Below are 72,089 nucleotides of genomic sequence, written 5' to 3' on the forward strand. Positions count from 1 at the left end.
ATTCTCAGGTGATTATTAAGAGCTTCCGCTGTAGCATACTTAAATAAGGATGAGATTTGGAGTCCATGCTTGTATGATATTGTGTAAAAACTGCATTCAAGAAACTTATTTTGGTTTTAACATATTTGTATTGTAAACCATTATGTAATGGTCGTGTGTAAACAGGATATTTTAGATTATCATTATTTGATAATCTACGTAAAGCTTTTTAAACCTTTATTGATGAAATAAAGGTTATGGTTTATTTTAAAAATGAATGCAGTCTTTGAAAAACATCTCATATAGAGGTCAAAACCTCGCAACGAAATCAATTAATATGGAACGTTTTTAATCAATAAGAACAGGACATTTCATCCGTCTGGTTTTTGTCCATAACAGTCCATCAGTCATAAATATAAAGTGCGAGTGTCCTCGTCAAATTATCCTTATACGCGAAGTTAAATATTCCAACCAATTGGGGACTTAAACTGTAACAAGATTTTAATACTTTGTTTAATAATTACACCAGGTTGTCGACTGAGTGTAACCCAAGGTTTTAATATTTTGTTATCAATTATACCAAGTGTCCTTGTACATAATTTCACCCCTGTTTTAATTATTCTAGTGGCTATTAATCCATTCCCGTGTCCGGTTAAATGAACGATTATTCGTACATATAAATACCCCGCCCATCGTGTCCGATCGAGTGTATATGGTAATTTATAGGGACGCCCAATTGTAAATCTTTATATTAACAATAACAAACTATCATTTAGTTAAACAAATATAAAGCCCATTAATAGCCCATAGTCTAATTTCCACAAGTGTCGTTCTTTTGTCCAAACCCCAATTATGGTACAAAGTCCAATTACCCAATTTTAGTAATTAGCCCAACATCATGATTACTTCGTTTTAAATAAGCATAATAATAACTTAGCTACGAGACATTAAATTAAAAAGGTTGAACATAACTTACAATGATTAAAAATAGCGTAGCGTTACACGGACATAATTTCGACTTACACCCTTACAATATTCGCTAACATACCCTTATTATTAGGATTAAAATTAAAATTAAAATTAAAATTAAAATATAAATATAAATATTTACGTATAGATATAGAGAGGATGGATATATGTTTTTTTTTTTTGCGATCAGAATTCGTTTGCTTTTATAGGGAGTTTCAGAATTTGGGGCTCCGCGACTCGCGGCATTTTTTGCCTTCAAACTCCGCGAGTCGCGGAGTTTGAAAATACAGCTCACTCCAAATTGGATCTTAGTCTGCCGACGGTTTTAAATATTAATATAATATATATATATAATTTTTAAGAATTATTTATATATTATATTATATTCATGTGCATAGTTGACTTGTAATTTTTAGTCCGTTGCGTCGAGCGTTGAGAGTTGACTCTGGTCCCGGTTCCGAATTTTTGAACGTCCTTGCGTACAATTTAATATCTTGTACTTTGCGTTTTGAATCTTGTACTCTTGTAATTTCGAGACGTTTCTTATCAATAATTGGAACCTCTTTGATTGTCTTTTGTACTTTTGAGCTTTTTGGTCGTTTGCTTCTTCAATTCGTCGAATCTGTCTTTTGTCTTCACCTTTTTATTATTTAAATGAATATCACTTATAAATAGAACAATTGCAACTAAAAGCTTGTCTTTCTTGAGGAATAATGCTATGAAATATATGTTCGTTTTTAGCATTATCACTAAATAATTCTTCAAGTTTGTCACTTGATTTCATCTTAAACCTCATTTGTATCCTGACAATTATAATCCGCGTTCAAACCTTTCATGATCCTTGAAAACACCTCAATCGAGAAGATGAATCAACCGCACTTCATCTACGGGAGAAGAGATTGATGCATTTAGTTATGCATCTGAAAAACTCTCAGAAACTGAGTAAACGTTTAACACGTAGTTGTGCTAATTCCTTTAGTGTTATTATTACCCAAAATAACTTTGCATTCCCTTTCCAAATTAGCAAATTTTGTCACAGCTCCAGCAAGTCAACTTTGTCTTTTCGTTCGAAACAACCTTATTATAACCTTGATGTATATATGAGCGCTCTTTTATTGTTACCGGGGAACCTTTTATATTCCACCATAGTACCGTCAGCGTTTAATCATCTAAAAATACAAATCTCCTGAAACCACCTCGGATTGATAACCGATGATTCAAATATCATAGCATTAAATGCAGAGGAAACAGAAAAATAGTAGATGGTCTAAACGGCCAAAAGTTTGATAAAAAAGAAGGGAATGTTAGGAACGCTCGATAGAAAATTTGGTACTGAAAAACAGATTGAGCAAACTATGAAGGAGACCAAAGCCAAATACAAAGACCATACCCTATATTCAAAGAATCCAGATAATTCTGGATCCGTTGAAATTTTTAGAGAATATCTTGCTCCGAAGTCATGTTAAAATCTTGCGGAAAACCTTTCTCCATCAATCATCGAACTTAGAAATTAAAAAAAAAAAATATCTTCATCAATATCTTCGATATTTCTGAGGATATTTTCATAAATAATCTCGTCCAAAAATTATATACCTCTTCGTGCTTCCTGTGTATCATTATATTGGAAACATTCAATAGAAAATTTAGTACCGAAAAGCAGATTATGCGAAACTATGAAGAAAGCCGTGGACAAATCACAAAGAATAAGTTTGACTTCAAAGAATCCAAATGATTCAATACCTGCTAAAGTCTTTAGCGAATATCTTGCTCTTTACTCTAAACCCTTGCAGACAATAGTTCATATCATCCTCCGATCTTAGATATTCCGAGATATTATCGTATCTTTCATTATAAATATCCTCGATATTTCTGAATATATTTTCATAACTAATCTTATCTGAAATTATTAATCTCTTCATGATAACAGTGTTACATCATATAGAAACTATTAGTTTCTATATTCTGTAAACTTTTGAGCTAAAAATATAAATGTTATTGAAGTAATGTTGGGAACTGATGTATGAGTTAGTATAATATAATGACACTTGATCAACGTGATTATATTACAGTAATTCATGCTGAGTTTCTAATGGAACGTGATGATTCACAGACCTTAACGTCATCATGTGCCATGTTACATAACTCTTTCATTCTGATTAACTTCTGAACATATCAAGAAAATATATTCTTGATAGTTCTATACTCAGTGATTCTGATAATTTAACAAATCAAATCGTGCTAATACCTTCTTTCTTATTTAGAACATGATGTTTATCCGAAATTCCATACTTATGAATTCTGGACCATTACTCACTTTACTAGAGGTCGGGAGGATAATAAAAAGGCAAAGAGATCCAAAATATAAGAGAAAATATAAAGCCCAATGGCAACACCAAAATTACAAACCATGGATATCAGTACGTATAGCAATATAAAGACACGGGAGGATTATAGATACAATAATCCCTAGAGCATAATAGAAATAAACAGATTCTTCAGGTGGGAGTTGGAAAAGAAGAACGATCATTGCGATAGTTAGAATAAGAACAAGGATCAGAACAGGGTTAAGCATTTTCATAAATCTTTTGAATTTGGGAATTGAGTATAGAAATGGTGAAAATAAATGGAACGGAAAAGGTAAATTTATAAAGGAAATATCAGACGTAGTAATCAGGGCAGATCACCGTATTTAATTAAAGAGATCTTAATTTCCATAAATTCCGAAGAATCAGATCTTATAGATCTTCAAGATTTTCTTTAAATCCCTTGAATTTTGGAATTCAACCAAGGCAATGTCAAAAGTTAAGACGCGCCTTATTTTCTAAATTCAAACCTGACTACGTCAAAAGTTAAAAACAAATCTTGGTTTCTCATTTCATTCTTTTGTGAATAGCTTCACTCGTGCTCTTCGAATAATCAAATTGTTTTATCGATATTACTCAATGATGATAAAACTCTATTTATCAACTCATATTCGTCATGAAAACATTTTTATAGTTAGTCATGACGACCTCACTCAAATTTCGGGACGAAATTTCTTTAACGGGTAGGTACTGTAGTGACCCGGGAATTTTCGATCAAATTCAAACTTTAATCTTTATATGTTTCAAGCATAATAAGCAAAGTCTGTAATGTTGAGTCTAGAAAATTTTGAAACAACGTTCATATATTCAATTGACCTTTGACTACTCCTAAACGATTCACGAACAACTAATTGGTAGATAAATATATATAATTTTATTTGAAATAATTTATGATTTAATTATTGGAAATAAATATATAAAATAATATCAGTATATTTAATATTATTAACTTAATACATAATATATAGATATGCATATAATTAAAAATATGTATATATATATATATATATATATGTATATATATATATATATATATATATATATATATATATATATAGGTTTATATAATAAGTTTGAATTAATAAAATACAACTTGACCATTAAGATTCAGTATGTAGAATAATATACAAGATAATAAAGTGATTATTAAAATAAGACTATATATAAGTGTATATAATTTCTCTAAATAATTATCATGATATATATATATATACATATATGTATATATATATATATATATATATATATATATATATATATATAATCATTAAATAATACATAATCAATAATATGTAATATTAATATATTTAATTTAAATACAAGTTAAAAATATAGATGTTATATTAGTGTTATTACTTTTAATATTACTTTCGATATTAGTATCAATATTAGTGCAATTAATATTATTACTTTAAATATACGACATATGGATATGAAAATTGATTTATATATATAAATTGTTATTATTACTAATATTAGTAAAATTAGTATTATTAATAATATCATTAATAATATTATTATTATCATACTTATATTTGCTTTTATTATCATTATTAATATCATTTTTATTGATATTACTATATATGGATACCACTAATATTATTATTATCTCTATTATTATTATTATCAATAATAATATTAATAGTATTATTAATATTAACATATTGTTATATTTAATATATTTATTAATTATTAGTTATTAAAATTAAAACAAAATTGATATAATATAGATATATATATATGCGTGTTAAAGGATGCAGAGCATCTGTTCTTTATCTTTTATCTATCATTCTGTTATCTTGTGAACTTTGGTCGATCTCTCCCTCCAGCCATAGCAAACGAACAACTCTTTTTTTTTGGTAAAACAGATTCCTTTAAATATTCCTTTTACCGATACTGATCTTAATCATTTTTTTTATCTGTTTAAATTAGGTAAAAATATCAAGTAGCTTATCTGCTTTTCTTTTCTTTATGTTCGTGTCTGGTTCTTATCATTAAATCGAATTCGAGTGAGTTTTCAAAATCTATTAATGTGATGATGTTAGAAATAATTCATTTAAGCTCTCTGAAAGATTTCAAGCCTCAATTCATCAAATTGAAGATTAATTTCGAAGTCAAAGTATTTTTACAAAAAGTCAACGAATTTGTTCAACAAGAAATTTGAATTTGTTTTGATACTTTGAATTAAATTGACGATACAGAAAGATTTTATGGATGAAATGGAACATCTTTCATGTTATAAACTTTGTCCAAAATAATCTCTATCGTGAAATCATATTTTTTTTATACAAGCAGCGACAGCAGCCTTGCTGCTCTTTTTTTATTATTTTTTTTGATTAAACTAATTTATCCAGTTACGGTATTGTTATAAATCTATTTTAAGTCCTATGTTTAATTTGTATTTCGTAATAGTTTGAATATGGGTGCTGTTTGTTTTGATCTTGAAGAAGATGAAGTTGAAGCTTTAAAACAAAACGGGTTATATAGTTTAGGAAGGGATTAAAAATAGAAAAAGTAAGCTGGAGCAGACGGTTTAGGTGTTAGTGGGTGTGCGAGAGGTCTCGGGTTCGAGCCATGGCAGGGACACTTTCTGTTTTTGGGCAAATTTTTATGAGGTATCTTCCTTAATATATCATTATTATTATTAATATTATTATTATTATTGTTATGATTGTTATTATTAGTGTTGCAAGTATTATTATTATTATTATTATTATCATAATTATGAGTATTATCATGATTAAGATTATTATTATCATTACTAAGAAAATAATACAACCCATTATTATTATCATTAATATGGGTGCTATTACCATGCTATTAATTATTATTATTATCATTTAGATATCATTATGATTATTATTATTATTATTATTATTATTATTATTATTATTATCATTATTATCATTATTATTATTATTATTATTATTATTATTATTATTATTATTATTATTAAGTATTAGTATTATTATTATTATTAGTATCATTATTATTAAGTATTACGAATATCATGGTTATCAATATTATGAATATGGTTATTATTGTTATTTTTAGTATTAGTATTATTATATAACTATTAGAGTTATTATTATTATTAACATGTGTATTATTATAAATATTCATTATTATAAATATGATTACAATTATTTGTATTGTTATTATAAAAAATTACTATTATTATTATTATTATTATTATTATTATTATTATTATTATTATTATTATTATTATTATTATTATTATTATTATTATTATTATTATTATTATTATTATTATTATTATTATTATTATTCTCTTTTTTTTACAAAAATTGTTATTTTGATATTACTAAAAATATCATTAGTATTGTTATTAATATTATCTTGCAGTTACTAAAAATCATTATCATAATTATCATTAACAGTGAAATTAATATTTTCACAGTTATAATTATTAATGTCATTATTATTATCATTAATGGAATTATTAACAATATCATCTTAATAGTAATATTAAGTATTATAATTATTATCATTTTACCACTATTAATATTACTTTGACTATTATTATAATAAATATACAAATGATATATATATATATATATATATATATATATATATATATATATATATATATATATATATATATATATATATATATATGAAAAATATACTTATTACATATATCATAACAAAGATTAATATTTTTATATAACAAAATGAATAAAAGAAACATATATATATATATATATATATATATATATATATATATATATATATATATATATATATATATATATATTAATAAAATAAAAAGGTTATAACTAATAAATTTATATATATATATTTGTTCGATTACAACTATGTATATTAATAAATATACAAATGATATAGGTTCGTGAATCCGAGGCCAACCCTGCATTGTTCAATATAGTCATATGTATTTTTACTACAAAATACATTAGGTGAGTTTCATTTACCCTTTTTACTCTTTACGTTTTTGGGCTGAGAATACATGCAAATGCTCTATTAACTGTTTTACAATATTTATATGCGTGAGTTTCGTTTGCTCCCTTTTTAAATGCTTTTGCAATATATAATTTTGGGACTGAGAATACATGCGCTTTTATAAATGTTTTACGAAATAGACACAAGTAATCGAAACTACGTTATATGGTTGAATTATCGAAATCGAATATGCCCATTTTTATTAAGTCTGGTAATCTAAGAATTAGGGAACATACACCCTAATTGACGCGAACTCTAAAGATAGATCTATCGGGCCCAACAAGCCCCATCCAAAGTACCGGATGCTTTAGTACTTCAAAATTTATATCACGTCCGAAGGAGGATCCCGGAATGATGGGGATATTCTTATATGCATATTGTGAATGTCGGTTACCAGGTGTTCAATCCATATGAATGATATTTTTGTCTCTATGCATGGGACGTATGTTTATGAGAAATGGAAATATGAAATCTTGTGGTCTATTAAAATTATGAAATGATTATTTATATTAAACTAATGAACTCACCAACCTTTTGGTTGACACTTTAAAGCATGTTTATTCTCAGGTACGAAAAAGATCTTCCGCTGTGCATTTGCTCATTTTAAAATATTACTTGGAGTCATTCATGACATATTTCAAAAGACGTTGCATTCGAGTCGTTGAGTTCATCAAGATTATTATTAAGTCAATTATAGTAAGATATATTACGAAATGGTATGCATGTTGTCAACTTTCGATGAAATGAAAGATTGTCTTTTCAAAAACGAATGCAATGTTTGTAAATTGTATCATATAGAGGTCAAGTACCTCGTGATGTAATCAAATGTTGTGAATCGTTTATAATCGATATGGACTTTGTCGGATGGATTAGGATGGGTCTTCACAGTGGGTAGATAGGAATTTTAACGCGAACGCCGTCTGGATGCGTATGTCAAATTATAATGTTTTTTCGTGGGGAGGAAGACACTCCTATTTAGATATTAATAAAGCCGAGCTTCGTATAATACATAGATTCTTAGCAAACTCGATTACACAAAGAGGTAACAACAAGGAGAAGATGACCTTACACGATTTATTTTACCTTAAGTGCATTCGAGCTACTAGAGACTTTGTTAATATCCCCTACTGTGTTGGTTTTTATCTGTCTAAAATGGTGGAAGGTATACAGGATGGGGGAATAATAGGAGGAGGTATTTTTGTTACTCTCATTAGAGAGTATTTAGGTGTAGATAGGGAACAAGGGGGTCCAATGATGGTAGCTAGGGAACAAGACGAGACTTTAGGTTTGCAAGTCTATCAAGGTGCAAAGGTATTGACTAGGAGACGCAATCAGGCATTACCATATCAGGACTGTCATCCACAGGTAGAAAGGGGTTCGGATGTAGAGATGGAGGAAGCAGATGACATCAGGGATGTCATTAGGGATAGTTTTACTGACATTTTTCAGCGTATAGATGAGGTGGAAATGACTAATGAGGAAAGGCATCGTCGGTATGAGCAGTGGCAAGCCGCGAATGAGTATGAGACTTCCAGGCAACGCCAACACGATAGCTGGCAAGTTCATCAGCACCAAATCATGAGCCATCTATCATATCAGGTACCAAATAACTACATCTCGACTCGGCCTGCTTACTATCCACCACAGCAGCCCGATATGTGACCACCCTTTGACCTGTACGACCCAAACCAAGCCTACCAAAACACCTATCATCAACCATGGAACCCGAGCGATGATATGAACTGGAACCCCTATCCAAATCAATAGTGTCCCATTAGTAATTTCTTATCTTTTATTATTTTTATCTATTTATGTTAAACACTTAACATTTTGATACTTTAATGTAATGTTTAATATTTTTATTATTTTGTACTAATATTTCATTTTTGTAATTTGAAAGTGGGATATTAAGTCCCATTTCAAATTACCATGCATGTTTATATTTGTATTGTTTGTATTTTATTTCATGTACACAACAGGGTAAAACAGCGCATTTTCAAAGACTGGCATTAAGTTCAGCAAAAGCAACTAATTTTGACGACAAGAGGCAAAATATATGTAAAATAACAACTACAGGAATGAACAAATGATGTGCACCATTTATCATTCAACATAAACAACAATATGTTTGGAAACTTTGGTAAAATTAATTCATTTTTCTACGCTAATCACCCTCAATAATTTAAATTGTTACTGATTTCTTGCGAATGAGGGCATTGCGAGATCTTAAGTGTGGAAAGGGGTTAAATTCTTTTAGATTTTTAAAATTTTAAATTTAAACACATGGTTACCATTAAAAATACTAGTAACGCAGTAGTTGTATTAGAATCTAGTGCTCTCTGATAATAAAGAACAGCCCTAGTCTTATATACTGACTACCTAATTCTAGTAAAATTTTTCAAAATTTTCAACTAAATGAACTCAAAATCATGTTTATACATATTTATGAACGATAAAACTAGGTGTTAACACCGAAATTATTGTTACCTCGGAAAGGACATAAATTGAGAAACAACTCAAAATGCTTGAATTCATTTAAAATGGAATAGAGGAGAATAAAAAGGCAAAGAAAGAAAAATAAAAGCCAAGTGTGGGAAAAATTTACCAAGTTATTTAGAACATATATCACATATTTTTGTACAAATAATTGAAGATACTTTTGTTTTGAACGATATTAATCAGTTTTACCCAGTTTATGGTAATATAAATGGAATTTAAAAGGAAGTAAAGTCTTCCGAGAAAAAGACACGCGCTTCTTGATTTAGGTCAGGAAGTTGTCGTCCAGACCAGTTGTAGAGTCTACGAAAAACCTTGAAAAGTTTTCTCAAAAATCAGGTGGAAATCCACAGACCTCAGCATCAAACAGGGTCGCCATGTGGTCAGACTTATCCTAACCATGAGAGGATCTGTCTCGTACAATGGGGGCACCGTGCAAATTATCTTATAAAACTAATGAATCAGGTCTCCAGAAAAGATAATCTCCTTAAAGATCAAAAATCAGCTTTTAAGACTGATATTACTCAATCCTTGAGATTGACCTTAAAGATTGAGAATTCAAACTCATGGAATTCGATGATATCTAAACTCGAGCTTGAACGAGAAAATATTTTGATCAAATTACAAACCGATTTGTTTTCTGAAAACCCATTTTCAATGCGTTCATTACCATTGAACGTAAAATTCTAGGAATTCACCTGGAATTCATTAGGTCACCTGAACCAAATCGGGTGTCAACCGTAAGAACGGTGGTTGCGTAGCATGGTCGAAGATAGGACCTTGTGCTAGACCGAAAAAAATATAGGGTGATCTTTGTTATTGCTCCTACAAAGGATAGTAATTGCATTCGACACGATATAGACCATAATCAAAAGCATGTCATTAGACATTGCCTTAAAAATGTTGCTTGTTCAACGATTTTCTATACAACCGGACGGTAGTTTACCGAAAGGTAATATACGGAGCAAGTATACTGGACGTGTTGCTTTCCTAATACAAGGTTAGCAAGTGGGTGACACAAAACCGCAAGTTTTAAGCTAAAATTTTTAAATCTGAAACCCACAAAATCCACAAAAACATTTTGCAAACACCGGTGAAGGGTTATTCCGGAAAACTTATCTAGGGTAAAAGCTAGATTGAATTTTCAAAAAGATCAAATGTTTTCATAAAGATCCAATTTCTTTAAAAGATCTAAATTTTTATAGTCATGTGGGACTGTAAACCACATCGTTACTATCATTGTTTATACTACCGTATTAAAATCACTGATGTACAAAGTGTGAAGAATAAAGAAGTGATTCAAGTATGTTTATATTCAAGTTCTATATTGCTTGAGGACAAGCAACGCTCAAGTGTGGGAATATTTGACAATGCTAAAAACGAACACATATTTCATAGCATTATCCCTCAAGAAAGACAAGCTTTTAGTTGCAATTGTTCTATTTACAAGTGATATTCGTTTAAATAATAAAAGGTGAAGACAAAAGACAGATTCCATGATTTGAAGACGCAAACGACCAAAAAGCTAAAATGTGCAAAATACAATTCAAGTGGTTCAATTTATTGATAAGAAACGTCTAAAAGTTACAAGGGTACGAGCCGCGAAACGCAAAGTACAAGATATTAAATAGTACGCAAGGACGTTCGAAAATCCGGAACCGGGACCAGAGTCAACTATCAACGCGCGACGCAACGGAGCTAAAATGACAAGTCAACTATGCACATGAATATAATATAATATATAAATAATTCTTAAAATTATATATATATATATATTATATTATATATTAAAAACCGTCGGCAAACTAGCAAACAAGTGAGTGTGGTCTGATCCAGCTGGCCATACGATCACATGGCTTGGAAGAGCAATTTCCATGCGATCGCATGGCTGTAACAGTGTGGCCACATCTATAAATTGAAGCATTTTTCGGACGAATGATGTACACAGATATCCATCAATTATCATCACTCTCTCATTATATATTTATATTTATTTTATAATTATAATTTTAATATTAAGTTAATAATAATAAGGTTATAGTGGCGAATGTTTTAAGTTTGTAAGTTGAAATTCTGTCCGTATAACACTACGCGATTAATACTCATTGTAAGTTATGTTCAACCTTTTTAAATTATTGTCTAGTAGCTAAGTTATTATTATGCTTATTTAAATCGAAGTAATCGTGATGTTGAGCTAAATATTAAAGACGGGGTTATTGGGCTTTGTACCATAATTGGGGTTTGAACAAAAGACCGACACTTGTGGAAATTGGACTATGGACTATTAATGGGCTTTATATTTGTTTAACTGAATGATAATTCGTTAATTTAATATAGAGATTTACAATTTGACGTATCTATAAATAACCACATACACTCGATCGGACACGATGGGCGGGATATTTATAAGTACTAATAATCGTTCATTTGACCGGACACGGGGATGGATTAATAGTTAATGGACTCATTAAAAAGGGGTGGATTACATACAAGGACACTTGGTGTAATTGTTAATAAAGTATTAAAACCTTGGATTGCACGCAGTCGATATCCTGGTGTAATTATTAAACAAAGTATTAAGACCTTGTTACAGTTTAAGTCCCCAATTAGTTGGAATATTTAACTTCGGGTATAAGGATAATTTGACAAGGACACTCGCACTTTATATTTATGACTGATGCAGTATTATGGACAAAAACCGTATGTACATATTGAATAATCCAGGACAAAGGACAATTAACCCATGGTAATAAACTAAAATCAACACGTCGAACATCATGATTATGGAAGTTTAAATAAGCATAATTCCTTTATTTTATATCTTATCGCATTTTTAATTATCGTACTTTTAATTATCGCAATTTTATTTACCATCATTTTATTTATCCACTTTAATTTTTTCGTATTTTATTTATCGTCATTTACTTTACGCTTTAAATTAAGTTATATTTATTTTTAATATTTTACATTAGGTTTTAATTGTGACTTAAGACATAAAATCGACAAACCGGTCAATAAACAGTAAAACCCCCCTTTTATAATAATAATAATATTACTTATATATATATATATATATATATATGTGTGTGTGTGTGTGTGTGTGTGACGACCCAGAAATTTCTGACCAAATTTAAACTTAATCTTTATATATTCCGACACGATAAGCAAAGTCTGTAATATTGAGTCTCGAAACTTTGGAACTATGTTCATATATTTAATTATCCTTTTGACTATTCTTGACTATTCACGAACAATTGTGTATATATAAAAATGTATATATATATATATATATATATATATATATATATATATATATATATATATATATATATATATATATATATATATATATATATATATATATTAAAAATGACATATGTAAAAATAATATATTAAATAAATTACAAAGTTTAGATATGATATTATATCAATATTATTATTACTCTCATTATTACTATGGATATTAATATTATTATTTGTATTATTAATATTATCATAATATATAATATGTAGATGTGAAAAATAAGATATGTAACTTGTTATTACTAGAATCATTATTATGATTCTTATTATATATTATCAATATTATTATTATAAAAATAATACAATTTATTAATATTATCATTAATAATATCATTATAAACACTATTGTAACTATTAATATCATTATTCTAAATATCATTTTTATGATAATAATTGTTAACAGTATTATTATCATATTACTATCTATAATATTTCAATATTATTATTATTATTATTATTATTAATATTATTATTTTTATTAATAATATAGAATGTATTATTATTATTATTATTAATATTTATTAATTTCTAATATTGATTAGGTAATAAATTTATGTTATAATTGAAATCTATTACGTATCACAATCAAACTGTATTTAATTGTTGTTTGTATCTAAAACATATTAACCATCAAAATCTATCGTACCAAGTGGTTGAAGGATACGAATCTACTAATCTCACAATCAACTGTAAATGAAATTTGTTTCTGTCGGATTTTTGTTATATGTCTATTTCAATCACGTTATCAGCCAAAAATTTGTTCATTATAAATAATCTCTGTATTTAGTTAAGAAATTAAAACAGATAAAAAAAGAGTTCGTTACTCTCTGTTCTTGTCACCTTCGAACCAAAAGCCTGAATTCAAATAAAACTTCAAAATCTATTAATGTAGTAGTGTTAGGAATCGTCCATCTAAACTAACTGTAAGTTTTCAATCTCCAATTCATTCTATTAATTCCGAATTTTGAAGTCAAACGTTAAATTCAAAAAGTCAAACATTTTGTTCATCAAGAAATTCATAATTTTTTTTTTTATGTTTCTGATTAAATTAATGATTCCTAAAGTTTCTAGTAAGGGTTTAAAACACAATTCATGTTATAATTTTAACCTAAAACAATCTAAAACTAGAGATTCGATTTTGAGTTCATATAGTGTTCTTGACCGTAATATGCTATAACTTAAATTCAAAATAATTTTCAAAAACTAGAAATGTAGAGTTGTTAGAAATCTTATAGTGAAACTTTCTGTAAATTTTCAAACCTCAATTTGATATATTGATTGTTAATTTCAGAGTCAAAATACTAATTGAAAAAGTCAACCGAATTGTTCTTCATGAAATTTGAGTTCTATTTGATATTTCTTGTGCAATTAATAATTTTAGAGTATTAGGATTTTGATTTAGAAGATATGTTATGAAGGAATGGTGGTCTAAAATCTATCAAATCTCAAGATCAATTTTTATGTTCTTCGATTTATTTATTTATTTATTTTCCTAAACTTACAGCTTCTGTTTTGGGTGTAATTATTCTTTATTAATCAAACCTTCATAACGGTTGAACATGATTCAATTTTGACTCTTAAAACATAACGAATAATTCATTGAAATGCTTTGGATGGAACACTGGTCGATTTCAAACAGAATAAGAAGGAGAGAAAAAGAAAACAAAAAACTAAATACGGTTTAAATAAATAAGGTTAGATCATAAAACAGAAAATGGGTAGCAGCTCAGATGGTTAAGGTTGTTGTTGGTGAGCGAGAGGTCACGGGTTCGAGCCCGGGTTGGTGCAATTCTTTTTAGAAAAGCTTCTTAGAGGGTATACACTCTTATTTTATTTTCATTATTATTATTATTATTATTATTATTATTATTATTATTATTATTATTATTATTATTATTATTAATCCCTTATTATTATTATTATTGTAATTATTATTATTATTGTTGTTATTATTACTATTATTACTAGTTATTGTTATTTTTACAAGTATTATAATTATTACTATTATTAATATTATCATAATTATAAGTATTATATCTAATATTAATATTATCAAAAGTATTAATTATGATATTACTATTAAATTTAAAACTTTAATATTATTATCATGAATATGTTTATTATTATTATTATTATGAAAGTAATATAAATTATTATCATTTTCGTAAATATTAGTATCAATATCTTTTTACAAATAATAGAAGTGTTAATATTGACATAAGTAATATTATTATCACGAGTATTATTATTATGTAAGTACTAAAATCATTATCATGACTATCATTAACAGTAAAATCAATATTGTTACAAATATTATTATTAATATTACTAGTATTATTACTATGATTCTTACTATAATTATTATTATAAGTAATGTTATTATTAATATTATCATTATAATAAAATACAACTTTTAATTACTATATTATCAAGTATATAAAAATTCACTTTTAAATAATATTACATATAAGTATGAATATATTATATTAACAATTTTTATATAAATATTCATATAAAAAAATTAGGTATTTTTTAATCATTTTCAATTATATATACAAATTAAATAAATAATATATAAAGTTATAATATATGAAATTGTTCAATTACAATTATATGTATTAATATAAATACAAATGATATAGGTTCGTGAATCCGAGGCCAACCCTGCATTGTTCAGTTGTTCAATGCCGTCATATGTATTTTTACTACAAAATACAGTATAGTGAGTTCATTTGAATCCCTTTTACTCTTTACATTTTTGGGACTGAGAATACATGCGCTGTTTTTATAACTACTTGATTAAATGCTTTTGAAATATATTTTGAACTGAGATTACATGAATTGCTTTTATAAATGTTTGACGAGATAGACACAAGCAAAACATTCCTCGAATTGAATTATGTAGACGTGATAATTGCCACCATTGAATTATGTGGACGTGATAATTGCCACCATTGAATTATGTGGACATCATAATTGTCACCAATTGATATGAATATTTTCCCCTGATTATTATTGCTTGGTAACCTAAGAATTAGAATCGGGTATGGCCCTAATTCACGCGAATCCTAAAGGTAGCTACCGGGTTTAACACCCCCACCCAGAATGTTCACTAGACGGAAGGGCTAGTGGGCGTGGTGTTTAGTACTTCGAAGTTTATATGATTATTATACAGACGAGATGTTCTGTTTTGGGGATATTATTATGCGCATTATATGTTAAGGTCGGTTACCAAGCCAAGATATGAAAGAAATGAAAAGTAAATGTTATGTATCGAGAGAATGATTTTATACACAGTTTATGTGTATGTTATTTTTGTGCACAAGATATGTGTACGGTTACTAAGATTTATGAAAAATGGTTTCGTACACGAGAAAGGTGTACTGTATTTAAAAGATATCGCATGTACATTACAGATGGGTATAGGATTCGGGCCCATTTATATGATGCAGCATTTAAATCTTGTGGTCTATCAAAATTACAGAATTTTATTGTTTTATGATAAACTTATTAACTCACCAACCTTTTGGTTGACACTTTAAAGCATGTTTATTCTCAGGTTTGAAAGAAATCTTCCGCTGTGCATTTGCTCATATTACATGGAGTCGTTCATGGCATATAGAAGTCAGAACCTCGCAATGGGACCAACTATTGAAGACTTCGTCCAGATGGATTAGGACGGGTCACTACAATATATATATATATATATATGTATATATATATATATATGTATATATATATATATGTATATATATATATATGTATATATATATATATATGTATATGTATATATATATATGTATATATATGTATATATATATGTATATATATATGTATATATATGTATATATATATGTATATATATGTATATATATATGTATATATATGTATATATATATGTATATATATGTATATATATATGTATATATATATATACAAATATAGTTTTAAAAATATAGCGTTAAACTTGGCTAGCTCCCTGCGGAACGAACCGGACTTACTAAAAACTACACTACTGTACGATTAAGTACACTGCCTATAGTGTTGTAGCAAGGTTTAGGTATATCCACTCTATAAATAAATAAATAACTTGTGTAAAATTGTATCGTATTTAATAGTATTTCGCAATAAAAATATAACTATTTCGTATACACCTCGCATAACATCAGTGGGCTAAAGTCCAACAAGGTAGAAAGTCCAACAAGACTAACTAGTGTGTTCTAGTAAATTACTAAGCGTAATTAAGCATCCAAAAACCCAAGTAATTGTTATTATAAAATAACAATTAGTATTACGTAGTCATAATATTCCGATTATGACCAAAGTTAAACGTGTACCAAGTACATAGCTCGTTTCAAACGTCAAGTGACACCAACGGTCGTAAAAGCATTCGGGGATCAAGTTTAGTGATTACACACTTAATAGCAAGTTGTAAGATATTAATGAAAGTAATTAATCATTAAATAAGATCTCAGAGCATAAACTAGCTCAGTACGCTGATGTGTGCGAGGTGTAGTACGAAATACTATTAATTTTATTACAAAATAATATTAAATACGATACAATTTTACACAATTTATTTATTTATTTATAGAATGAGATATACCTAAACCTTGCTACAACACTTATAGGCAGTGCACCTAATCGTAAAGTAGTGTAGTTTTTAGTAAGTCCGGTTCGTTCCACAGGGATCTAGCTGAGTTTAACACTATATTTATTTTAAACTATATTTGTATATAAAAATATATATATATAAGTAATATTATTATTATAAAAGGGGGTTTTACCGTTTAATGACCGGTTTGTCGATTTTAAGTCTTATATCACAATTAAAACCTAATGCAAAATATTAAATATATAACTTAATTTAAAAGCGTAAAGTAAATGACGATAAAAGTGCGATAATTAAAAGTGCGATAATTTAAAGTACGATAAATAAAATAAAGGAATTATGCTTATTTAAACTTCTGTAATCATGATGTTTGACGTGTTGATTTTAGTTTATTACTATGGGCTAATTGTCCTTTGTCCTGGATTATTTAATAAGTCCATCTGGTTTTGTCCATAATAGTCCATCGGTCATAATTATAAAGTGCGTGAGTCTTCGCCAAATTAACCTTATACCCGAAGTCAAATATTCCAACTAATTGGGGATTTAAATCGTAACAAGTTCTTAATACTTTGTTTAATGATTACACCAGGTTATCGACTGCGTGTAATCCAAGGTTTTAATACTTTGTTAACAATTACACCAATTACCCTTGTATGTAATCCACCCCTGTTTCAATGAGTCCATTGACTATTAATCCATCCCCGTGTCTGGTCAAATGAACAATTATTGGTATTTATAAATATCTCGTCCACCGTACCTGTAGTGACCCGAACTTTTCCATGTTTATATATATTAATTGAGATTGATATTTACATGATTAAATGTTTCCAACCTGTTAAGCAATCAAACATGTTAAGACTTGATAAATTGAAATATGTTTCATATAGACAATTGACCACCCAAGTTGACCGGTGATTCACGAACGTTAAAACTTGTAAAAACTATATGATGACATATATATGGATATATATATAGTTAACATGATACTATGATAAGTAAACATATCATTAAGTATATTAACAATGAGTTATATACATATAAACAAAACTACTAACTTAAGGATTTCGAAACGAGACATATATGTAACGATTATCGTTGTAACGACATTTAAATGTATATATATCATATTAAGATATATTAATATATCATAATATCATGATAATATAATAATTTAACATCTCATTAGATATAATAAACAATGGGTTAACAACATTAATTGAGATCGTTAACTTAAAGGTTTCAAAACAACACTTACATGTAACGACTAACGATGACTTAACGACTCAGTTAAAATGTATATACATGTAGTGTATTTAGATGTATTAAAATACTTTTGGAAGACTTCAAGACATATATCAAAACACTCATACTCAACAAAAATGGTTACAGTTACTTTCCCATTCTTTTCTTTCATCAAGAATTCTAGTCGTATTCTTACCCGTATTATACACAGCTTCAAAACGTACTTACTATAGGTATATACCAATAGGAACTAGCATGGGATTCCACTCTTGATTATGTCATGTATGACTAATCAATTTTAACTTCTACCATGAGCTAGTCAACTAACTAGAACTCCTTTTAACCCCACTCACCACTCATCAATTACCACTCATCATTCACTCCATTTCACTTCCAATTCTCTTTCTAATTCTCTCCCAACACACACACACTATTATGAACGTATTTTTCCAGTAGTTAATCATCATCTTCATCAAAAATCACTTCAAGAATCAAGCTATAATCATCATAGGAAGAACACTTCAAGAACACTTCAAAAATCCCTTCAAGTTTACTAATTTACTTCCAAGCTTTCTAATCCATTCCAAGTAATCATCTAAGATCAAGAAACCTTTGTTATATACAGTAGGTTATCTTTCTTATTCAAGGTAATATTCATATTCAAACTTTGATTCAATTTCTATAACTATAAACTATCTTAATTCGAGTAAAAATCTTACTTGAACTTGTTTTTGTGTCATGATCCTACTTCAAGAACTTTCAAGCCATCCAAGATCCTTTGAAGCTAGATCATTTATTGTCACTTCCAGTAGGTTTACCTACTAAACTTGAGGTAGTAATAATGTTCATAACATCATTCGATTCATATATATAAAACTATCTTATTCGAAGGTTTAAACTCGTGATCACTAGAACATAGTTTAGTTAATTCTAAACTTGTTCGCAAATAAAAGTTAATCCTTCTAACTTGACTTTTAAAATTAACTAAACAAATGTTCTATATCTATATGATATGCTAACTTAATGATTTAAAACCTGGAAACACGAAAAACACCGTAAAATCGGATTTACGCCGTCGTAGTAACACCGCGGGCTGTTTTGGGTTAGTTAATTAAAAACTATGATAAACTTTGATTTAAAAGTTGTTATTCTGAGAAAATGATTTTTATTATGAACATGAAACTATATCCAAAAATTATGGTTAAACTCAAAGTGGAAGTATGTTTTCTAAAATGGTCATCTAGACGTCGTTCTTTCGACTGAAATGACTACCTTTACAAAAACGACTTGTAACTTATTTTTCTGACTATAAACCTATACTTTTTCTGTTTAGATTCATAAAATAGAGTTCAATATGAAACCATAGCAATTTGATTCACTCAAAACGGATTTAAAATGAAGAAGTTATGGGTAAAACAAGATTGGATAATTTTTCTCTTTTTAGCTACGTGAAAATTGGTAACAAATCTATTCCAACCATAACTTAATCAACTTGTATTGTATATTATGTAATCTTGAGATACCATAGACACATATACAATGTTTCGACCTATCATGTTGTCATAACCAGACCTTAACCACAAGGACGAATACAATAACATATGATTTCATCGCGAGGTATTGACCTCTATATGCGACATTTTTCAAAAAACTGCATTCATTTTTACAATACAAACCATAGCTTTTATTACAAATACAAGGTTTAAACAACTTAATAATGATTATCGTTTAGCGATAATCTTAGACTTACAAACTTTACATGTGATAATAACAATACGACCTCCAACATATTTTACATTACAAATCCTCCGATATGCAGTTTTATTTTTGACACAAATATGCATACTCAAGATCTTGCTTAAATTCAACATGTTGCAGCGGAAGCTTTTAGTTATCACCTGAGAATAAACATGCTTAAAACGTCAACATAAAGTTGGTGAGATATAGGTTTAGTTCCGGCAGCGTTATAAATATAGACCACAAGATTTCATATATAAACGTTTTAATAAAAAAAATATTCTAAGTTGTTGAGCACTTGATAACCATACTTAACATTTAATCAACGTCGCATATTCCCTTTATTATGAAATCTTACTACACCGTACCAAGTGTAGTTACCGAAACGAAGTACTGTGCAACCGTTGAATACTGGTCGTCCAGTCCGGTTGGGGTTGTCAGGCCCGATAGATCTATCAACAGGATTCGCGTTTACAATACCGCATGTAAATAGTAGTTACCAAGTTACAGGGAGATATGCCAGTGGTACAACTCAACGTAGAATATATAATTTTAATCACTTGTGTCCATAACGTAAATCATAAAATGCATGTATTCTCATCCCGAAATATTTAGAGTTTAAAAGTGGGACTATATACTCACCTTTTCCTTGAAGGTATTTAACTCGACTTGGTCTCCGATAGATATCACGAACCTAACCATATATATAATATATCAACATATTTTCTTTTTAAGTAATCGTTACATATATATACACTTTTAATACTTTTAATATTTTCTTAGTCCGTAGTTAGCAGTCCGATGTTAGTGGTCCACAATTAGTTGCTTAAATAAAATAAATAAAGACCCCATCTTATTCGTATTGATCAGAATTAATCTCGACCCATGGTACCATGTTGTCAAATGACGTGTTGCGTACATAAAGTACCGTGTTGCCAAATGACGTGTTGCGTACAATCATGAGGTCTTATGATTAATCTTCTCGTGTTGTTTACGGGTGGTCCTAAAATATATAAAATCAAATCATAAGTAATTATATATAAAATATCATATTAATTAGAAAAGATATGATTAATTTACTTTTTCTCCAAATATTTTCGTAGCTAAACTAGCTTCGGATACCCAATCTTGTTTTAGTCGTAGTTTCTTCATTACAACTCCGTTTTTGTTGGTTCAACTTTTCACTTCCTTGGATCGAGTCAAATTTAAGAATATGAACTGAAAATACCTTAGTTTGTATTCGAAATCACAGGTTATAGGTCAAACTTTGGTGAAACTTATGAAAGTGATCATTATCCATCATAAAAACAACATTTAATGATCATTTTTCTAAAAAAAAACTTACACTTTGAGTTAAACCATGAAATTTTTATGTGTTAACATATTAATAAAAAATATTATTTTTCCAGAACATAAACTTCCAATTCAAAGTTTAAGATGGTTTTTAATTATCCAACCCAAAACAGTCCCGGTTTCACTCCAACGATGTAGATTCAGTTTTAAGGTGTTCTTTGTAAAATCAAGTTGTATCTTGTTAAGTTAGCATATCCATATGATATATTACAGGTCTTGAAGTGTTTTAAAAGTTAATTTAGAAGGATCTATTTAGTTTGCAAACAAGTTTGAAATCATTCAAACTATGTTCTTGTTGTTAAAATTTTACAACACAAAATAAGATAGCTATATAAATATGAATCAAATAAGGTTATGAATAAGGTTACTACCTCAAGTTACTTGGAAAAAGCTACTGGAAAAGATGAGAAAAATCTTGGAATCAAAAGAGTGGTGGAGTGGGATTGAAAGGTTAGAAGTAAACTTGTATTTTTGGAAGGATTATTGAAGTGTTCTTGTATGGTTTTTCTAATGATGATTAAGGGTTGTTTTTGAAGCTAAATGATGGGGAAAATGCTTGGAGATGATCAAGTATGAAGTTAAGAGTATTTTGAGAGAGAAATGGGAGTGTAAGTATGAGAAAATGGGGTGAAGAAATGGTGTTCATTCATAAAAACGTTTTTAGTTTATAAAGAAAGAAAAGATTCCTAATTTTGTTATTTTGTATAAAAATCTATGCTAGCTTCCAATTCTAATTACCTCTCCTTGAGGGCATGAACAAGGGCTGATTAGGTATTGATTAGAATGTTGATTTGATGTGTGTATACCAATAGTAAATACGTATAGAAGCTGGGTATGATACGGGTACATATACCCTAGATGTACGTATAGAAATCTTGAGAAAACGGAACGAGGATTCAAAAATAGCTATCTTTTGTAAATATACTTATATTGTTTTATGTATGTAAGCCCTTTAAAAGTGATTAAATACATATCTATACGATACATGTATAAGCATAATAAGTTTTAAGTATTTATGTCGAAGAACGTTACGTATAGTTATCATTTTAAAAACTTAAGTTAGTAGTTTCAAAATATACTTATAACTCATTGTTATTAGTACACAATGAGATGTTAAAACATCCTTAGATAATGTTAAATATATATAAATACATATATATACACAAACGTATAATTATCGTATGTTATATAGTTCGTGATATCATCGGTCAATTTGGACGGTCAAACGTTGTGTAAAACTCTTTTCAAAAACATAAGTCTCAACAATTTAGATTGCTTATCATGTTGGTAAGGTTTAATTTATGTAAATATTAATCTCATAAGTATAAAACGATCGGAAAAATCCGGGTCGTTACAGTACCTTCCCGTTAAATAAATTTCGTCCCGAAATTTTAAAATTGTACCTATTTTGCGTTCTCGGGAAACAAATGTGGGTACTTTTGTTTCATCTGATCCTCTCATTCCCAAGTAAACTCGGGACCCCTTCGAGCATTCCAATGAACCTTAACGATTGGTATGTTGCTCTGCTTGAGTTGTTTAACTTTACGGTCCATGATTTCGACTAGTTCTTCTATGAATTGTAGTTTCTCGTCGACTTGGGTTTCTTCAAGAGGAATGGTGAGGTCTTCCTTTGCAAGACACTTCTTAAGATTTGAGACGTGAAATGTATTATGTACTCCGGCGAGTTGTTGTGGTAATTCGAGTCGATAAGCTACCGGTCCAATGCGTTCGATGATCTCGAACGGGCCTACATACCTTGGGTTCAGTTTACCTCTTTTTCCAAAACGTATTACACCTTTCCAAGGTGACACCTTTAACATAACCATGTCACCGATCTGAAACTCTAATGGTTTCCTTCGGACATCGGCGTAGCTCTTTTGGCGACTACGGGCTGTTTTCAATCTCTCCTTGATTTGTACTATCTTCCCTTTTTGTGTTAACAATGTCAATGGTTTAGCTATTCTGGAAAAATCTTGAATAAACCTTCTATAATAACCGGCTAAACCTAAAAATTGGCGTATCTGCGTTGGTGTCTTAGGAGTCTCCCATTTTTCAATGGCCTCAATTTTAGCTGGGTCAACCTGAATTCCTTTGCTACTAACAACATGACCAAGAAATTGCACTTCTTTTAACCAAAATGCACACTTAGAAAATTTGGCGTATAATTGTTCTTTTCTTAACAATTCTAATACCAATCTTAAATGTTGTTCATGCTCTTGCTCACTCTTGGAATAGATAAGAATATCGTCAATGAAAACGATAACAAACTTATCTAAATACGGACTACAAACTCGATTCATGAGGTCCATGAATACAGCTGGCGCATTCGTTAATCCAAACGGCATGACCAAAAATTCATAATGACCGTAGCGTGTCCGAAAAGCAGTTTTCGGAATATCTTCTTCTTTGACGCGTAGTTGATGATAGCCCGACCTTAGGTCGATTTTCGAGTAAACACATGATCCTTGCAATTGATCAAATAAATCATCAATTCTCGGTAGTGGATACCGATTCTTGATAGTTAACTTATTTAATTCACGATAATCTATACACATTCGAAAAGATCCATCTTTCTTCTTAACGAATAAAATCGGAGCTCCCCACGGTGAAGTGCTCGGTCGAATGAAACCACGGTCCAGTAATTCTTGTAACTGGCTTTGTAACTCTTTCATCTCAGATGGTGCAAGTCTATATGGAGCACGAGCCACTGGTGCAGCTCCTGGTACTAGATCTATTTGAAATTCTACAGATCTAAATGGAGGTAATCCCGGCAACTCTTCCGGAAAGACTTCAGGAAAATCTCTTGCCACAGGCACATCATTGATGCTCTTCACTTTCTCCTTCGTTTCAACTTTATTAACATGTGCTAAGATAGCATAGCACCCTTTCTTCAAGCACTTTTGAGCTTTCAAACAACTAATGAGTTTTAGCTTTGAGTTACCCTTCTCTCCATAAATCATTACTGGAGTTTTATCCTTACGAGGAATGCGAATTGCCTTATTGTCACACACAACTTCAGCTCCTATTTTGGACATCCAGTCCATGCCGACTATTACATCAAAACTTTCTAATTCTACGGGTATCAAATCAATCTTAAATGTTTCTCCGGCTAAATTTATTTTACAATCACGGCAAATTTTATCGGCTTTAATTAGTTTACCATTAGCTTACTCAATCATGTACTTAGCATCTAGAGGTAATGATGAACAATTCAATTTAGCGTAAAAGTCTCTACACACGTAACTTCTATCGGCACCAGTGTCAAATATAATAGATGCGGATAAGTTATTAATGGTAAACGTACCCATAACAAGCTCCGGGTCTTCACACGCCTCTCTAGCATTAATAACAAATGCTCTTCCACGTGCAGATCCATTATTCTTCTCTGGATTCGGACACTGGCTCTTATAATGACCCTGTTTCCCACACCCATAACAAGTAACAGTGGCCAAGGCAGTTCTATTTGCATTGGTGGCAGGAGTCTTGGTACCGTTTGTATTTGTAGCAGGAACCCTACAATCTTCAGCAAGATGACCTTTTTGATTACAATTGTTGCACACCACATTACAATAACCAGAGTGATGTTTGTGGCATCTGTTACATAAAGGATTTCGTCCTTTGTAACCTGAGTTTGAACCGCTACCCGCACCTTGCGTGGTTTCTTGTTTCTTGTTGGATTGTTGATGATTACCTTCCCACTTTCTTTTGTTTCCCGATGTCTTAACATCGGTGTTCTTATCCAGAATAATCTGGTCCATCAATTCGTTCGCCATGGTGATAGCTTCATGAATAGTCTTGGGTTTGGATGCTGTAACATTTGCCTTGACCTTTTTAGGCAAACCGTCTTTGTACAGTTCAATCTTCCGTTCTTCGGTTGGTACCAATTCGGGACATAGCAAAGCTAATTCCATGAATCGCTTATTGTAGTTGGTGAGTTCAGTACCAACAGCTTTCAGGCTTCGTAATTCAGCTTCCAACTTCCTAACCTCGTTCCTTGGACAATATTCGTTGATTAGCATTGTTTTGAATTCTTCCCAAGGAGTATCATAAGCTACATCTCCTCCTACGGCCTTCACATAGTTTTTCCACCACGTGAGTGCACTATCTTGTAGGGTGCACGATGCATACTTGGTCATGTCCTTCTCAATACAACCACTGATTTTAAACACAGACTCAATCTTTTCGATCCACCGGGTTAAACCGACCGGTCCTTCTGTTCCACTGAATGATGAGGGCTTGCAACCTTGAAAAGTTTTGTAAGTGCACCCCACACGAGGATTTGGGTTAACTGCAGCACCTCTTGCAGCCTCGACCCATAACATTCTGTCGTTCACTCGCTGATTGATGAGTTCCTGGATTTCTTGTTCCGTCATTCGGTTCAATCGCGCCATAATCTTTAATAAGAATGAAAAAATAATTATTCACATGGAATATTATAGATGTAGTATGTATTTACAGTACATCGTAGCTTATTAATAATATGAACCAGTTATTATAATAAAAGCCTTTTCTTCTTATTAGCGTTTTATAATTATATCTAGGGTAGTACCTACCCGTTAAAGTTCATACTTAATAGCTTAGTACGAAAATCAATTACTACCACCCAAATAATACTTAACCATGGAAAATTATTGCATTTCACACTTCACTATTTTACATATGCTTATCTTACATCAAACATTAAGCAAACCACACTAGTAATATTATACAAAACATTATATAATCCCATGGTTTAAAACAACAGCGCATCATTTAACCCCAAAGCGTTTGTGTTCAAAGAAATCGCTTAAAGGTTATCCTGGTTGTCTCCCTGCATTTTGGCTGAGGAACCGAAGAACTGGATGTCGGGATAGAACTAATAGGAATAGCGGGAATAGGTGTGGATGTATCTGGTGGAGTTGGTGCCACAACATCCTCTCTAGACTCGGGATTTAGATTTTCCATTTCAGTAGCCTTTCGTTTCTTTCCTCGTTCGAACTTGTCTTTCGTAATTTCCTGTATTTCTTCCTCCTCAGGATCAATTTCTGGTTCCTCTTCAATTGATTCATCCGGAACTTGTGAGTCTTCCCCAAAGGTGTCGTTTTCATCATCAGATAGATTAATGACTGGAACACCATCTGAAGAGTCTGGTTCGGAGTCACTGAATGTGATAATAAGTTCTAAGCCAGACATCTATCACATAACAACTAGCACGTTAATACTACATAATATTTACATATTAATTTTTAACCAACAAGGATAAGCAATAGTTTTCGAAATCAAACACGGTCAAAGTCCAGCCTCACTAATGCATCCTAACAAACTCGATAAGACACACTAATGCAAATTCTCTGGTTCTCTAAGACCAACGCTCTGATACCACATGTCATAACCCGACTTTAACCATAAGGACGAATACAATAACATATGATTTCATCGCGAGGTATTGACCTCTATATGCGACATTTTTCAAAAAACTGCATTCGTTTTTACAATACAAACCATTGCTTTTATTACAAATACAAGGTTTAAACAACTTAATAATGATTATCGTTTAGCGATAATCTTAGACTTACAAACTTTACATGTGATAATAACAATACGACCTCCAACATATTTTACATTACAAATCCTCCGATATGCAGTTTTATTTTTGACACAAATATGCATACTCAAGATCTTGCTTAAATTCAACATGTTGCAGCGGAAGCTTTTAGTTATCACCTGAGAATAAACATGCTTAAAACGTCAACATAAAGTTGGTGAGATATAGGTTTAATGCCGGCAGCGTTATAAACATAGACCACAAGATTTCATATATAAACGTTTTAATAAAAAAAATATTCTAAGTTGTTGAGCACTTGATAACCATACTTAACATTTAATCAACGTCGCATATTCCCTTTATTATGAAATCTTAATACACCGTACCAAGTGTAGTTACCGAAACGAAGTACTGTGCAATCGTTGAATACTGGTCGTCCAGTCCGGTTGGGGTTGTCAGGCCCGATAGATCTATCAACAGGATTCGCGTTTACAATACCGCATGTAAATAGTAGTTACCAAGTTACAGGGAGATATGCCAGTGGTACAACTCAACGTAGAATATATAATTTTAATCACTTGTGTCCATAACGTAAATCATAAAATGCATGTATTCTCATCCCGAAATATTTAGAGTTTAAAAGTGGGACTATATACTCACCTTTTCCTTGAAGGTATTTAACTCGACTTGGTCTCCGACAGATATCACGAACCTAACCATATATATAATATATCAACATATTTTCTTTTTAAGTAATCGTTACATATATATATACTTTTAATACTTTTAATATTTTCTTATTCCGTAGTTAGCAGTCCGATGTTAGTGGTCCACAATTAGTTGCTTAAATAAAATAAATAAAGACCCCATCGTATTCGTATTGATCAGAATTAATCTCGACCCATGGTACCATGTTGTCAAATGACGTGTTGCGTACATAAAGTACCGTGTTGCCAAATGACGTGTTGCGTACAATCATGAGGTCTTATGATTAATCTTCTCGTGTTGTTTACGGGTGGTCCTGAAATATATAAAATCAAATCATGAGTAATTATATATAAAATATCATATTAATTAGAAAAGATATGATTAATTTACTTTTTCTCCAAATATTTTCGTAGCTAAACTAGCTTCGGATACCCAATCTTGTTTTAGTCGTAGTTTCTTCATTACAACTCCGTTTTTGTTGGTTCAACTTGCCACTTCCTTGGATCGAGTCAAATTTTAAGAATATAAACTGAAAATACCTTAGTTTGTATTCGAAATCACAGGTTATAGGTCAAACTTTGGTGAAACTTATGAAAGTGATCATTATCCATCATAAAAACAACATTTAATGATCATTTTTCTAAAAAAAAACTTACACTTTGAGTTAAACCATGAAATTTTTATGTGTTAACATATTAATAAAAAATATTATTTTTCCAGAACATAAACTTCCAATTCAAAGTTTAAGATGGTTTTTAATTATCCAACCCAAAACAGTCCCGGTTGCACTCCAACGATGTAGATTCAGTTTTAAGGTGTTCTTTGTAAAATCAAGTTGTATCTTGTTAAGTTAGCATATCCATATGATATATTACAGGTCTTGAAGTGTTTTAAAAGTTAAGTTAGAAGGATCTATTTAGTTTGCAAACAAGTTTGAAATCATTCAAACTATGTTCTTGTTGTTAAAATTTTACAACACAAAATAAGATAGCTATATAAATATGAATCAAATAAGGTTATGAATAAGGTTACTACCTCAAGTTACTTGGACAAAGCTGCTGAAAAAGATGAGAAAAATCCTGGAATCAAAAGAGTGGTGGAGTGGGATTGAAAGGTTAGAAGTAAACTTGTATTTTTGGAAGGATTATTGAGGTGTTCTTGTATGGTTTTTCTTATGATGATTAAGGGTTGTTTTTGAAGCTAAATGATGGGGAAAATGCTTGGAGATGATCAAGTATGAAGTTAAGAGTATTTTGAGAGAGAAATGGGAGTGTAAGTATGAGAAAATGGGGTGAAGAAATGGTGTTCATTCATAAAAACATTTTTAGTTTATAAAGAAAGAAAAGATTCCTAATTTTGTTATTTTGTATAAAAATCTATGCTAGCTTCCAATTCTAATTACCTCTCCTTGAGGGCATGAACAAGGGCTGATTAAGTGTTGATTAGAATGTTGATTTGATGTGTGTATACCAATAGTAAATACGTATAGAAGATGGGTATGATACGGGTACATATACCCTAGATGTACGTATAGAAATCTTGAGAAAACGGAACGAGGATTCAAAAATAGCTATCTTTTGTAAATATACTTATATTGTTTTATGTATGTAAGCCCTTTAAAAGTGATTAAATACATATCTATACGATACATGTATAAGCATTATAAGTTTTAAGTATTTATGTCGAAGAACGTTACGTATAGTTATCGTTTTGAAAACTTAAGTTAGTAGTTTCAAAATATACTTATAACTCATTGTTATTAGTACACAATGAGATGTTAAAACATCCTTAGATCATGTTAAATATATATAAATACATATATATACACAAACGTATAATTATCGTATGTTATATAGTTCGTGATATCATCGGTCAATTTGGACGGTCAAACGTTGTGTAAAACTCTTTTCAAAAACATAAGTCTCAACAATTTAGATTGCTTATCATGTTGGTAAGGTTTAATTTATGTAAATATTAATCTCATAAGTATAAAACGATCGGAAAAATCCGGGTCGTTACATATGTCGACACATCTATATATATTTCGGAACAACCATAGACACTCTATATGTGAATGTTGGAGTTAGCTATACAGGGTTGAGGTTGATTCCAAAATATATATAGTTTGAGTTGTGATCAATACTGAGATACGTATACACTGGGTCGTGGATTGATTCAAGATAATATTTATCGATTTATTTCTGTACATCTAACTGTGGACAACTAGTTGTAGGTTACTAACGAGGACAGCTGACTTAATAAACTTAAAACATCAAAATATATTAAAAGTGTTGTAAATATATTTTGAACATACTTTAATATATATGTATATATTGTTATAGGTTCGTGAATCAACAGTGGCCAAGTCTTACTTCTCGACGAAGTAAAAAAATCTGTGAAAGTGAGTTATAGTCCCACTTTTAAAATCTAATATTTTGGGATGAGAATACATGCAGGTTTTATAAATGATTTACAAAATAGATACAAGTACGTGAAACTACATTCTATGGTTGAATTATCGAAATCGAATATGCCCTTTTTTATTAAGTCTGGTAATCTAAGAATTAGGGAACAGACACCCTAATTGACGTGAATCCTAAAGATAGATCTATTGGGCCTAACAAACCCCATCCAAAGTACCGGATGCTTTAGTACTTCGAAATTTATAACATATCCGAAGGGTGTCCCAGAATGATGGGGATATTCTTATATATGCATCTTGTTAATGTCGGTTACCAGGTGTTCACCATATGAATTATTTTTTATCTGTATGTATGGGATGTGTATTGAAATATGAAATCTTGTGGTCTATTGTTACGATTTGATATATATAGGTTAAACCTATAACTCACCAACATTTTTGTTGACGTTTAAAGCATGTTTATTCTCAGGTGAATATTAAGAGCTTCCGCTGTTGCATACTAAAATAAGGACAAGATTTGGAGTCCATGTTTGTATGATATTGTGTAAAAACTGCATTCAAGAAACTGATTTCGATGTAACATATTTGTATTGTAAACCATTATGTAATGGTCGTGTGTAAGCAGGATATTTTAGATTATCATTATTTGATAATCTACGTAAAGCTTTTTAAACCTTTATTTATGAAATAAAGGTTATGGTTTGTTTTAAAAATGAATGCAGTCTTTGAAAAACGTCTCATATAGAGGTCAAAACCTCGCAACGAAATCAATTAATATGGAATGTTTTTAATCAATAAGAACGGGACATTTCAGTTGGTATCAGAGCGTTGGTCTTAGAGAACCAGAATTTTGCATTAGTGTGTCTTATCGAGTTTGTTAGGATGCATTAGTGAGTCTGGACTTCGACCGTGTTTACTTGAAAAATGATTGCTTGACAAATTTTGTTGGAAACTATATATTTTTAACATGTGAATATTATGTGATATATTAATCTCTTAACGCGTTTGATATTATGTGATAGATGTCTACCTCTAGAACAAGTCCCATTGACTCACCTAATAATAATGAAGAGTCAAATATAAATTGGAATGATTCGTGGACTGATTCACAAGTTCCCGAAGAGGAACCGGAAGAAGAGTCGGAACCAGAAGAAGAATCGGAACCGGAAGAAGAATCGGAACCGGATGAAGAAATAGAACCGGTGGGGGAAATAATAAAACGGTTAAGTAAAAGAAAATCCTCAACCAACCGACCAAGGTTAATTATGGTCAATGGTGTTTCCGCTAAGGAAGAAAAATATTGGGAGGATTACCAATTCTCCGATGAATCGGATTCTGACGAGAATTCCGATGATGTTATAGAAATTACCCCAACTGAATTTAAAAAGGCAAAAGAAAATAATAAGGAAAAGGGCATAAAAATAGAGAAATCTAATTCCAACCCCGATGAACTTTATATGTATCGTCAACCCCCGAAGTCCTTAAGTTGTAACAATGACCCGGGAACCTCTAAACCACCAGGTTTTTCTAAACCAATGTGGAAAACGACGGCTCGTATTAGGGGAACATCATATATCCCTAGAAACTTGGCAAAACGAACCAAAACCGAAGAAGAAGAAACAAGCGAGTCGGAATAAGATAGTTGTATTCGTGTGGTGTAATATATGTAATATAGTGTGCTTATGCTTTATGATATATGTAAAAATTGCTTGTATTAATAAGTATTTTTTTTTTATGAATCTAACTCTTGTCTATTTTACAGTATAAAAACACAAAATGGATAGACAACCCAATATTTTAAGAGACCTACCCGGAGACATGATTGATGAAATCTTGTCTAGAGTCGGTCAGAATTCTTCGGCACAACTATTTAAGGCGAGATCAGTTTGTAAGACATTCGAAGAACGTTTCAAAAATGCCTTGGTTTATAAAAGGCTTTCGTTCGAAAGATGGGGGATATCACATTGGGAAATCCATAAGTTACAATGTGTTTACTTTGACGCATATATTGCGGGGAACCCAAATGCTATTTTACGCAATGGGTTAAGAAATTATTTTGACTCAATATATCCGAATATTGGACTTCGTGATTTAGAAAAAGCGGCTAACATGCAACATAAAGAAGCATGTTATGCTTACGGATTAGTAATGTTCTCTTCTCACCAAAGTGAGAACAAGAACATCGGCCTACAACTATTAAACAAAACGTTCCCACAAGTGATGGAGTCGGTAATTGGGGTAAGAAATGAGGTTTTTAGATTGTTACGGGACTGTTGGACATTACGTAACCCTCGTCCCTTTGACGACATTACAACACGCTGTCTTATCAACGGCCATAACGGTTATGTTCCGCAAGACCAAGGATGGGAAGTAGTCCTAGTAAAACCAGAATGCATGACTTGTTTCTGAACGTATGAATTACGTGTCTTTATTGCCTTTGCTGAACGACTTGTGTACTAGCTAGAATTATCTTCACAACTATCTTGTATCAAAGTTATTGTGTTCTATATTTCATGCTTTATGTAAAATAAGCGGTATTGTAAGTTTGTAAAATATTGTATAAAAGTTTGAACGCGAAATATTATTATAATCAGTTTTTCATATAGAATTGTAGTAGTTGAATTGTATATTAGCTACTAAGTATGAACTTAATGGGTAGGTACTACCCGAATTTAAAATTATAAAACTCTAATATGAAGAAAAAGCTTTTATAAATGAGTTCATATTATGCTATGAAATACTATTAACTACTCTTAATATTCTGTATGATTAACTTGTTCCATTTGACTATTTTGAAGGAAATGGCACCGACTACTCGACAAACCGTGAATATGAATGAAGAGGAATTCCGTACCTTTCTAGCTTCAAACATAGCCGCAGTACAGGCTGCGCTACATACCAACAATAACCTTAGATCTAGCAGTACAGGAAATCGTGTAGGATGCACCTACAAAGAATTCACTGCCTGCAAACCTTTGGAATTTGATGGAACCGAAGGACCGATCGGATTGAAACGGTGGACCGAGAAGGTTGAATCGGTGTTTGCCATAAGTAAGTGTACTGAAGAGGACAAAGTAAAGTACGCTACGCATACCTTCACAGGTTCTGCGTCAACATGGTGGAATACCTATCTAGAGCAAGTGGGACAAGACGATGCGTACGCACTACCGTGGTCAGCATTCAAGCACTTGATGAACGAGAAGTACCGTCCCAGAACCGAGGTCAATAAGCTCAAGACAGAACTTAGAGGGTTACGAACCCAAGGATTTGATATTACCACGTACGAAAGACGATTCACAGAATTGTGCCTATTGTGTTCGGGAGCATTTGAAGATGAGGAAGAGAAGATCGACGCGTTTGTGAAAGTATTACCGGAAAGAATCCAAGAAGATATAAGTTCACACGAGCCCGCCTCCATACAACAGGCATGTAGAATGGCTCACAAACTAGTGAACCAGATTGAAGAAAGAATTAAAGAACAGACTGCTGAAGAGGCCAATGTGAAGCAAGTCAAAAGAAAGTGGGAGGAAAACGGTGATAAGAATCACCAATACAACAACAACAGCAATTACAACAATAATCGCAACAATTATCCCAACAATCGCAACATCAATCGCAACTACAACAAACGGCCCAACAACAACAACAACAACAACAACAACAACAACAACAACAACAACAACAACAACAACAACAATAACAACAACAACAACAACAACAACAACAACAACAACAACAACAACTACAACAATCATCCCAACAACAATAATAACCGCAACAACAACAACAATCAGAAGCAGCTATGCCAAAGGTGTGAAAAGTATCACTCGGGGTTCTGCACCAAATTTTGCAACAAGTGTAAAAGAAACGGTCATAGCGCGGTGAAGTGTGAGGTCTACGGACCAGGGGTTAATAGAACGAAAGGAACAAATGGTGTCGGAACGAGTAATGGCGGAGCAAGTAGTGTCGGAGCAAGTTATGCCAATGTAGTTTGTTATAAATGTGGAAAACCGGGCCACATTATTAGAAATTTCCCGAACCAGGAGAACACGAATGGACAAGGCCGCGGAAGAGTTTTCAATATTAATGCGGCAGAGGCACAGGAAGACCCGGAGCTTGTTACGGGTACGTTTCTTATTGACAATAAATCTGCTTACGTTTTATTTGATTCGGGTGCTGATAGAAGCTATATGAGTAGAGATTTTTGTGCTAAATTAAGTTGTCCATTGACGCCTTTGGATAGTAAATTTTTACTCGAATTAGCAAATGGTAAATTAATTTCAGCAGATAATATATGTCGGAATCGAGAAATTAAACTGGTTAGCGAAACATTTAAGATTGATTTGATACCAGTAGAGTTAGGGAGTTTTGATGTGATAATCGGTATGGACTGGTTGAAAGAAGTGAAAGCAGAGATCGTTTGTTACAAAAATGCAATTCGCATTATACGAGAAAAAGGAAAACCCTTAACGGTGTACGGAGAAAAGGGCAACACGAAGCTACATCTTATTAGTAATTTGAAGGCACAAAAACTAATAAGAAAAGGTTGCTATGCTGTTCTAGCACACGTTGAGAAAGTACAAACTGAAGAAAAGAGCATCAATGATGTTCCCGTCGCAAAAGAATTTCCCGATGTATTTCCGAAAGAATTACCGGGACTACCTCCACATCGATCTGTTGAATTTCAAATAGATCTTGTACCAGGAGCTGCACCAATAGCTCGTGCTCCTTACAGACTCGCACCCAGCAAGATGAAAGAACTGCAAAGCCAATTACAAGAACTTTTAGAGCATGGTTTCATTCGACCAAGCACATCACCGTGGGGAGCTCCTATTTTGTTTGTCAAGAAGAAAGATGGTACATTCAGGTTGTGTATCGACTACCGAGAGTTGAACAAACTTACCATCAAGAACCGCTACCCACTACCGAGAATCGACGACTTATTTGATCAACTTCAAGGCTCGTCTGTTTATTCAAAGATTGACTTACGTTCCGGGTATCATCAAATGCGGGTGAAAGAAGATGATATTCCAAAGACTGCTTTCAGAACACGTTACGGTCATTACGAGTTTATGGCCATGCCATTTGGTTTAACTAATGCACCAGCTGTGTTCATGGACCTTATGAACCGAGTGTGTGGACCATACCTTGACAAGTTCGTCATTGTTTTCATTGATGACATACTTATTTACTCAAAGAATGACCAAGAACACGGTGAACATTTGAGAAAGGTGTTAGAAGTATTGAGGAAGTAAGAATTGTACGCTAAGTTTTCAAAGTGTGCATTTTGGTTGGAAGAAGTTCAATTCCTCGGTCACATAGTGAACAAAAAAGGTATTAAGGTGAATCTGGCAAAGATAGAAACTGTTGAAAAGTGGGAAACCCCAAAAACTCCGAAACACATACGCCAGTTTTTAGGACTAGCTGGTTACTACAGAAGGTTCATCCAAGACTTTTCCAGAATAGCAAAACCCTTGACTGCATTAACGCATAAAGGGAAGAAATTTGAATGGAAGGATGAACAAGAGAAAGCGTTTCAGTTATTGAAGAAAAAGCTAACTACAACACCTATATTGTCATTGCCTGAAGGGAATGATGATTTTGTGATTTATTGTGACGCATCAAAGCAAGGTCTCGGTTGTGTATTAATGCAACGAAGGAAGGTGATTGCTTATGCGTCTAGACAATTGAAGATTCACGAGCAAAATTATACTACGCATGATTTGGAATTAGGCGCGGTTGTTTTTGCATTAAAGACTTGGAGGCACTACTTATATGGGGTCAAAAGTATTATATATACCGACCACAAAAGTCTTCAGCACATATTTAATCAAAAACAACTGAATATGAGGCAGCGTAGGTGGATTAAATTGTTGAATGATTACGACTTTGAGATTCGTTACCACCCGGGGAAGGCAAATGTGGTAGCCGATGCCTTGAGCAGGAAGGACAGAGAACCCATTCGAGTAAAATCTATGAATATAATGATTCATAATAACCTTACTACTCAAATAAAGGAGGCGCAACAAGGAGTTTTAAAAGAAGGAAATTTACAGGATGAAATACCCAAAGGATCGGAGCAGAATCTTAATATTCGGGAAGACGGAACCCGGTATAGGGCTGAAAGGATTTGGGTACCAAAATTTGGAAATATGAGAGAAATGGTACTTAGAGAAGCTCATAAAACCAGATACTCAATACATCCTGGAACGGGGAACATGTACAAGGATCTCAAGAAACATTTTTGGTGGCCGGGTATGAAAGCCGATGTTGCTAAATACGTAGGAGAATGTTTGACGTGTTCTAAGGTCAAAGCTGAGCATCAGAAACCATCAGGTCTACTTCAACAACCCGAAATCCCAGAATGGAAATGGGAAAACATTACCATGGATTTCATCACTAAATTGCCAAGGACTGCAAGTGGTTTTGATACTATTTGGGTAATAGTTGATCGTCTCACCAAATCAGCACACTTCCTGCCAATAAGAGAAGATGACAAGATGGAGAAGTTAGCACGACTGTATTTGAAGGAAGTCGTCTCCAGACATGGAATACCAATCTCTATTATCTCTGATAGGGATGGCAGATTTATTTCAAGATTCTGGCAGACATTACAGCAAGCATTAGGAACTCGTCTAGACATGAGTACTGCCTATCATCCACAAACTGATGGGCAGAGTGAAAGGACGATACAAACGCTTGAAGACATGCTACGAGCATGTGTTATTGATTTCGGAAACAGTTGGGATCGACATCTACCGTTAGCAGAATTTTCCTACAACAATAGCTACCATTCAAGCATTGAGATGGTGCCGTTTGAAGCACTTTATGGTAGAAAGTGCAGGTCTCCAATTTGTTGGAGTGAAGTGGGGGATAGACAGATTACGGGTCCGGAGATTATACAAGAAACTACCGAGAAGATCATCCAAATTCAACAACGGTTGAAAATCGCCCAAAGTCGACAAAAGAGCTACGCTGACATTAAAAGAAAAGATATAGAATTTGAAATTGGAGAGATGGTCATGCTTAAAGTTGCACCTTGGAAAGGCGTTGTTCGATTTGGTAAACGAGGGAAATTAAATCCAAGGTATATTGGACCATTCAAGATTATTGATCGTGTCTGACCAGTAGCTTACAGACTTGAGTTACCTCAACAACTCGCGGCTGTACATAACACTTTCCACGTCTCGAATTTGAAGAAATGTTTTGCTAAAGAAGATCTCACTATTCCGTTAGATGAAATCCAAATCAACGAAAAACTCCAATTCATCGAAGAACCCGTCGAAATAATGGATCGTGAGGTTAAAAGACTTAAGCAAAACAAGATACCAATTGTTAAGGTTCGATGGAATGCTCGAAGAGGACCCGAGTTCACCTGGGAGCGTGAAGATCAGATGAAGAAGAAATACCCGCATCTATTTCCAGAAGATTCGTCAACACCTTCAACAGCTTAAAATTTCGGGACAAAATTTATTTAACGGGTAGGTACTGTAGTGACCCGAACTTTTCCATGTTTATATATATTAATTGAGATTGATATTTACATGATTAAATGTTTCCAACATGTTAAGCAATCAAACTTGTTAAGACTTGATAAATTGAAATATGTTTCATATAGACAATTGACCACCCAAGTTGACCGGTGATTCACGAACGTTAAAACTTGTAAAAACTATATGATGACATATATATGGATATATATATATATATAGTTAACATGATACTATGATAAGTAAACATATCATTAAGTATATTAACAATGAGTTATATACATATAAACAAAACTACTAACTTAAGGATTTCAAAACGAGACATATATGTAACGATTATCGTTGTAACGACATTTTAATGTATATATATCATATTAAGATATATTAATATATCATAATATCATGATAATATAATAATTTAACATCTCATTAGATATAATAAACAATGGGTTAACAACATTAATTGAGATCGTTAACTTAAAGGTTTCAAAACAACACTTACATGTAACGACTAATGATGACTTAACGACTCAGTTAAAATGTATATACATGTAGTGTATTTAGATGTATTAAAATACTTTTGGAAGACTTCAAGACATATATCAAAACACTCATACTCAACAAAAATGGTTACAGTTACTTTCCCATTCTTTTCTTTCATCAAGAATTCTAGTCGTATTCTTATCCGTATTATACACAGCTTCAAAACGTACTTACTATGGGTATATACCAATAGGAACTAGCATGGGATTCCACTCTTGATTATGTCATATATGACTAATCAATTTTAACTTATACCATCAGCTAGTCAACTAACTAGAACTCCTTTTAACCCCACTCACCACTCATCAATTACCACTCATCATTCACTCCATTTCACTTCCAATTCTCTTTCTAATTCTCTCCAAACACACACACACTATTATGAACGTATTTTTCCAGTAGTTAATCATCATCTTCATCAAAAATCACTTCAAGAATCAAGCTATAATCATCATAGGAAGAACACTTCAAGAACACTTCAAAAATCCCTTCAAGTTTACTAATTTACTTCCAAGCTTTCTAATCCATTCCAAGTAATCATCTAAGATCAAGAAACCTTTGTTATATATAGTAGGTTATCTTTCTTATTCAAGGTAATATTCATATTCAAACTTTGATTCAATTTCTATAACTATAAACTATCTTAATTCGAGTAAAAATCTTACTTGAACTTGTTTTTGTGTCATGATCCTACTTCAAGAACTTTCAAGCCATCCAAGATCCTTTGAAGCTAGATCATTTCTTGTCACTTCCAGTAGGTTTACCTACTAAACTTGAGGTAGTAATGATGTTCATAACATCATTCGATTCATATGTATAAAACTATCTTATTCGAAGGTTTAAACTCGTGATCACTAGAACATAGTTTAGTTAATTCTAAACCTGTTCACAAACAAAAGTTAATCCTTCTAACTTGACTTTTAAAATTAACTAAACACATTTTCTATATCTATATGATATGCTAACTTAATGATTTAAAACCTGGAAACACGAAAAACACCGTAAAACCGGATTTACGCCGTCGTAGTAACACCGCGGGCTGTTTTGGGTTAGTTAATTAAAAACTATGACAAACTTTGATCTAAAAGTTGTTATTCTGAGAAAATGATTTTTATTATGAACATGAAACTATATCCAAAAATTATGGTTAAACTCAAAGTGGAAGTATGTTTTCTAAAATGGTCATCTAGACGTCGTTCTTTCGACTGAAATGACTACCTTTACAAAAACGACTTGTAACTTATTTTTCCGACTATAAACCTATACATTTTCTGTTTAGATTCATAAAATAGAGTTCAATATGAAACCATAGCAATTTGATTCACTCAAAACGGATTTAAAATGAAGAAGTTATGGGTAAAACAAGATTAGATAATTTTTCTCATTTTAGCTACGTGAAAATTGGTAACAAATCTATTCCAACCACAACTTAATCAACTTGTATTGTATATTATGTAATCTTGAGATACCATAGACACGTATACAATGTTTCGACCTATCATGTCGACACATCTATATATATTTCGGAACAACCATAGACACTCTATATGTGAATGTTGGAGTTAGCTATACAGGGTTGAGGTTGATTCCAAAATATATATAGTTTGAGTTGTGATCAATACTGAGATACGTATACACTGGGTCGTGGATTGATTCAAGATAATATTTATCGATTTATTTCTGTACATCTAACTGTGGACAACTAGTTGTAGGTTACTAACGAGGACAGCTGACTTAATAAACTTAAAACATCAAAATATATTAAAAGTATTGTAAATATATTTTGAACATACTTTAATATATATGTATATATTGTTATAGGTTCGTGAATCAACAGTGGCCAAGTCTTACTTCTCGACGAAGTAAAAAAATCTGTGAAAGTGAGTTATAGTCCCACTTTTAAAATCTAATATTTTGGGATGAGAATACATGCAGGTTTTATAAATGATTTACAAAATAGACACAAGTACGTGAAACTACATTCTATGGTTGAATTATCGAAATCGAATATGCCCCTTTTTATTAAGTCTGGTAATCTAAGAATTAGGGAACAGACACCCTAATTGACGCGAATCCTAAAGATAGATCTATTGGGCCTAACAAACCCCATCCAAAGTACCAGATGCTTTAGTACTTCGAAATTTATATCATATCCGAAGGGTGTCCCAGAATGATGGGGATATTCTTATATATGCATCTTGTTAATGTCGGTTACCAGGTGTTCACCATATGAATGATTTTTTATCTCTATGTATGGGATGTGTATTGAAATATGAAATCTTGTGGTCTATTGTTACGATTTGATATATATAGGTTAAACCTATAACTCACCAACATTTTTGTTAACGTTTAAAGCATGTTTATTCTCAGGTGAATATTAAGAGCTTCCGCTGTTGCATACTAAAATAAGGACAAGATTTGGAGTCCATGTTTGTATGATATTGTGTAAAAACTGCATTCAAGAAACTGATTTCGATGTAACATATTTGTATTGTAAACCATTATGTAATGGTCGTGTGTAAGCAGGATATTTTAGATTATCATTATTTGATAATCTACGTAAAGCTTTTTAAACCTTTATTTATGAAATAAAGGTTATGGTTTGTTTTAAAAATGAATGCAGTCTTTGAAAAACGTCTCATATAGAGGTCAAAACCTCGCAACGAAATCAATTAATATGGAACGTTTTTAATCAATAAGAACGGGACATTTCAGTACCCAGTCAAGCGTATGTGGTTATATATAAATACGTCAAATTATAAATCTCTATATTAAATTAACGAGGTATCATTTAATTAATATAAAGCCCATTAATAGCCCATAGCCCGATTTCCACAAGTATTGGTCTTTTGTTCAAACCCCAATTATGGTACACAGTCCAATAACCCCTTCTTAATATTTAGTCTAACGTCACGATTACTTTGGCTTAAATAAGCATAATAATAACTTAGCTACGAGACATTAATTTAAAAAGGTTGAACATAACTTACAATGATTATTAATAGCGTAGCGTTACACGGACAGAGTTTCGACTTACAAAACCTTAAAACATTCGACACTATAACCTTATTATTATTAACTTAATTAAAATTAAAATTAAAATACAAATATAAATATATTGAGAGAGTGAGAGATTGATTATTGATATGATGTCCATAAACTCGGCAGAAAACTTTCCAATTTATAGGACCTGACCTCACTGTTGAAGCTATGCAATCACATGGAATTTAGGCATGCTGGCCATGCGATCGCATGGCAGCCAAATCCTGTTCCAGTTGATTCCAAAACGTGGGCTGCTGCGATATATTTAATATATAATATAATATAATATAATTATATATAATTATATATATATTACATTATATTCTTGTGCATAGTTGACTCATAATTTTAGGTCCGTTGACTTGGGCGTTGATAGTTGGTTCATGTCTCGGTTCTGGATTTTCGAACGTCCTTTTGTACGCTTAGATATTTTGTACTTTGCTTTCATCAGCTCGTACTCTTGTAATTTTTAGACGTTTCTCATCAATAATTCGAATCACTTGGATTGTATCTTGTACTTTTTAGCATTTTGGTCCTTTGCATCTTCAAATCGTCGATTCTGTCTTTTGTCTTCACCTTTTATTATTTAAACGAATATCACTTATAAATAGAACAACTGCAACTAAAAACTTGTCTTTCTTGAAGGATAATGCTATGTAATATATGTTCTTATTTAGCATTATCATACGCACATATACGCAGTTTCGTGAAAGCACAAAGCACAAAAGTAAGTCGAAAAAGCCGGGTCATTACAATATCAAATAATTATTAAAAGTGAATTATATTAAGTTTTGGCTTGCTTGTTCACAAAGTGTGGTTCGTTTCTAGTTGTCGTTAATCGTACCGAGATTCCGGAACGTTAACCGATCGTTAAAACGCATCTCACCAAGTTTAATTCATTAAATATATAATAAATTAAATAAGTTTTTATCAAAGTGAATAATTATTAAAAATAATTATATTATTAAAATTCTAACGTTTCGCAGTCTCGCGGGACCTCTGGTGTAGTTTTCAAAACTGTATCGTTTTCTCATTATTTCAAAACATGAAATGTTTTGAAATAAGTTTTTTGATTAATATATTCTCATATTAATTATAGTAGTCCTCAAAGAACCAAGTATGCACTTAATTAGATTAATTACACAAAATTCAAGTAAGTTTCGTTAAATAACTTAACGATTGGTTAACGAAGCTTAACGGAAATAGCAGGTTGTTACACTTTCAATTTAGTGTTTAAAAGTGTGTATGATTCAAAAAATGGTTGCAACTGAACTAATATTTAACATGCGTCATTTTTTATTTATTCTTTTACCGAGGTGTAAATTCCATGTGTAACCTTCATTATCACATCATTTTTCTGGTCATCTTCTCCGATCAACAATTAAGATGGTGAACCGTGAACCGAATCAATAATGGGAAAAAAATCAACAAAAATCCATGGATCTTATGTAGAGAAAGTGTAAAGTCAAAACCAAAGTCAAGCTTATATTTATATATCGTTCATGTTAATGTATATATGAATACATAGTGTAGATTTGTATAGAGAGGTCCATTTGGCCTTTTGTGCTATCGGCTCTCAAGCCCACTAAATGTATCATATAAGTGTGTATAATGTCAATTATCAATTCAAGGTAAAATACTACCAAACACGGTATCAGAGCTGTCAAACCTTTCAACAAATTGGCATTGATTATGATGAAACTTTCAACCCAGTTTTCAAACTTGCCACCATTCGGACCGTCTTGAGTTTGGTTGTCTCTCGTCACTGGCCCATTCATCAGCTTAACGTGAAGAATGCCTTTCTCCATGGTGATATATAAGAGACGGTTTACATGCATCAGCCTCCAGGATATCGGGGTCCTAATTTCCCAAACTATGTATGTCGTTTACAACGCTCTTTATATGGTCTGAAACAGGCCCCTCGTGCTTGGTATCAGTGTTTTGCTGAGTTTGTTCAGAGACAGGTTTTCAACGCAGTCGATCAGAGACATATCTGTTTACATACCGTCAGGGGTCCTCCATGGCTTACTTACTTTTATATGTGGATGACATAATTCTCACAGCATCATCTACATCGCTTTTTACAGACCATTATCGGACATCTTAGTCGTGAGTTCTCCAGGACTGATTTAGGCACTCTTAACTATTTTCTTGGTATTTCTGCGACACGTAGCTCGACAAGAATGTTTCTATCCCAACAGAAGTACGCTACGGATATTTTAAAGCGTGCTAATATGATGCAGTGTAATCCATGCTGCACCCCAGCCGACACTCAGTCAAAGTTGAGTGATACTAGTGCTCCATTTGCTGATCCCACATTATATAGAAGTCTTGTCAGTGCTCTTCAGTATCTCACGTTTACTCACCCTGATATGTCATATGTTGTTCAGCAGATATGCTTATTCATGCATGATCCTCGCGAGCCACATTTTCTTGCTTTAAAGTGTATTTTGCTGATATGCTTGTCATAACACTTCTTTTAAATTATAGATTTGAAATAAACGTGGACTCGACTAAAATGAAAAGCAATGAGAAACGATGACTCGGTCCTTGTATTAGTAAGTTTTCCGTTTAAGATTCATCCCAAGAGAGCGTTAAATGCCAATTGAATTAATGAAAACTAATAATTATCCTAAGGTTTATTTAGTGGGCTTTGTGTTTCGAAAACGTTTTGATTAACAACTAAAACTTGCAACAATAAGCAAATAACTAAATAGGGAAATATAAATCAATTAACTAAGTAGTGTTCACTTATCTAATCTACCCTTATGCTTGGATTGCCCCGTTTGACCTAATTTGCTATCACATTCGTTGTTGAACTATTAAGTGTTTAACATCGCTATTACACCTTAATCTAGTTACACTATGCAAACTCACATAAGCATTGAATTACAAGATCAAGTTAAATTATAAGTAGTCACTGAGATTATGCTTGGATTAAAATCACTTAAAATCCCTTAGTAGTCAAAACCACTTCAGAAAACTAAGCACCGCTAGCTTTGACTAAGAACACCTTAAAAACCAATACAATTCAGGAACACAATCACTTGTAATCCTCTCCTAAATTGTCTAGATCATGAAAACATGTTGAAGTGCAAATAAATCTCATTAGAAATCACTTAATAATGATTAATAACTTATATAATCAAGGTTAACTTCAAAACAAACACTAGCAATGGATCTATAGCTAACTCAACAACAATTACTCATCTATTTCATTCAAACAATAATTTAATCATTGATTTGGGGAAAATCCTCACATTAGGGTTTCACAAATAAGTAAATACAAGTAAATTAGCCAAACATACCTAAACTAACACTAATCAAAGATGAAAGAGAACAATTAAACTTAATATTCAATAAATACAAGTGTTCAATGGAAAATAATAAATACAAGGGTGGAGATTACAACCCAATTGAAGAAATGATATAGATCTAACAATAATATTGCTTGAACTTGAGCTTAATCCTTAATCTTACACTAGAAGATGAAATTAGGGTTCTTAGGGTGAGATTCGAGGTAAAAATGCAGCTATAATGATGGACTTCTTTCCGCAAACCCTATCTCTTTCTATTTTTACTCTTCATTAAAAATTTCCTAGAAAACCGAGGTGGAACGTCGTTCCTATATCCAGAACAGCTTTCCTTTTGTACTAGATAGTGACACGCCGTTCCTTAATTAGGAACGTCGTTCCCAATTCAGCCTCTATAAGTTCTGTTCCACTTTTCTTCATTTTCTTTGTATTGGGACGTCATTCTTAGCATTTGGAACGACATTGAGATCTCTTGATTCTCTTGATTTGTCGAGAAATCGATTTTCTGGAATGATTCCATCAAGTTTGTCACAGTTGGACGATTTAGGTTATCTTGATCTCTCGTACAATAACTTGTTTGGAAAAATACCAACGGGGATTCAACTCCAAAGCTTTAATTCATCCTTCTATGAAGGTAACCCACTACTATATGGACCTCCTCTTGCACTAATATTTGGGCCTGGGCCTGCACCCACTACCGTTGTTGATAAGGATGACAATGATGACTTTTGGAATCATATTACACGGGTATGGGTGCTGGATTCATAGTTGGATTTTCGGGAATTTGTGGTGTTATATTTCTCAACCGTCGATGTAGACATTTACTTTTTACATCATTGAGTCGAGCAAAGGATTGGTAATGATACCACAGTCCTAATCCATCCGGACGAAGTCCACATCGATTATAAACGATTCACAACAGTTGATTACATCGCGAGGTACTTGACCTCTATATGATACATTTTACAAACATTGCATTCATTTTCAAAAGAAAAACTTCCATCTCATTGTAAGTTGACAGGCATGCATACCATTTCATAATATATCTAAACTATAAATGACTTGATAATATTCTTGATGAACTCAATGACTCGAATGCAACGTCTTTTGAAATATGTCATGAATGACTCCAAGTAATATCTCTAAAATGAGCAAATGCACAGCGGAAGATTTCTTTCGTACCTGAGAATAAACATGCTTTCAAGTGTCAACCAAAAGGTTGGTGAGTTCATTAGTTTAACATAAATAATCATTTCCATCATTTTAATAGACCACAAGATTTCATTTTCAGATCTCATAAATATACGTCCCATACATAGAGACAAAAATAATCATTCATATGGATTGAACACCTGGTAACCGACATTCACAATATGCATATAAGAATATCCCCATCATTCCGAGATCCTCCTTCAGACATGATATAAATTTCGAAGTACTAAAGCATCCGGTACTTTGAATGGGGCTTGTTGGGCTCGATAGATCTATCTTTAGAGTTCGCGTCAATTAGGGTGTCTGTTCCCTAATTCTTAGATTACCAGACTAAAAAGGGGCATATTCGGTTTAATAATCCAACCATAGAATATAGTTTCGATCACTTGTGTCTATTTGGTAAAGCATTTATAAAAGCAGCGCATGTATTCTCAGTCCCAAAAATATAGATTTCAAAAGCATTTAAAAAGGGAGTAATGAAACTCACTATAATGTATTTTGTAGTAAAAATACATATGACGACATTGAACATGTGTAGGGTTGGCCTCGGATTCACGAAACTATATCAGGTATATATATTAATACATATAATCATAACCAAATAAATTTATATATTATATCTTAATTTATATGTCTTATATATTTAATTTGTATATATTTAAAATAGTTAATATTTATATAGTTAAATATTATATTAAAAATCAATAATTTGTAATAGGTAAATATTTATATAAATAATTCTTAATATATATATAATTTTATGTAATATTAGGGTAGTTATAATAAATATACTCATATATAGAAGATATTTATTTGTTATAATAGTATTGTTAATATAAAATTAATAATGATAATATTAATAATAACTAACATAATAATAATAATAATAATAATAATAATAATAATAATAACAATAATAATAATAATAATAATAATAATAATAATAATAATAATAATAATAATAATAATAATAATAATAATAATAATAATAATAATAATAATAATAATTATAATAATAATTATAATGATAGTAATAATAATAATAATAATAATAATAATAATAATAATAATAATAATAATAATAATAATAATAATAATAATATTAATAATAATGATATTTCATCATAATCTAATTATAATTTTAATCGTTTTCATATTTGACATTCTAATTATTATATTTATAACCCTAACTTTATCAATATTTTATTTAAATCATAATAGCTATCATACTTGTATCCATACTTGCAACTATATCTATAATTATATTGTTTATCATCATTTAACTCCTGATCAAAAATCTTAATCTCATCAAATATTTAAAGATAATGTCAGACGTAATGGATTAAAATTATACCCTCGGTGTAAATTGAGCGGGAGAGTCGAGCATTAGTTGCACTTGGGCCTTCAGAGAAATTATAGCAGTCCACCAAGAATATTAATTTCCTGGGCCTTACAAAATTGCAAGAGCGCAATAACAGCCACCTAATTTATTAGATACTATCTGATTTATCTTTCTTTAGTATCTGTCGGTTCACCCTCCCCAAATCAAATCGACATCAGAAGAAAAAAAAATACATCATCTTTCATTCAATCGATCATCATCTTTATCATCACTAGATCAACCGATTAACAACAATCATTGATGCTTCATCATCGTCATCGTTTAATCGTCCCCGCCAGTGTTAATCATCACCACAATCGAATCAATCAGAAAATTGAAGTAGTATTTGGGGGTCTGTTCAACTATGAAGAAATCGACAATCGAGTATTTACAGGTACTGTATCATTCATCGATCTAATTATCTTTGGTTATCATCATCATCAAGTCACTACAGAAACAGAACCCGCAAATGGGTGTTTCTTTTAGTTATTTACTTATTTATTTATATAATTATATAATTTTATTATCCATCATCGTCTACCATAGATGGTAAATCATTTCATTCAGATTTTCGGTGATGTAATCTATCTGTTTGGTTTATATAAGAACGATTGAAGTATTCTGTTTTCTCTTGTTAAATTGTAAATAAATCCAATTTGATTTGTGTAAAAAGGTTCGATGGTGTTTGTGTGATATATTGGAAGTTTGTTTGATGATAATGAAGGAGAAAATAGTAGTAACTTTGGTGAGTCTGTTGTGTTTTATATTTCTCAGCCAGAAAGATAATCACTTTCAACAATAATGGGTTTTGCAGGTTCATGATGTTGGAGTTGTGAGATTTTAGAATCATAATAGATAATCAGGGAAAGATTAAGCATGAAATGATGTGGCGTTTTGTGGTGTTTACCTTCGTCCAGGAATAGAAGCATTGTAGGAACGTAGAGGTATAACTGGGTATCGAACAGAAGTAAAAAGAACCAGGACCAGATGTAGGTGTTCATGATGAAGGGTCAGGTGATTATAAGATGGTGTCGTGTTAGATGGTACCGGTGATGAAAGGTGGGAGGCTTTGAGTGTTATTTGATGGTGTTCAAGCTGTAAAACAGGGAGGAGTAGCAGCAAACGAAGTGGTTGTGGGTGACCATGAATATATGTATCAGGTATGTGTTTATATGTATATATATATATATATATATATATATATATATATATATATATATATATATATATATATATATATATATATATATATATATATAATTAATCAATTAATATGATTATGATTGTAAATAAAGAAAACATTAAGCGATTAACAGCAGTTCAGAGATGGTGGTTCGTGGTAGTTGTGAGGTTGAATTGCAGCTGTGAAATATTAATAATATGTACGTTTGTAGGGGGTTCAATTAGAAGATAGAAAGAAGGTATTGACTGATGTTGTGGTTGTGTTTTGATAGCAGTGATGGTGAATCCATGAAGATGATGAAGATGGTGTCGGTTATCTTGGTTCAAAGTGTAAAATCAGCTCGACAGGGTGGTGGGTTTGGTGATGATGATGAGTTGAATTTGGTGGTGGTTCAAATGGTTGTTGATAGTTGTTTCTGAAGTGATGATGGTGGTTTTTGGGTCGGTTTATTCTCAACGAGAAACGTAGCAGTTTAACAACATCAAAGCATTCAAGGGTAATTGATAGGAATTGTTTTAGGTGCTAGAGTTTTTGCTTAAAAGCTATGAGGACAGAGTTATCAAGCTGGGTTTTTTTTGTTTTCAGTTTTTAATTCAACAAAATTATATGTGGTATAATATATAATCTGATCTAGTACATATTGCAATAGTTTAATTCAATCACAAGTTTGTTTTGTAGTATAGATTGATAGACAGAAAATCAATTGGGAACAGGAGGAGAAGACTTTTGTAAAAGCCCATAGAGATTGATAACACAATACATATTATTTGGATATTTGTATGTATCAAACCGTATTTATGTATATACATATATATACTGTATATGTATTTATATATGTGTATTTGTATTTCGTATAAATATATGTATTTATTCATATATCTGTATCTATATCTTTATATATCAATTATATACATATATTTGTATTTGCATTTTAATTATATAAATAAACATAATAATATTAATTATATAAACAATAATATTTAATATTAAATTTATTAATAATAATGTAACTAATAATAATAATAATAACAAAATTAATAATGATTATAATATCAATAATATTAATAACAATACTTGTATAAATCAAACTTCATATATTTATATATATATATATATATATATATATATATATATATATATATATATATATATATATATATATATATATATATATATATATATGTATATAAAGTAATAATAATATTAATAATATTAATTTTATCATTTATAATGAAATAATGCTAATAATATAACTTTTATATTTTAACTTGTACTTAATTTAATTATTAATATTATATGTTAACATATATTGAATATTGAATATTTATATATTTTGTATATATTACAATATACATATAACATTAATTATGTATAGATTCATATATTTACATAGATATTTATTTTTAATGGTTACTTCATTATTTTATATACTACTTTACATTTTCAACTCAAATGATTAGATTGTATTTTATTTTACATATTTAATTTAAATTATGTTTCATTACTTCTAATTATTATACATCCTTACATTTACATATATATACATATTAATTTACAACTAATTGTTCGTGAATCTTCGGGAGTAGTCCACAGTCAAATGAATATATTAACATAGTTCAAAGATTTTGAAATTAAACATTAGAGACTTTGTTTATCGTGCCGAAATTATATTAAGATCAAGTTTAAATTTGATCGGAAATTTCCGGGTCGTCACAGTACCTACCCGTTAAAGAAATTTCGTCCCGAAATTTGAGTGAGGTGGTCATGGCTAACAATAAAAATGTTTTCATGACGAATATGAGTTGATAGATAGAGCTTTATTACCATATAGTAATATGGATAAAATAATTCGATTACTCGAAAAGTACGAGTGAAGCTATCACTAAATAGTTAAATGAGAAAGTAAAGATTCATCTTAACTTTTGACAGAGTCAGGGTTGAATTCCGGAATTCAAGGGATTTAAAGAAAATCTTCGAAATCTAAAAGATTTGATTCTTCGGCGAGTAAGGAAATTAAGATCTCTATAATTAAATACGATGATCTGCCTCGATTACTCTGTTTGATATTTTCACTATAAATTAAGCTCTTCCGTTCCATTATTCTCACCATTCCTATACTTTCTTTCTTAGTTCATACATCCAAAATATTGTGAAAATACTTAATCCCGTTCTAATCCTTGATATTTCCTAATTATCATTTCTGTCATCCTTCTTTTCAATCTTTCACCAGAAAAATCTGTTTACTTCTATTATTACCTTGGGGCGATACTATTCTTAATTCTACCGTGTCTTTATATTGCAATTCGTATTAATATCCACGGTTTGTAATTTCCGCGTTGTTATTGGGCTTTATATTTTCTCTTATATTTCGGTGTTCCTGCTTCTGTCTCCTATAATCATTGTCATCCACAGTTAATGCTCTTTCTTATTTGCTGCGATTTGTACCCCCTTTCTATTTTGGAGCTTCATGCTTTTGTTTTCTTTTCGCAAGTATTGGTCCAGAATTTGTAGGTATGGAGTTCCAAATGAACTTAATGTTCTAAACAAGAAAGAACGTAATAGCACGATTTGATTTTTCAAATTACCAGAATCACTGAGAACAGAACTATCAAGAATATATTTTCTTGATATGTTCAGAAGTTAATTTGAATGAAAGAGTTATGTAACATGGCACGTGATGATGATATGATCTGTGAATCATCACGTTCCATTAGAAACTCAGCACGACTTACTGTAATATAATCACGTTGATCAAGTGTCATTATATTATACTAATTCATGCATCAATTTCTTTACATCTCTCCAGAATTTATTCATAAATTAAACTTAGATTTTTTTTCAGAAGTTTCCAATATAATGAAACACAGGAAGCACGAAGAGGTATATAATTTCGGACGAGAATATTTATGAAAATATCCTCAGAAGTATCGAAGATATTGATGATGATATTTTAGAATTTCTAAGTTCGATGGTTGATGGAGAAAGATTTTCCGCAAGATTTTAATATGACTTCGGAGCAAGATATTCCCTAAAGATTTCAACGGGTCCAGAATTATCTGGATTCTTTGAATATAGGGTATGGTCCTTGTATTTGTACTTGGTCTCCTTCATGGTTAGCTCAATCTATTTTCCAGTTCCAACGTTTCTGAACTTTTCCAACATACTATTCTTTATCATCAAAATTCTGACGACTAAGGTCGTTTACGATTGCCTACAGTTTCTGCTGCTTCATTCAGCTTTTTCAACATTCAGAGTATCGATTCGCAAACTGGGTGCCTTTTCAAAATTTCAGAATTGAAGATCGTAATTCTAGGAGATAATTGTTATATGTATACATATAACTATTAATGTAGAAATGCTACGAGATTCGAAATACTGATTGCTGATTCTCGGTAATTGGTATGTCAATTATTGTTACAGGGTATAGATGAATACAAAATGGGGTTCAAATGAATATAATGATTTTTCGGAAGGTCCAAATTCATTGAAGTTGCTGGTAATTTTACTGCTAATGTGGTGAAATATAAACGGTTCTCCGATAACGATGACGACAGGCAAACTTATATGTCGAGGTTATAATAAGGCAAATTCGAATGGAAAGTCGAAGTTGACTTGCTGGAGCTGTGACAAAATTGGCTAATTGAAAAAAAGAGTTGAAATGTTATTTTTGGTAATAACAATGTCAAAGGAGCTAGAACAGACACGTGTTAAACGTTTACACAGATTTTGAGTGTTTTCAGGTGCATAACTATATGCATCAATCTTTTCTTCCATAGATGAAGTGCGGTTGGTTCATCCTCTCGATTGAGGTGTTTTTATGAATCATGAAAGGTTTGAACGTAGATTGTAATCGTTAAGATACAATGAGGTTTAAGATGAAATTGTGATGACCCGGGAATTTCCGACCAAATTTAAACATAATCTTATATGATTCGACTCGATAAGCAAAGTCTATTAAACCGAGTCTCATTATGTTTGAACTATTTCATGATAACATTTGACCTTTAACTATTTCCGACGATTCACGAACCTTTAATTGTAACTAAGAATGTAAATATAAATAATTATATATAAAACTAATTATATTAGTATTAATGAACTATTAAGTAATTTTGTTATTATAAAAGATAACATTTAATAACTAAAGATTTTCATTTTGAATATATATAGTATATTGTATATAAATGATTCAAACATATTTTACCAACGTTATCAAAATATTAAATGTACAATGTTATACTTTGTAGTTAATTGTTTAATATACATAATTAATCATCTACTCAACATTTAAAACATGATTTTATATATATGGTAGTATACATATATACATAAATATAACTATATATATATGATTTTATACATAATTATTATATTATGTATATGTAGAAATTTATAATATATCTATGATGAAATAATGTACTATTTTAATAAATATATATAATACTTACATATATAAAACATTTATATTTTTCATAATTACATACATAAGTATAATATAATTAGTATGTAAATAAATATTATAATATATTTATATTAAAATGCATAAATATATAATATTCAGTATATGTTACAATACATATTACATAATTATTAAATATTACATAATAATAGATGATATTAATAAATTAAATTTAAATACAAATATAGTTGTTGTAGTAATGTTATTTGTATCGTCAAATATCAATATTTGTATTCATAATATCACTTTATATCATATAAAGATGAAATTGGATGTATAAATTAGATTATTATTACTAATATTATTATTATCGATAAAATATTAATATTATCATAATTAGTATGGTATTATTATTATTATTATTATTATTATTATTATTATTATTATTATCATTTTTACAATTATTATTATCATTAATATTATATTTATCATTATTATTAATTTTATTAATATTATTAGATATTAATAGTATTGTTATTATATATTATTATTATTAATTAAAAAAAACAGTAGGGATCTATATTATACGCTTGACCTCTGTATCCTTTATCTCTATTATTATTATTATTTTTTTTGTTTCTTTCCTGCTCCAAACTCGTGAACCTGTGTTGACATTTTCTCCATTTTTTATCAACCGATCTCTATTATTACAAAATGATTATGTATAATTGCAAATCAAATAAAAAGGAAATCCAATGGGATTAAAGAGCACAGCGATATTTTTTTTTTCTTCTTCTCTGCACGCTCCAATTTTTTTTCTCTTAATTCAATTTCGAATAAAGTTTCAAAATCTAAAAATGCATAAAGGTTAGAAATCTTTCTTTGAATCTATCTGCAAAATCTCAACTCTCAAATCTTTATATCGATCTTGAATTTTGAAGTCAAAGTTTAGTTTAAAAAAAGTCAACAATTGTTCTTGAGACAAATTCGCGTTCGTGTATATGTTTCTGATCAAATTGACGATTCCAGTAGTTTTTATACATGTTTAGAAAACTATTTCGTGTTATAAACATTATCTATAATGTTATCTATTACGAAATCAATTTTTTTTGTTTTGTTCCAAGAACCGACGCTGCAGTAGGCCTTTAGTGTTTTTTTTTTTTTATTTTAGAACCCAAATTATTTTTTTTCTGTAATGTTTTGAAGCTTTAAAAGGAACCCTGATTTTTTTTTTTTTTTTTTTTTTTTGGTTATTGATGTTTTGTTGAATCCGTGAGACTTGTGGAGAAGAAGAGGAATAGAAGAAAAACAGTTTATATATAAAATTTAAATTCGATATTAGTACAGAGAATCAGAATTGGTGGGATGGTCGAGAGTGTTTGCGTGTGAGCATGTGGTCACGAGATCGAGTCCAGAGGACGGTAGTTTCTTTTTTTTTTTGAAACTCTTTTCATGTGAGGTAGTTTTCTTTTCTAATTTTATTATTGTTATTATATATTAATTATTATTAGTATTATTATTATTATTGTGATTGTTTTGATTGTTATTGTTATTATTAGTATCATACTTGTTATCATATTTGAAAGTATTATAGACATTACTATTATTATTATGATAGGTATTAATAATATTATTATTAGTAATAAACTTATCATTTTAGTATTTTATCATCATTAGGATTATGATTATCATTATTATCATTATGAAGGAAATAAAAATATATTATTATCATCAATATTAGAATTTGTACCGGTTTATAAATAATAGTATCATCAGTACATTTACAATTAATAATATCATATTTATCAGTATCATCATTAATATTTACTAGTATTATTATGATTATCATTTATCATTTTATAAATATTAGAACCCTTATTATTAACATAAGTATGGTATTAGTATTAATATTATTTTAGAGTTATTATTATTAGTATCATTAACAGTTATCATTTTCATTTTTTTTGCTATTAGTATTATCATTATTAATAAAATTATTATTATTATTAGTAAATCATTATTATCTAAATTATTATTTTAACAAATAAATCTTTTGTACACTATATATATACTTATGGTATATACTAGGATTGTATTAATAATTCACATAACAAACTAATAAAATTTCATAAATACAATACTAACCACAAATATATGTATATAAATATATTAATGTCACTATTTATATAAACGTAAATCATTATAGATATATATACATAAAATCGATATATATATATAAAATATAACTTAAAATATAATATAAGTATACGTTTTAAAATAAAGGTTAGAATAAATTCTACAAAACTATAATATATAAATAATACATATTAATAAATGAAATTTTGTAACTTACATTATACGTATTAATATATACACAATTGATATAGGTTCGTGAATCCGAGGCCAACCCTGCATTGTTCAATGACGTCATATGTATTTTTACTACAAAATACAGTATCGTGAGTTTCATTTGCCTTTTTACCCTTTATATTTTTGGGCTGAGAATACATGCGCAACTTTTATAACTGTTTTACGAAATTGACACAAGTACGTGAAACTACATTCTATGGTTGGATTATCGAAGTCGAATATGCCCCTTTTTATTAAGTCTGGTAATCTAAGAATTAGGGAACAGACACCCTAATTGACGCGAATCCTAAAGATAGATCTATCGGGCCCAACAAGCCCCATCCAAAGTACCGGATGTTTTAGTACTTCGAAATTTATATCATGTCCGAAGGAGGATCCCGGAATGATGGGGATATTCTTATATATGAATATTGTTAATGTCGGTTACCAGGTGTTCAATCCATATGAATGATATTTTTGTCTCTATGCATGGGACGTATGTTTATGAGAAATGGAAATCTGAAATCTTGTGGTCTATTAAAATGATGGAAACGATTGTTTAAGTTAAACTAATGAACTCACCAACCTTTTGGTTGACACTTTAAAGCATGTTTATTCTCAGGTACGAAAGAAATCTTCCGCTGTGTATTTGCTCATTTTATAGATATTACTTGGAGTCATTCATGGCATATTTCAAAAGACGGTGCATTCGAGTCGTCGAGTTCATCAAGATTATTATCAAGTCAATTATAGTTGGATATATTATGAAATGGTATGCATGCCTGTCAACTTTCGATGTAATGAAAGTTTGTCTTTTCAAAAACGAATGCAATGTTTGTAAAATGTATCATATAGAGGTCAAGTATCTCGCGATGTAATCAACTGTTGTGAATCGTTTATAATCGATATGGACTTCGTCCGGATGGATTAGGACGGGTCTTCACAGTTGGTATCAGAGCGGTGGTCTTAGCGAACCAGGTCTTGCATTAGTGAGTCTAACTGATAGTCGTTAGAATGCATTAATGAGTCTGGACTTCGACCGTGTTTGCATGTCAAAAGTTTTGCTTATCATTTAGTGTCGAAAAATTATTTGCTTACCATCCTTAAAGTCTAAGACACGTCTTACTGCCTTTATTGCATAGACAGTGTATAGTTAAATTCATATCTTAGCGTATCTGTTATTGTTACCTTTGCCTGACAGCTTCCGTAGATTCCTCCGTAGCTTATGGGATTTTAGTATTATATATGCATATGTAAATTATGTATTGCAGGGTACTAATCTACATCCTATAATCTATTTCTTATCGAAAATCCTTTATCTGATCGTACGAGATGAATCCCTCAACCAGTTCGAGTCCATCTGATTTCGATAGTTATTCCGACAGCTATTTCGATATGGATTTCCACTCGAGCTCCGAAAGCAGAGTAACCGGAATGAATCGATCAATTAGCCATCATCTATTCTGAATGAATTGGAGATGGGTTCGTAGTCGACTTAATCAATGGAAACGCGAAGAAGGCGATCATTTCCACTAACCAAATTCACCTCTTGACAATGGACCTAAAACGTTTACCGGCGAACCTGTTCGAGACACCATTTTCTCTCTCATTTCCAAAGTATCTCATCACGATCATATACTATCTCAGATTCTAAACCTCATTCATCCGCTCGTCCGAACCGACAATCATCCCGGTGTAATAGAAGAAGTTAACGAACTTCGCGCATAAGTTGTAGTCTTGGAAAATATGGTGCAAAACGTACCAGCTTCATCCAAATCACCGGCACCAACGGTACCACCAACAACCCAAATTTCAATATCACATGCCTCAACATCTCAATCTATACCTCGAGTATAATCATCATTCTACATGACATTCTACATCAGTTATCTTCGTTCGACATGGTGATTATGTAATCTCTAATGTTTTAGAGATTATTTATTCTAGTTCCAACTGAAAACTAAATGAGTTTAATATCATGTTAACTCATTAAATTCATGATTACATCTGAAGAAAATATATATGTATATATGTTTTCATAAAGATTGTAATTAAAAATTCTTTTGTACAAACTGTTAATAATAAAATATTTTAACGGGTAGGTAATACCCGAGGAATATTTAAATTTCACATTAATAAGTTACACTGTATATTCTTCGAATCTGATTCAACAGTTATTCACTATCCTATTTACAACCACCGGGATACTTATCCGTTCACCAAAGAATAACTATTTTCATTCAAATTCAATTTCATATTTGAATTTTGACCTATCAGAATCCAACAAGTGGCATAATGAAGAAATAATGGACACAATAAAAATTGATTAGAAACAGACTAATTAACAATATTAAATTTTATTAAGAAACCACGCTAACAAAATCCTAGCTAACTGTTCCTAGCTAACTGTTAATTCCGTATTACATTTTATTTATCGCAATTTATTTATCGCAATTTATTTTATCGCAATTTATATTCTCGCAATTTTATTTATTGTCATTTAATTTCTGTTATTTACTTTACGCACTTTATTTATCGTCATTTAATTTCTGTTATTTATTTTACGCACTTTAAATATCGGGACACGTATACAAGGTTTTGACATATCATATCGACACATCTATATATATTATTTGGAATCACCATAGACACTCTATATGCAGTAATGATCGAGTTCTCTATACAGGGTTGAGGTTGATTCTATAATAATATATATACTTTGAGTTGTGATCGAGTCTGAGACATGTACACGGGTCACGATACGTATTAATTAATTCAAATATTATATATTAAACTATATATGAATGATTGCACTGTCAACTGTGGACTATCGACTGTGGACTAATAACATTGGACAATTAAAATGAATTAAAATATTGAATATAACATATGAAACTAAACAATTCTTCAAGTTTGCCACTTGATTTCGTCTTAAACCTCATTTGTATCTTCACGATTACATTCTGCATTCAAACCTTTCATGATTCTTGAAAACACCTCAATCGATAGGATGAATCAACCGCACTTCATCTACGGAAGGAAAGATTTATGCATATAGTTATGCACCTGAGAAACTCTCGGCAATTGAGTAAAAGTTCAACACGTAGCCGCGTCAGATCCTTTGGCATTTATTAACAAAAACAACTTTGCGATCCCTTTTCAAAATTAGCCAATTTTGTCACAACTCCAACAAGTCAACTTCGACTTTTCGTACGAAACAACCTTATTATAACGTTTATATATACGCGTGCTCTTTTATTGTTACCAGGTAACCTTTCATATTCCATCATATTACCATCAGCGTTTAATCATCTAAAAACACAATTCTCCTGAAACCACCTCGGATTAATAACCGATGATTCAGATATCATAGCATTAAATGCAGAGGAAACAGAAAAATGGTAGATGGTCTAAACGGACAAAAGTTTGATGATAAAGAAAGGAGTGTTAGGAACGCTCGATAGAAAATTGGGTATTGAAAAACAGATTGAGTTACCCATGAAGGAGACCAAGGACAAATACAATGACCAAATCCTATATTCAAAGGATTCAGGTAATTCTGGATCCGTTGAAATCTTTAGAGAATATCTTGCTCCGAAGTCATGTTAAAATCTTGCGGAAAATATTTCTCCATCAACCGTCGAACTTAGAAATTCCAAAATATCATCATCAATATCTTTGATATTTCTGAGGATATTTTCATAAATATTCTCGTCCGAAATTATATACCTCTTCGTGCTTCCTGTGTATCAATATATTGGAAACATTCAATAGAAAATATAGTACCGAAAAGCAGATTATGCGAAACTATGAAGAAAGCCGTGGATAAATCACAAAGAATAAGTTTGACTTCAAAGAATCCAAATAATTCAATGTCTGCTAAAGTCTATAGTGAATAACTTGCTCCTTACTCTAAACCCTTGCAGACAATAGTTTCTATCATCCTCTGATCTTAGATATTCTGAGATATTATCGTACCTTTCATTATAAATATCCTCCATATTTCTGGAGATATTTTTATAACTATTCTTATCTGAAATCATTAATCTTTTCGTGCTATCAGTATTACATCATATAGAAACTGTTAGTTTCTATATTCTGTAAATTTTCAAGCTTAAAATATGAATGTTATTGTAGTAATGATGGGAACTGATGCATGAGTTAGTATAATATAATGACACTTGATCAACGTGATTATATTACAGTAAGTCATGCTGAGTTTCTAAATGAAACGTGATGATTCACAGATCATAACGTCATCATGTGCCATGTTACATAACTCTTTCATCCTACTTAACTCCGTAACAAATCAAGAAAATGTATTCTTGATGGTTCTATCTTCCGTGATGTTGATAAATTTGAAAATCAAATCGTGCTATCACGTTCCTTCATGCTTAGAACATTATAATCATTCGAAACTCTATATCTATAAATTCTGGACCATTATTCACTTGACTTGAAGTCGGGAAGAGAAAACAAAAGCATAGAGCTTTGAAATATAAGGGAGAATATAAAGTCCGATAACAACACATAAATTACAAACCGTGTATATCAATGTTTATCGCAACATAAAGACACGGGAGAATTAAAAACATTATAATCCCGAGGGCGAAGTAGAAGAAAGCAGATTCCTCTGGTGGAAGTTGGAAAAGGAGAATGATTGTTGCGATAGTAAGGATGAGGACAAGGATCAGAACTGGATTAATCATTTTCAGAATCTTTTGGATGTATGAACTAAGAAAGAAAGTATAAGAATGGTGAGAATAATGGAAAGGAAGAGCTTAATTTATACTGGAAATATCAGACGTAGTAATCGGGGCAGATCACCGTATTTAATTAAAGAGATCTTAATTTCCATAAATCCCGTAGAATCAGATTTTATAGATCTTCAAGATTTTCTTTAAATCCCTTAAATTCCGGAATTCAACCAAGGCAATGTCAAAAGTTAAGACGCGCCTTATTTTCTAAATTCAAACCTGACTACGTCAAAAGTTAAAAACAAATCTTTGTTTCTCATTTCATCCTTTTGTGAATAGCTTCATTCGCACTCTTCGAATAATTGAATTATTTTTATCCATATTACTCAATGATGATAAAACTCAAGTTATCAACTCATATTCGTCAGGAAAACATATTTATTGTTAGCTATGACGACCTCACTCAAATTTCGGGACGAAATTTCTTTAACGGGTAGGTACTGTGATGACCCGGGAATTTCCGACCAAATTTAAACATAATCTTATATGATTCGACTCGATAAGCAAAGTCTATTAAACCGAGTCTCATTATGTTTGAACTATTTCATGATAACATTTGACCTTTAACTATTTCCGACGATTCACGAACCTTTAATTGTAACTAAGAATGTAAATATAAATAATTATATATAAAACTAATTATATTAGTATTAATGAACTATTAAGTAATTTTGTTATTATAAAAGATAACATTTAATAACTAAAGATTTTCATTTTGAATATATATAGTATATTGTATATAAATGATTCAAACATATTTTACCAACGTTATCAAAATATTAAATGTACAATGTTATACTTTGTAGTTAATTGTTTAATATACATAATTAATCATCTACTCAACATTTAAAACATGATTTTATATATATGGTAGTATACATATATACATAAATATAACTATATATATATGATTTTATACATAATTATTATATTATGTATATGTAGAAATTTATAATATATCTATGATGAAATAATGTACTATTTTAATAAATATATATAATACTTACATATATAAAACATTTATATTTTTCATAATTACATACATAAGTATAATATAATTAGTATGTAAATAAATATTATAATATATTTATATTAAAATGCATAAATATATAATATTCAGTATATGTTACAATACATATTACATAATTATTAAATATTACATAATAATAGATGATATTAATAAATTAAATTTAAATACAAATATAGTTGTTGTAGTAATGTTATTTGTATCGTCAAATATCAATATTTGTATTCATAATATCACTTTATATCATATAAAGATGAAATTGGATGTATAAATTAGATTATTATTACTAATATTATTATTATCGATAAAATATTAATATTATCATAATTAGTATGGTATTATTATTATTATTATTATTATTATTATTATTATTATTATTATTATCATTTTTACAATTATTATTATCATTAATATTATATTTATCATTATTATTAATTTTATTAATATTATTAGATATTAATAGTATTGTTATTATATATTATTATTATTAATTAAAAAAAACAGTAGGGATCTATATTATACGCTTGACCTCTGTATCCTTTATCTCTATTATTATTATTATTTTTTTTGTTTCTTTCCTGCTCCAAACTCGTGAACCTGTGTTGACATTTTCTCCATTTTTTATCAACCGATCTCTATTATTACAAAATGATTATGTATAATTGCAAATCAAATAAAAAGGAAATCCAATGGGATTAAAGAGCACAGCGATATTTTTTTTTTCTTCTTCTCTGCACGCTCCAATTTTTTTTCTCTTAATTCAATTTCGAATAAAGTTTCAAAATCTAAAAATGCATAAAGGTTAGAAATCTTTCTTTGAATCTATCTGCAAAATCTCAACTCTCAAATCTTTATATCGATCTTGAATTTTGAAGTCAAAGTTTAGTTTAAAAAAAGTCAACAATTGTTCTTGAGACAAATTCGCGTTCGTGTATATGTTTCTGATCAAATTGACGATTCCAGTAGTTTTTATACATGTTTAGAAAACTATTTCGTGTTATAAACATTATCTATAATGTTATCTATTACGAAATCAATTTTTTTTTGTTTTGTTCCAAGAACCGACGCTGCAGTAGGCCTTTAGTGTTTTTTTTTTTTATTTTAGAACCCAAATTATTTTTTTTCTGTAATGTTTTGAAGCTTTAAAAGGAACCCTGATTTTTTTTTTTTTTTTTTTTTTTTTTGGTTATTGATGTTTTGTTGAATCCGTGAGACTTGTGGAGAAGAAGAGGAATAGAAGAAAAACAGTTTATATATAAAATTTAAATTCGATATTAGTACAGAGAATCAGAATTGGTGGGATGGTCGAGAGTGTTTGCGTGTGAGCATGTGGTCACGAGATCGAGTCCAGAGGACGGTAGTTTCTTTTTTTTTTTGAAACTCTTTTCATGTGAGGTAGTTTTCTTTTCTAATTTTATTATTGTTATTATATATTAATTATTATTAGTATTATTATTATTATTGTGATTGTTTTGATTGTTATTGTTATTATTAGTATCATACTTGTTATCATATTTGAAAGTATTATAGACATTACTATTATTATTATGATAGGTATTAATAATATTATTATTAGTAATAAACTTATCATTTTAGTATTTTATCATCATTAGGATTATGATTATCATTATTATCATTATGAAGGAAATAAAAATATATTATTATCATCAATATTAGAATTTGTACCGGTTTATAAATAATAGTATCATCAGTACATTTACAATTAATAATATCATATTTATCAGTATCATCATTAATATTTACTAGTATTATTATGATTATCATTTATCATTTTATAAATATTAGAACCCTTATTATTAACATAAGTATGGTATTAGTATTAATATTATTTTAGAGTTATTATTATTAGTATCATTAACAGTTATCATTTTCATTTTTTTTGCTATTAGTATTATCATTATTAATAAAATTATTATTATTATTAGTAAATCATTATTATCTAAATTATTATTTTAACAAATAAATCTTTTGTACACTATATATATACTTATGGTATATACTAGGATTGTATTAATAATTCACATAACAAACTAATAAAATTTCATAAATACAATACTAACCACAAATATATGTATATAAATATATTAATGTCACTATTTATATAAACGTAAATCATTATAGATATATATACATAAAATCGATATATATATATAAAATATAACTTAAAATATAATATAAGTATACGTTTTAAAATAAAGGTTAGAATAAATTCTACAAAACTATAATATATAAATAATACATATTAATAAATGAAATTTTGTAACTTACATTATACGTATTAATATATACACAATTGATATAGGTTCGTGAATCCGAGGCCAACCCTGCATTGTTCAATGACGTCATATGTATTTTTACTACAAAATACAGTATCGTGAGTTTCATTTGCCTTTTTACCCTTTATATTTTTGGGCTGAGAATACATGCGCAACTTTTATAACTGTTTTACGAAATTGACACAAGTACGTGAAACTACATTCTATGGTTGGATTATCGAAGTCGAATATGCCCCTTTTTATTAAGTCTGGTAATCTAAGAATTAGGGAACAGACACCCTAATTGACGCGAATCCTAAAGATAGATCTATCGGGCCCAACAAGCCCCATCCAAAGTACCGGATGTTTTAGTACTTCGAAATTTATATCATGTCCGAAGGAGGATCCCGGAATGATGGGGATATTCTTATATATGAATATTGTTAATGTCGGTTACCAGGTGTTCAATCCATATGAATGATATTTTTGTCTCTATGCATGGGACGTATGTTTATGAGAAATGGAAATCTGAAATCTTGTGGTCTATTAAAATGATGGAAACGATTGTTTAAGTTAAACTAATGAACTCACCAACCTTTTGGTTGACACTTTAAAGCATGTTTATTCTCAGGTACGAAAGAAATCTTCCGCTGTGTATTTGCTCATTTTATAGATATTACTTGGAGTCATTCATGGCATATTTCAAAAGACGGTGCATTCGAGTCGTCGAGTTCATCAAGATTATTATCAAGTCAATTATAGTTGGATATATTATGAAATGGTATGCATGCCTGTCAACTTTCGATGTAATGAAAGTTTGTCTTTTCAAAAACGAATGCAATGTTTGTAAAATGTATCATATAGAGGTCAAGTATCTCGCGATGTAATCAACTGTTGTGAATCGTTTATAATCGATATGGACTTCGTCCGGATGGATTAGGACGGGTCTTCACAGAAATCAAGTGGCAAATTTGAAGAATTGTTTAGTTTCATATGTTATAATCAATATTTTAATTCATTTTAATTTGTCCAATATTATTAGTCCACAGTCGATAGTCCACAGTTAACAGTCCAATAATTCATATATAGTTTAATATATAATATTCGAATTAATTAATACGTGTCTTGACCCATGTACATGTCTCAGACTCGATCACAACTCAAATTATATATATTATTATAGAATCAACCTCAACCCTGTATAGAGAACTCGATCATTACTGCATATAGAGTGTATATGGTTATTCCAAATAATATATATAAATGCGTCGATATGATATGTCAAAACCTTGTATATGTGTCCCGATATTTAAAGTGCGAAAAATAAATACAGAAATTAAATGACAATAAATAAAGTGCGTAAAGTAAATAACAGAAATTAAATGACGATAAATAAAATTGCGAGAATATAAATTGCGATAATTAAATTGCGATAAATAAAATGTAATCAGTTAGCTAGGAACAGTTAGCTAGGATTTTGTTAGCGTGGATTCTTAACAAAATTTCTCATAGTTAATTTGTTTGTTTCTAACAAATTTTATGTTTGTCAAATGTTTTCTTCATTATGCCACTTGTTGGATTCTGGTATGTCAAAATCCAAATATGAAATTGAATGATAATGGTTATTTTTGTGGTGAACGGATTCGTATAACTGTGGATGTAAATAGGATAGTAAATGACCGTTGAATCAGATTCGAAGAACGTACAGTCTAACATGTTAATATGAAATCTAAATATTCCTCGGGTATTACCTATCCGTTAAAATATTTTCACCATTAACAGTTTGTACAAAAGAATTTTTAATTACCATCTTTATGAAAATATACTTCCATATATATTTTTCGTCAGATGTAATCATGGATTTAGTGAGTTAATATAATATTAATCTCATTTGATTTATCGTTAGTACAAGAATATATAATCTCTAGAACATTAGAGATTACATAATCGTCATGTCGTACGAAAATAAATGATCTAGAATATCATGTAGAACGAAGATAATCGATGTAGGACATCATGTAGTATGATGATTATGCTGGAGATACAGACTGTGAGTTTGAGGGGTGTAGTGTTGAGACTTGTGCTGCGGATGTTGCCGGTGCTGTTGCTGAAGCTGGTAGGTTTTGCACCACACTCTTCAAATTGATTACTCGAGCGCGAAGTTTCGTTGACTTCTTCTGTTATTCTGGGATGATTGTCGGTCGGAACGAGCGAATGAATAAGATCTAGAATTTTTGATAGAATATAATCGTGGCTAGGTATTAGGGAAATGAGACTGAAAATGGTGTTTTGGATAGGCTCACCGGTAAATGCTTCAGGTTCTTCACCAAGAGGTGAATTCGGTTGGTGAAAAGGATCGCCTTCTTCTCGTCTTCATTGATTAAGTAGGCTACGATCTCATCAGATGAATTAGGGATGGATGATTGGTTGATTCATTCTGGTGACACCGTTTTCGGAGCTTAAGTGATTATCCATGTCGGAATAGCTGTCGGAATAACTATCGAAATCTGAGGGACTCGAACTGGTTGAGGGATTCATCTCGTACGATCAGATGAAGAATTTTTGATAAGAAATAGATTATAGGATGTAGATTAATACCCTGCAATACATAATTTACATATGTATATATAATACTAAAATTTCATAAGCTACGGAGGAATCTACGAAATCTGTCAGGCAAAGGTAACAATAACAGATACGCTAAGATATGGATTAGTAGATATGCTAAGATATGAATTTTTGTCTATACACTATTCATTCAATCATTGCAGTAAGATGTGTCTAGACTAAGAATGATAAGCAGGTAATTTCCTAAGGATGATAAGTAGATGATTTCCGACAAAAATGATAAGCAAAACTTTTAACATGCAGACACGGTCGAAGTCCAGACTTACTAATGCATCCTAACGACTATCAGTTAGACACACTAATGCAAGCTCTGGTTCGCTAAGACCACCGCTCTGATACCAACCGTAAAGACCCGTCCTAATCCATCCAGACGAAGTCTACATCGATTATAAATGATTCACAACAGTTGATTACATCGCGAGGTACTTGACATCTATATGATACATTTTACAAACATTGCATTCGTTTTCAAAAGACAAACTTCCATCTCATTGTAAGTTGACAGGCATGCATACCATTTCATAATATATCTAAACTATAAATGACTTGATAATATTCTTGATGAACTCAATGACTCGAATGCAACGTCTTTTGAAATATGTCATGAATGACTCCAAGTAATATCTCTTAAATGAGCAAATGCACAGCGAAAGATTTGTTTCGTACCTGAGAATAAACATGCTTTCAAGTGTCAACCAAAAGGTTGGTGAGTTCATTAGTTTAACATAAATAATCATTTCCATCATTTTAATAGACCACAATATTTCATTTTCAGATCTCATAAATATACATCCCATACATAGAGACAAAAATAATCATTCATATGGATTGAACACCTGGTAACCGACATTCACAATATGCATATAAGAATATCCCCATCATTCCGGGATCCTCCTTCGGACATGATATAAATTTCGAAGTACTAAAGCATCCGGTACTTTGAATGGGGCTTGTTGGGCCCGATAGATCTATCTTTAGAGTTTGCGTCATTTTGGGTGTCTGTTCCCTAATTCTTAGATTACCAGACTAAAAAGGGGCATATTCGGTTTAATAATCAAACCATAGAATGTAGTTTCGATCACTTGTGTCTATTTCGTAAAGCATTTATAAAAGCAGCGCATGTATTCTCAGTCCCAAAAATATAGATTTCAAAAGCATTTAAAAAGGGAGTAATGAAACTCACTATAATGTATTTTGTAGTAAAAATACATATGACGCCATTGAACATGTGTAGGGTTGGTCTCGGATTCACGAACCTATATCAGGTATATATATTAATACATATAATCATAACCAAATAAATTTATATATTATATCTTAATTTATATGTCTTATATATTTAATTTGTATATATTTAAAATAGTTAATATTTATATAGTTAAATATTATATTAAAAATCAATAATTTGTAATAGGTAAATATTTATATAAATAATTCTTAATATATATATAATTTTATGTAATATTAGGGTAGTTATAATAAATATACTCATATATAGAAGATATTTATTTGTTATAATAGTATTGTTAATATAAAATTAATAATGATAATAATAATAATAACTAACATAATAATAATAATAATAATAATAATAATAATAATAATAATAATAATAATAATAATAATAATAATAATAATAATAATAATAATTATAATGATAGTAGTAATAATAATAATAATAATAATAATAATAATAATAATAATAATAATAATAATAATAATAATAATAATAATAATAATAATAATAATAATAATAATAATAATAATAATAATAATAATAATAATAATAATAATAATAATAATAATAATGATAATGATATTTCATCATAACCTAATTATAATTTTAATCGTTTTCATATTTGACATTCTAATTATTATATTTATAACCCTAACTTTATCAATATTTTAGTTAAATCATAATAGCTATCATACTTGTATCCATACTTGCAACTATATCTATAATTATATTGTTTATCATCATTTAACTCCTGATCAAAAATCATAATCTCATCAAATATTTAAAGATAATGTCAGACGTAATGGATTAAAATTATACCCTCGGTGTAAATTGAGCGGGAGAGCCGAGCATTAGTTGCACTTGGGCCTTCAGAGAAATTATAGCAGTCCACCAAGAATATTAATTTCCTGGGCCTTACAAAATTGCAAGAGCCCAATAACAGCCCGCCTAATTTATTAGATACTATGTGATTTCTCTTTCTTTGGTATCTGTCGGTTCACCCTCCCCAAATCAAATCGACATCAGAAGAAAAAAAAATACATCATCTTTTATTCAATCGATCATCATCTTTATCATCACTAGATCAACCGATTAACAACAATCATTGATGCTTCATCATCGTCATCGTTTAATCGTCCCCGCCAGTGTTAATCATCACCACAATCGAATCAATCAAAAAATTGAAGTAGTATTTGGGGGTCTGTTCAACTATGAAGAAATCGACAATCGAGTATTTATAGGTACTGTATCATTCATCGATCTAATTATCTTTGGTTATCATCATCATCAAGTCACTACAGAAACAGAACCCGTAAATGGGTGTTTCTTTTATTTATTTACTTATTTATTTATATAATTATATAATTTTATTATCCATCATCGTCCACCATAGATGGTAAATCATTTCATTTAGATTTTCGGTGATGTAATCTATCTGTTTGGTTTATATAAGAACGATTGAAGTATTCTGTTTTCTCTTGTTAAATTGTAAATAAATCTAATTTGATTTGTGTAAAAAGGTTCAATGGTGTTTGTGTGATATATTGGAAGTTTGTTTGATGATAATGAAGGAGAAAACAGTAGTAACTTTGGTGAGTCTATTGTGTTTTGTATTTCTCAGCCAGAAAGATAATCACTGTCAATAATAATAGGTTTTGCAGGTTCATGATGTTGGAGTTGTGAGATTTTAGAATCATAATAGATAATCAGGGAAAGATTAAGCATGAAATGATGTGGCATTTTGTGGTGTTTACCTTCGTCCAGGAATAGAAGCATTGTAGGAACGTAGAGGTGTAGCTGGGTATCGAACAGAAGTAAAAAGAACCAGGAGTAGATGTAGGTGTTCATGATGAAGGGTAAGGTGATTATAAGATGGTGGCGTGTTAGATGGTACCGGTGATGAAAGGTGGGAGGCTTTGAGTGTTATCTGATGGTGTTCAAGCTGTAGAACAGGGAGGAGTAGCAGTAAACGAAGTGGTTGTGGGTGACCATGAATATATGTATCAGGTATGTGTTTATATGTATATATATATATATATATATATATATATATATATATATATATATATATATATAATCAATCAATTAATATGATTATGATTGTAAATAAAGAAAAAATTAAGCGATTAATAGCAGTTCAGAGATGGTGGTTCGTGGTAGTTGTGAGGTTGAATTGCAGCTGTGAAATATTAATAATATGTGCGTTTGCAGGGGGTTCAATTAGAAGATAGAAAGAAGATATTGACTGATGTTGTGGTTGTGTTTTGATAGCAGTGATGGTGAATCCATGAAGATGATGAAGATGGTGTCGGTTATCTTGGTTCAAAGTGTAAAATCAGCTCGACAGGGTGGTGGGTTTGGTGATGATGATGAGTTGAATTTGGTGGTGGTTCAAATGGTTGTTGATAGTGGTTTGTGAAGTGATGATGGTGGTTTTTGGGTCGGTTTATTCTCAACGAGAAACGTAGCAGTTTAACAACATCAAAGCATTCAAGGGTAATTGATAGGAATTGTTTTAGGTGCTAGAGTTGTTGCTTAAAAGCTATGAGGACAGAGTTATCAAGCTGGGTTTTATTTGTTTTCAATTTTTAATTCAACAAAGTTATATGTGGTATAATATATAATCTGATCTAGTACATATTGCAATAGTTTAATTCAATCACAAGTTTGTTTTGTATTATAGATTGATAGATAGAAAATCAATTGGGAACCGGAGGAGAAGACTTTTGTAAAAGCCCATAGAGATTGATAACACAATACATATTATTTGGATATTTGTATGTATCAAAAGGTATTTATGTATATACATATATATACTGTATATATATTTATATATGTGTATTTTTATTTCGTATAAATATATGTATTTATTCATATATCTGTATCTATATCTTTATATCTCAATTATATACATATATTCGTATTTGCATTTTAATTATATAAATAAACATAATAATATTAATTATATAAACATTAATATTTAATATTAATTTTATTAATAATAATGTAAATAGTAATAATAATAATAACAAAATTAATAATGATTATAATATCAATAATATTAATAACAATACTTGTATAAATCAAACTTCATATATATATATACATATATATATATATATATATATATATATATATATATATATATATGTATATATATATATATAAAGTAATAATAATATTAATAATATTAATTTTATCATTTATAATGAAATAATGCTAATAATATAACTTTTATATTTTAACTTGTACTTAATTTAATTATTAATATTATATGTTAACATATATTGAATATTAAATATTTATATATTTTATATATATTACAATATACATACAACATTAATTATGTATAGATTCATATATTTACATAGATATTTATTTTTAATGGTTACTTCATTATTTTATATACTACTTTACATTTTCAACTCAAATGATTAGATTGTATTTTATTTTACATATTTAATTTAAATTATGTTTCATTACTTCTAATTATTATACATCCTTACATTTACATATATATACATATTAATTTACAACTAATTGTTCGTGAATCTTCTGGAGTAGTCCACGGTCAAATGAATATATTAACATAGTTCAAAGATTTTGAAATTAAACATTAGAGACTTTGCTTATCGTGCCGAAATTATATTAAGATCAAGTTTAAATTTGATCAAAAATTTCCGGGTCGTCACAGTACCTACCCGTTAAAGAAATTTCGTCCCGAAATTTGAGTGAGGTGGTCATGGCTAACAATAAAAATGTTTTCATGACAAATATGAGTTGATAGATAGAGCTTTATTACCATAGAGTAATATTGATAAATAATTCGATTACTCGAAAAGTACGAGTGAAGCTATCACTAAATAGTGAAATGAGAAAGTAAAGATCCATCTTAACTTTTGACAGAGTCAGGGTTGAATTTCGGAATTCAAGGGATTTAAAGAAAATCTTCGAAATCTAAAAGATTTGATTCTTCGGCGAGTAAGGAAATTAAGATCTCTATAATTAAATACGATGATCTGCCTCGATTACTCTGTCTGATATTTCCACTATAAATTAAGCTCTTCCGTTCCGTTATTCTCACCATTCCTATACTTTCTTTCTTAGTTCATACATCCAAAATATTGTGAAAATACTTAATCCCGTTCTAATCCTTGATATTTCCTAATTATCATTTCTGTCATCCTTCTTTTCAATCTTTCACCAGAAAAACCTGTTTACTTCTTTTATTACCTTGGGGCGATACTATTCTTAATTCTACCGTGTCTTTATATTGCTATTCGTATTAATATCCACGGTTTGTAATTTCCGCGTTGTTATTGGGCTTTATATTTTCTCTTATATTTCGGTGTTCCTGCTTCTGTCTCCTATAATCATTGTCATCCACAGTTAATGCTCTCTCTTATTTGCTACGATTTATACCCCCTTTCTATTTCGGAGCTTCATGCTTTTGTTTTCTTTTCGCAAGTATTGGTCCAGAATTTGTAGGTATGGAGTTCCGAATGAACTTAATGTTCTAAACAAGAAAGAACGTAATAGCACGATTTGATTTGTCAAAT

The sequence above is a fragment of the Rutidosis leptorrhynchoides genome, chromosome 1, assembly GCF_046630445.1.
Source record: "Rutidosis leptorrhynchoides isolate AG116_Rl617_1_P2 chromosome 1, CSIRO_AGI_Rlap_v1, whole genome shotgun sequence".
Classification (NCBI taxonomy): domain Eukaryota; kingdom Viridiplantae; phylum Streptophyta; class Magnoliopsida; order Asterales; family Asteraceae; genus Rutidosis; species Rutidosis leptorrhynchoides.